The 72,089-nt window shown below is 42.3% G+C and overlaps 3 protein-coding genes across 3 annotated transcripts; all 3 read right to left on the bottom strand.

Moving 5' to 3' along the window:
* Positions 1–44,441: 44,441 nt before the first annotated feature.
* On the bottom strand, positions 44,442–45,395 carry LOC115412039 (olfactory receptor 11A1-like). The gene has a single exon (XM_030124338.1). The coding sequence runs from the start codon at positions 45,393–45,395 to the stop codon at positions 44,442–44,444; it is 954 nt and encodes a 317-aa protein (XP_029980198.1).
* Positions 45,396–48,398: 3,003 nt separating this feature from the next.
* Positions 48,399–54,214, bottom strand: LOC115412038 (olfactory receptor 6N2-like). The gene is made up of 2 exons (XM_030124337.1): positions 53,290–54,214; positions 48,399–48,526 (listed from the first exon to the last, which is right to left on the bottom strand). Exons 1-2 carry the CDS (start codon positions 54,212–54,214, stop codon positions 48,399–48,401), a joined length of 1,053 nt encoding a protein of 350 aa, XP_029980197.1.
* A 3,038-nt stretch (positions 54,215–57,252) lies between these two features.
* On the bottom strand, positions 57,253–69,849 carry LOC115412037 (uncharacterized). The gene is made up of 5 exons (XM_030124336.1): positions 69,789–69,849; positions 68,421–68,513; positions 66,320–66,652; positions 63,810–63,972; positions 57,253–57,338 (listed from the first exon to the last, which is right to left on the bottom strand). Exons 1-5 carry the CDS (start codon positions 69,810–69,812, stop codon positions 57,253–57,255), a joined length of 699 nt encoding a protein of 232 aa, XP_029980196.1. The 5' UTR covers positions 69,813–69,849.
* Between the last annotated feature and the right edge of the window lie 2,240 nt (positions 69,850–72,089).

Genomic DNA, 72,089 nt, shown 5'->3' with positions numbered 1-72,089 from the left:
ACTTAGCTGATTGGTTCTCGCCATAATATGCATTCTAACAGTTGTCCAGTAGGGCTGTCAGCTGTGCATCAACCTGACTTCTGCACAACACAACTGATGGTCCCAACCCCATCAATAAGGCAAGAAATTCCACGAAGTAACCCTGACAAGGCACACCTGTGAAGTGGAAACCATTTCAGGTGACTACCTCTGGAAGCTCATCAAGAGAATGCCAAGAGTGTGCAAGGCAGTCATCAGAGCTAAGGGTGGCTACTTTGAAGAAACTAGAATATAAGAGATATTGTCAGTTATTTCACACTTTTTTGGTAAGTACATAATTCCACATGTGTTCATTCATAGTTTTGATGCCTTCAGTGAGGCTCTACAATGAAAATAGAAAATGAAAGTAGAAAATGCAAAGAATGAGAAGGTGTGTCCAAACTTTTGGCCTGTACTGTACATGCCTGATTTTAGTCTGCAATTTAAAATGAGATTATCAGCACCAACAGAGGTTATTTCCAAATGCTATTTCCAGCCTCCCTGGTCGGGTCGGACAAGACTGGACTGATTTACGGCAGACTTACGTCACTATGACAACACCACACCAACAGGAAGAGGTTTGCAGTGAGAAATAAGATGAACGAGTGAGGTGTAAGATCTGTCCTTTTTCCTAAAGAAAGAGATTTCTTGGATTTATTTGGTTGTAATGGTGGACACTGGAACAGGAGCTGGACTAGCAGAAAAAAAAAGAAAGTTAAATGGGAGAGTGAAAGAACACAGACTAAAACACAGTAAACCTCTGTGTTGCTTTTAACCGATGGAGAGAACTAAGGGAGTTAAAATGAAAACAGTCCCTCTTCCTTCTAGACAGGTATAGAAGGCTTCTTATCTTTATGATAATAAATAATAATAATAATAATAATAATAATAATAATGGATTCGATTTATATAGCGCTTTTCTATGAATGCATACTCAAAGCGCGCACAGTGGATCCACTATTCATTCGCTCTCGCATTCTCCCTCTGGTGGTGGTAAACTACATTTGTAGCCACAGCTGCCCTGGGGCAGACTGACGAAAACACAAAAGTGGTGTTGCGTTCTCGCTTTCAATTCCGCATTTAGACGTGCGTTTTGGGGTAAAATCTGCATGCAGATGGACACGCAAAAGTGTGTGAAACTGTAGTATGCATGCCAGGTGGCTAGGTGGCATCAACACCACCAAGACCAAGCACCTGCGTAGAACCTTTCTACTTCTCTTCTCTTGGATGTAAATTAGAGCAGCTAGGGCAACTGGAAGGTCCGTTGCAGGGAAATAATCAGACATGTTTTTCTGTACTGGCATGTGCCTGCAATGTAAACTCAACGCACATTTGCATTTTCAACCCTTTAGATGGTGACGCAAGAGTGGAACACTTATAAGATTTCCACTCTGGAAGGTGGTTTCACTTTTTTGTGTTTTCAAGCCCTAAAAACGTTGCTGCAGTCAAAACAAAAGGAACATCTGATAAAATATTTTGTCGTTTTCACCCAAGAGTGTTGTCATGTAAACTGGGCCTTAATAGTTTACTGGTTTTTCTGATAAACACCTACATTATACCATTTACTTATGTGAACACATATTGTGATTGTTACTGGATTACCATATGTTCCTAAAAAACATTACAATTGGACTTTCTGCAATGATAACTTTAAAAAATAGTGAATCAATCAAAATGCCATTTCAAGGCATGAAACTATAACTTATTACCTATTTCTTGCTTCAGTGATCACGGAGAAATGGGGATCTTTGTAAAGCATGTCAGAAGTCCCTTCCCTCCAAGTTTTGTAAGGAGACGCATTGTCCATTGTGTTCACGCCTTACAAATATGAAGTTGTTCATTGTGCTCTCGCACAAAAATATCACCTTTAAAAAAGTGACTGCTTGTGATTTGTAGTTTGAGAATTGGATAGCAAAGAATCAAAGTGAAATGTTGGTAACAGATGTTCAGATCAATACATCTTTCAACAACAAAACCTCACATGAGTACACGCCACTAATATAATATGCACAGAATTTGAATTCATTTGTTAGTTGCCCTGTCAGTTGTGAGCAAAATATTTTCATTCATATGGATGCCAAGTGCCAAACTTGGAAGAAAGGAACCCATGACATGCTTTTCAAAGATCCACATTTCTCCGTGACCACTGAACCAAATTAAATGGGGTTTTCTGCAAGATGTAGGTAGCAAGTTATAGTTTCAAACCCTGAAGTAACACTTAGATTGTTTAATTATTTTGAAAGTTATCAATGCGAAAATTTGGATTGTAATTTTTTTGGGGGACATACGGTATAGCTCACCCAGACAGTTATGGGTGGTCCAGATCCTGGAGGCTTTGAAGATGAACACATTGCACAAGAAGAGTGCTCATCAAAGACTGTAACATGGAGTAGTTATTATTTTTGATTTGCTGTTACACATGAAACAATGGGTATATGCACACACTCAGTATACCTGATGCCTCTAGGAGTTTAAGAGCAAGGATCTCCCTCACCCTTGGCATTACCCACTTTGATGTGTTAAAGTTGATGTCTGGGACCAAAGGAAAGGCCTGCATCAATACCTCTGCAATCTAAACAAATCCTCCTAGTACAGGAATAACAGATTATTCATTACATGGAGATCTACCAGATAGTGACCATGATAATGAAGACAACATAAAGAATGCATGACTACAACACCTACTGAAACGCTGAACAATTTGTCATTACATTGTAAATTACATTTACAAAGATCTGTTCAAATCAAAGTAACATACAACAGTTGCATGACATAGAAATACACAATACTCTCAATTTTCTTTAACAAAAACAACTCCACAATTGTTGCCATCCTGCTGAAATGGGTGGTGAGACACTTCTACTGTCCACTTAACATCTACCCAGTCCATTTTTGCATGGCAAGTCCTTCTCATTTTGAAGTAGCTTACTCACTGAATAGGGGACATAGTTGTCGTTGATGGTGTAAAAACACAATTTCAGATCACAGACCTTTTTGTTCCAGCAGTAATGTTATCACTTTATCACCACTAGTCAATCTGTATTTAGAGAGAATCTGAGGTAAAATCCACATCAGCTGGTCAAACCATGATCCTTGAGATCCTGCAGAAGATCAAGCACAAGGACTCCGGGGAAGAAGTCAAGTCAACAAAATACAACAACAGGACATGAATGTTTCAGTGACAGAGATAGAAGCCATTTCTCAGTGTTAAGTTTGCAGGTAAGAACAGTCCCAGAGAACGGACTCTGGGCATTTTCACACAGTGTACTTGAGTCCATATCGCACTTGGATACGTTGACACCTTTCCCACAGATGTTGCGTTCACACACGCGTACTGCAGCCCGAGTATGAATGGGTGTTACAGGGCTGAAACAGTAGGTCACGGTGTGGAAAGAATTCTGTCGCTATCCTCCCAGAAGTCAGAAGAAGACAAACCCTTACGTATCTGTTAGCCTGTCTGAGGCAAAGAGAAGCAGAGCCACCTTCGTTGTCCCTGATATATCACCCAGTGGTTCGGTTGATAAGGCGAGCCCAGGCCGCATGGATCCGAGGCTTTTACAGGAGACAACAGCAGTGCTGTCTTCGGTCTCATGGTGATTAACCCACTTCCATTGTCAGAATGGTGATTAGGTCACTTCCAGACTCAGGCACGGATCGCATTCACACGGGAGCACACCATGCTGGAGTACTAGCAGTCCGGACCCAGGACTACCTTCTCAAATGGACTTGGGCACGGAATGGTTGCATTCACATAGATAAAATTAAGCGGACTTTGGGGTCCAGTGTACTCGAATATGGACTTGAGTACGTTGTCTGAAATTGTCCTTCCTAAGAACACAAAGCTCTGTAATTGCAGCTGCGTACTTGTCAACTTTCCTCACTGTCTCTGCTGTATTTCAGCCATCGGTTCCCTAGCATATTTCCCTCAAATCACCACAACATTACTTGATTTGATTTCAATACATTTTCAAAACTGGAAAAAAATTAGTTGAACCCCATATTATGATAATAAAGATGTATTTCTTGCTATTCTGCCCCTCGTTCATGTTCTAACATTATATCACATCATCTCGTGACATCAACTAGTCAATTAAATATTTCTGAATTAAGTTATCACAGAAGCTGCTGTAGCATTCAAGAGTAGCACGAAGTGGATCTTGGGATCTTTCCCAGCCAAGTCAACATGAGTCACCAACCAGTGCATCCTTGGTTTACGCTAGTGTAACGGGTGTGCTTGGCTCTTAGTTCCAGCTTGCTTGTGTTATGGAAATGTTCAACTGATAACCCACACACAAAGAGGAGGAGAGAAAGTTACAGTTAAAATAAATAAATGCATTTATTGAGAAGTCAGTCACAGAGAAACTCTGTAAGTGAAGTCTGCTTAAACAAGAGAAAACTAAAGATTATATAGAACCAAATCCAACCCCCTCAAACTATGATGTCATTCCTTACGTACATCGTACCACCCCATACTACTCCTTCTCTGCTCCGTGAAGAGGTCATGATGACCTCTCCACTCTAACCTTGCTTGGATCCAATCTGGAGTGCAGGCGCCATTCTCTATCTACACATTCAGACATTTAGGTGTTTGGGTTTTAACTCAAGGCAAGAACTCCGTTCCTGGGTTGGGGGTGTTACAGAGTGGTAAACATCACACATAATGAATAATGACTCAGCATTAAAAGAAGATGTACTAACAGTATAAAATATAAAGAGTATAAAACATAAAAAGTACATTTTTCCACCACATTTCCTCCCTTTTGATTATTCAACCGAATCAATCATGCAAAAACATAAAATTTACGTACGAGTATCAATAAATGATTATAAATGATTATCAACCCAAAGACAACCTAATTAAGCCATATTTCTCCAGATATTCTCCAGATAAATTATATGTAGCCAAATTTCCAGACTTTGTGTCTTTTTTCTTTTTAGATCAGGTTTGACATTGGAGGACAAATAGCAAAATACTATGAAAAAAAATACTATAAACATCCACCCATGATCTATCTGCTTTTGGACATCAGTCAGAACAGTAATTTCCAGCTTCACAATTTTTGTTCATTTGACAGGATTACACGTTGCTTTCTTCATACACCATCAAATCATCATCAAGATCATCTAAGTCATCAAAATCATAATTATCATCATCATCATCAATCACTTCATGCTATACCATACTAAAAGTACCAATCACACTGCTAATCATTGAACGTATTATTGGAATGATGCAACAGGATAATCCGAGGAGTAATACAAACACACCAAAAATCACAGCAATAATTTTCATCAACATTGCCTTCCATCCCCCAGACAGCAGCCAGCCCCAAAAATCCCAGCCTGTTGTAGTGTATGCAGTGTTTTCCTCATGTAGGACTCGTCTAGGGTGATCAAACTGATTGTGGAAACATCAGGTACATAGGTACAACACTGGTTGCCAATAAGATGACAGACACCTCCCTTTTCAGCCAATAGGAGATCTAAAGCTGCCCTATTCTGTAATGCGACAGTGCGGAGAGCTTTCATCTCACTGGTCATTAAACCCCTGTTCAACAGACGCAGTGAGATTCTCTAGCTCCACAGAAAGTTCTTCTATGTACCAAGCTAAACAATCAGGGCCGTACATGGGAATAATACTGATTACAAACTTATGGCCACCTGAAATCTGATCCCGTTTTACACGGGTGTGAGGCGGTGACATAACTGGGCTGATGGTCAATTTGGAGGTAGCTGGAACCAAATAAGAGAGGTGACATGTACCTGCCCATCATGCTGGGAAATACAAATAAGAGTGTTGACCACACGTCCACACCATATCTGTAGGACAGCCATACCCATAATCAGAAGGAGTTAGAGCTACGGTGGCATTATATGTGGTAGTAACATTAAAAATAAAATAAAATAAAAAGATGAGGTCTTAGCATCATAATGTGTCAGTGGGGATGGTGTACCTAGTAATGCCGTGAGATTGTAAAGGACTATAACTGGAGAAAAGTAAATTTATCAGCCCTTTTTTCACAATTTGCTACCCCGCATGCTACCTTGAGAGTAATGTTACACCCAGATGTGTGTCCCAAATTATACCGTGTGTGTTCTGTGACTGGGGAATGGAAGCAAAACTGTGGAGTGAAAAAAAGATTAGACAGATCTCTGAGCCGAAAACCAACATTTTTCTGTACCATAGTAATATTAGTGTCTCTAGAGAAATTTCTTGGATTTCTGAAGGAAGGTCACGTTGGGTCTCAACCCCAGCCAGGGGTACGCCATGACAGACGGCCACTGTCCATTTTATCATTGTCAATAGTGTGTGATTGATCGAGAGAGGATAAGGAGCGAACAGAGTATCTTCATGTGAGCTGTGTGGCATCAAACTACACACATAGCATGACTGATTAGTGACACGTCGTGTCAGATCACGTGTCACTCGCCACCATGTGTTATCGCTAGTCGTGGTGATCAATGAGGTGGAGGTCACGTCCGTGACGTCCCCGAAGCTCCTCTGACCCTAGCTGTCCTCCGACAGACCAGGGCGCAAACAGGAATGTGATGCGGTGGTGAAGGATCAGATACCTGATAGAATGTGTCCATGTACCACATGTACAGGCACAGGAGGGTGATGGAGATGACAGCTGACCCTTTGATCACCTCCATCGTCGTCGAATCAGTGTATGTGTGGGGCAGGGGGTCTTCAGTCACTCGCCAGTGACCAGGCAAAGGATAAGTGTATATGAGACGTCACTGGGGTCGTTACCACCGCTAGGTTTCAACCAGTGAGTCTTGTGAGTGTAGGTGCGTGATACAGCTGTGTCCAGCTCCGGTGTCCAGTCGTCCAGTCTACGCTGTCGATCGATGCTCCGGCCCGTCCTCGGCTGCAGCAGTTGGCGGTTCTCCCAGAAACCGCTTACAGTGGATCGCATGGATCCACATGGCACGTTCAGCAACCTTGACCACTGTGTGCGTCGTCAGGAGCACCTGGAAAGGGCCTCGCCACCTGCGCTGTTTCCAGTGCTTTCGTCTGAAGTCCCCAAACCAGGATCCAATCCCCCGGCTGCAGCGGATGAAGCAGCCCCTCTGCAGGAACCGGTAGTGCTGATTTCACCAGTACCTGTACTTGAGATAGTTCAGAGGAGAGTTTCCTACACTAAGACAACATGTCATGCTCCAACAATGATGTCAACCCGGTTGGTTGGGGGCCTGGAGACCTGTATATGGGGGTCTCCCAAACATAGTCTCAAAAGGACTCAGCCCACTTCGACTCCTACGTCTCATTCTCATTTGCATGAGAACCAGAGGTAGGGCCTTGACCCAGTTAAGACCTGTTTCCTCACAACATTTAGCCAGTTTTGATTTTAGGGTGCTATTTTCCCTTTCAATAGCCCCCCCTTTGTGGATGGTATGCACAGTGTGTTTTGAGGTCAAAACCTAGCATTTCCCCTAACTCAGTTAGTGCTGTGTTCACAAAGTGGGACCCATCGTCTGATGAGATCCTCTTTGGGATCCCCCAACAAAACAAAACAAAATTTCAGTTACCAAAGCCTTAGCCACTGCAGAGCTGTCTGCATGCTTTGCAGGAAAACATTTATCTAACATTCCTCCCTTAGACACACGATCTACGCCATGTGTCAGCTTAGCAAACCAGGGGGAGAAATGTTTGGGCCGACAAGGTTGTCCATCAGCTGCCTCAAGTGAAACAAAAGACACAAGCCTGTGAAGGACAACAAAGGAGAAGGTCATCAACATACTGTAAAGGAGCAACACCTGGTGGGAGGTCAAGGTGGGACAGCGAGTTGGCCAAAATCGAATTGTAAATGGTTGGGGCCTCGCAATACCCCTGAGACATGCGCGTCCATGTGTACATTTTGTTTCTGAACTGAAACGCGAACCAATATTGGCTATCTGCATACACGGGAACAGATGTGAACGCGTTCGAAAGGTCAATGACAGAAAAGTGAGATGCAGACGGCGGAATTTGTGATACCGTGGGTATGCGTGGAACCACGGCTTTGTTTACCGCCTGTAGGTCTTGAATAAACCTCCATGTGTCTGGGTCAGGAGGGTTCGCACTTTTTTCCACAGGAAAAATTGGGGTCCTGACCGGTGAATCAGGACATGGAACTATAATTCCCACATTCAAATAAGCTTAGAACTCGGACTGTTTTTGACATGGCCTGTAATCAGATCGCGGGGTAATGATGACCAGTGGGCAGTTCCGGACGAGACCCACATCATGTGGACCAGTAGCCCAGACACCAGGTGGGATATCAGCCAGTTTGGGTGGCACGGAGACGGGTGAGAGGCCTGTGGGAGATGTAGACATACAGGTCAGCGCTTCATCATTTAACAACCGTACAGTTTTCTGACAGTCAAACACTGATATCATGCTCTGTCTGTATACCCCCAGTCGGGGAGCGAACATGATGGCCGGGTCAGAGGTGGGACACAAATCTGACACCTGCAAGGCCTTTTCCACAAACGGGCCCACGTCTTTCCAATCTGCATGGCATGGTTTGGAAAGAGCAACATGCGTGGTGCAGCACCAAGCCTGTAAAAAGAATGTTGATTATCAGTCAGTGACACAGCCACCACACTTGGAATGAGCGGCACATCCGTTAAACCGTTAATCTACGTTGTGTTAATCAGGAAGGATGACTCGGACCACAGCAGTTGTAGACTCAGTTGATATTTACTTTCTCCAGCACATCTGTACAGTAAAGTGACTTATTAAAACAATATCTGTGTAGACAGCAGCGGCCTTTCCCCCCAGCACAGGTACACACAGACGCCTGCAGTATTGGAACACATGTGTCTACCTTAAGTTGTAAAAATGGACTTACTCTTTACATTTAGACTGTCACGGTCTGTGCCTGTGTGGCCGCCGGCTCCTCCCACTCCACATCATCACATCATTAACCATGATCTGACTCACCTGCTGGCGCTGCATGGCTGCGGTGTATTACCTCTCTGCCTACTTAAGGCTTGGTTCTGCAGCCATGCAGTGCTGGTCCATTCGTCTCCATCACCCACTCCATAACCCGGACATTCATTCATCCACCTCTACGGACTCTGAACCAGGTTTTGTGTTATCCGTTGTTTAAGTTTGCTTTTCTGTTTAATAAACCTGTTTTTTTTTCCCTTCAGTACCGTGCACTTGAGTCTCTCATTTCCACTGTTGTGACATAGACACACAACACGTCTGCAACATGAAACCATCATACATAACTGTACACCGCTACACTCAATATTCAATAAAACAATTGCTGAAATTGCAGCAGAAAGTAACATGACCTACCTTTCCTCAGCGCATCCAGCGCGAACTGAGGAAAAAGCCGCACGATGACATCATTGACTCGTGTCGGCAGTTCAGATTTAAAGTGACAGTACAAGTATTTAGTAACTTTGTTAGAACTTATGATAGAATCTTCTTTGATGATAATAAAATAAAGTTTCCGAATACCCAGTAAGGATTTGGGGAATCTGGTTACACTAGCAAAGAAAAACATCTAGGTATTCAATGCGTTCTTGGTTTGTGGGAACTTTCAAATGGAGCAATACTTGGAACCCGACTGATGATGTTTCACAAGATCACGAGAATGGAAGAACAGACAAGAACACATATTGAAAAACTGCCAGAGAGAGTGAGAGATAGGAGCTCATTAGTTCCTGAACCTCAGCATTCTTGACCTGCAGCTGTGTAAAGGCGGCCATACACTGTACGATTTTAGAGACGATTTCTCACTCATGCGACTCTTTCCGGGATTGGGCCAGATGTGCCTCTAATCGTGTGTCATGCTTCGTGCAGTGTACATGGGGTAAGGAGAAATGATTAACACCTCACGACCACCTCATGACCAGCAGTCGTGTGTTCGCAAGGAAAACGGAGCTGTTTGAAATCCTGCTCGCTCCTTGTGAGGTTATCGCACTGTCAAAGCAGTGCCATGAGCCGATGTCTGAAATTCTCACACTGTGCATGCACAAATACAATAATAGCCAGCTACTGTAAGCTAATTCTAAGCTAACAGGAGCTGGCTATCGGCCTAGTGCAATTTAGCTTTTGCAGCTTACCTCTAGTTCCTGCTGTAGGACTGACAGCCCATACTGTCCATGTATGGACAACCAATTCCTGCACCAAACACACTGTCGTCTTTTCTTCTTTTTTGATTCCCCGCACATAATGGCACATATTGCCAAAGCAGCTCGTTGGTTTTTGTTTAGCACTACCATTTCGTGACTCACACCAATACACAATCATCTATGCGCTTGCGGATTCCTTGGTATTTTAACGTTGTATTTCTGGATACAACACTCGAACATGTCGTGCATCCTCTGGTGTATGGTCCTACAGTGTGAGCAGTCAGGTCGCATACGAGCATCGGTCCATACAGTGTGAGAACATGAATTGTGAGCCTGACTTTACAATTGATTCGCACAGTCTGAGATGGAGCTGCATGCAACGATCGAAATAATTGCATAGTGTATGGCCGCCTTAAGGGTCCAATCCGAGGTAGTCCAAACTATATATTTGAACAAAAAGGAATGGTATGTCTGCCTCACATGATGGCTTCACTTTTGTGTTATGAGTAACACTGACAGTTATTAATTATCAAAAATACTGTTGTACAGTGTGCAGAGTTCTTCACTTAGCTGTCAGTTTTTCTGCAGTGGGACTTTTCTTGTTTTGTCTTAGCTTATTTTAACATCTTATCATTGCATCAGCTTTTAGTGTTGTAACATGGATGATACTGAACATGTCTTGCTTTGACACCTACATAGTTTTGCTTAGAGAACGAATATTGCTTAAATGTTGACTTACTGTATTCTTTGGCAACATGTTTTGAATCGTCTCACTCTGGTGACCTGGGTGCTGGATCAGTAAGGAACATCTTGCAGGTTTCTGCATCAATATACTGAAAAGGAACAAAAAGGCAGAGCAATGTCATTGATTTCTTGTTTAACGGACTGTGAATTATTGGTAATTGAAAAAGGAAATCATGATAAACAAAACTGAAAGAGGAAATCTGCAAGAAACAATTACTCACCAGCAATTTCCAGTGGCTGTTGACAAAAACAAATGACAGAACAGCTCCAGTGTTTTCAAATTTTACCTGTAATTAGGGATGTAAACAATTAATCGACTATCGATTAATTGTCGATAAGAATTTGCTTGATTAAAATATTAATTGTCAGTTAATTGCCCTTGTCCACCTGTCCACACTTGTCCGAAGGCTGCTGGTTTGTCTGCGCTATGACGCCATGGCTGGGATAGCCGGTCATTGAATCGGATCATGGCATTGATGAGTTAGAATCACTTTATAGACATGGTGGAGCCAAACACAGACCAGCCTTTCTGTTTGTGGGGGCGATGCATCCCCACCTAAATACACGCACTAATGCGAGGTCGGTATCGAATCAGAGCGTTTTCCCTGGAGGTTGATCTTGTCCACGGTCAGTGAGACAGAAGTTGAAAACATCCTCCAGGCTCCTGATTCGAGCCACAGGTATGTCAAGCATTTGCAAAGCTTCAGGAGGTGGGGAAAAGATAAATGCGTGAAAAGTTTCATTTTCACTTCTGCGGGGGCACGGACTGCATTGCCCCGTACCCCCATAGTATTATAAGTAGGACGGAAAGTGACGCACGCATGGTGGTTATTAACTAACACGCACGCAGCCCCCGGCCGAACTGTGCACATATGGCCAAGTAACCCCACTATCACCACTGACGAAACACACGCGCATGCACCCACCCTCCCACCGACGAAATCTGTGCAGCCCCCCATTACACATCGCCACACCAACAAATGAATTCCACAGGAAACACAAACTGTATCCAGTGGTTCAATAAATCAGTCATTAAGGAACATGACATGCTTTTTACATGAAGTGTATAAACAATACTTCCTTTTATTCTTATACTATCGTATTAAAGAGAAATTCAGGTTCTCAGGAAAATTGCCGCTTATCAATTAATTGTTAATCAATTGATAAGGTCAACTAACTAATGATTAATGGATTAATTGATAATTTGCTTCCCACCTGTAACATAATCAAAATAAATGAAAGGTAATGTTTTCATTCTGATTGACATGAATAACAAATTCACACTTCCCCTCTAATGATCAGGCTGTTGTGCTTAGTGATTTATTTATGTTCAAACAGAAGAAAGTACATGGTAATAGTAATCATAGTTTTGGGTAATTTCCCAATTTTTTTTTATTAAAATAGAAACATGCTTGAAACATTTCAGCTTATAGGTAATGTGTTTTTGAATAATCAAGTATAAGCATGAATTCATTTTTTTAATTTTTTGCCCTTTATATGGCAGATGGCTGTGAGGGAGCTGTAGTGACCCCCCCCCCCCCCACCCACACACACACACACACACACACATACACACACACACACTAGTCAGGTGTATGCCATCCACCTCACACCTACTTAGTTTAATCATTTAGTATTTGTATTTACCCTTACACCTACTTAGTTTAATTATTCAGGATTTGCATTTAACCCTTTATTAATTTTTTCAACCTGAGTTACTGATGATCACTTTTTGTGTTGACAACTAAAATGGTACCTGTTTAGTTTGTCCTCACTTTAAGTTTACTCATCTCATTTTGTTTTCTCTTTTACCTTTTGAGGTCAGTGGGTGGGGCACTCGCATGGAAGCGGGCCCATGTGAGCGCAGGCCAGGTGTAGAAGATCTGCCTGATCAGACCAGATCATGCAGCCCAAAGGGAGGGGAGGTTTAGCAGGGGAAGGAAATAATTAAATGTGTCACAAGGGGACGCATTTTATAGAGATAGTTTATTATGTGGAATACAAAGATTGATATTTAGGTTTATTTTTGTAGATGGGTGTAAGTGAGGTGAATTTTTGTTTCAAACTTAAAGCTAGTCCACACTGAGTTCACCTGTGGTTGGGAGGTTAGTGGTGTGAGCCAGACCTATTTAAAGGGATCTGGAGCCTTGTAAACTGTTCATTTTTCCTGGTGTCTGTGGAGGGGGAACATGCTGCCTGTTTTTTTTTTTTTTGTTTTGTTTTTTTTGGGTGTGTAAAAAATGAAAGTGAAGTATTTTTCTTACTACTGATGGCTTTTATTTGACTCAGGCGCTACGGCTATCCCGGCTAAAGTAAGAAGACTAGCAAATTCCTACAATGTCGAAGGAGTAAGACTGAAGAATTAAGGACCACCAAATGAGCCTCTGATTTGGACATCTCAAAGAGTTCAAAAACGTTAAAGGGTTGCGATCCACATAAATGGCCACTGGACCTGAGCCCACATACACCTCGAATTGCTGTAAGGACCAAAGCAGTGCTAAAGTTTCCAACTAGTTAAGCTGATAAATACTGAATTTTTTAAAGAAACTAACAAGTCTGTCAATCCCCAACTCATCTTCCTGTAATAACACTCCTCCTGCACCCATGTGACTGGTATCAAGTTGCAGTTTAAAAAGTTTTTGAGAAATGATAGGTGAAACTTCAACTTTTGAAACTGATGTTCACTTTCGCTTGATCTGGCCCCCTTGCATTATGTTTCTACGAATGTAATATAGACACTCAGGTATTTATGTTTATCACAAATGCCACAGAGTGAATAGATGAGAACAGACTGTTGGTTTCAGTGTGTTTATTGACAAAAAACCTCGCTGCATGTCAGAAACTCAATCTGCACTGTTAAAGTAGTTGAGCAAAGCTGCTCTGATGTCAGTCCCCTCTGCATTTACATTATCTGGCGATGCCTGTTCAAGGAACTGAACATGTGTGTGTGTGTGTGTGTGTGTGTGTGTGTGTGTGTGTGTGTGTGTGTGGCGGCGCGAGCATATGATAAGATGTTTCTGGAGTGGCCATGGCTCAGATGGTAGAGTGTGTCGTCCAATAACCGAAGGGTTGTTGGTTCAAATCCCGCTCTGTCCCAGTCATGTGCTGTTGTGTCCTTGGGCAAGACACTTCACTCTCCAGTGCTGCTACTGGCACTGGTGTATGAACATTCGGTGGTGGTCAGAGGGGCCATAGGTGTGGACTGTCTGCCCCAGGGCAGCTGTGGCTACAAATGTAGTTTACCACCACCAGAGTGTGTATGTGCTTTGCATATGTGTTCATAGGAGAGCCCTATATAAATCTAATCCATTATGATTTAGGGCAGTTTGATTAATTAACTTGTTGCCAGAATTTCACCCAGGGACTTTACAGGAACTAAGCCAACAAAAGGAAAGCATTCAGGTCTGTTTGACAAGTGAGGCAGAGACGGCAGTTCAGAGGTAAAAAAAAATATACATTTTTATTAGATACATTATACTATTTTAAAACTGGCATTAAAATTACTCAGCGAGAAATAAAAGGAGTCATTTGAGTGAAATATATCATGAATGTCACTGGAACAGTTGGTCACATGTCTGGACAAAGCACTGCAGAGGGAGGAAAAACATTAACAGGTTGAATACTGCCAAAATAATGATAATCGCAGTAGTGATGGTGGTCAAAGGGAGGCGCACACATGGCTGCTTAACCACTGCTTCAGACACAGCAGGAAGCCACTGGCAATGTGAAAGCTTCTCTGGAAACAGGCGCTGTAGGTTGCTTGCGAAACACACGGCCAGGATGAGCAACAGGACACAAGCCAACACGGCAAATGACATCCCCAACATTGGTGGATCCTCTGACAAGGATCTGAACCAAAAAGATGCAGAAGAAGATAATAGTGGCATAGGCAACATAGTGTTTGAACATTGGCAAATCCAGGAGTCGATACTGTTTTTCAGATCTTTCTTTGGAGACCAAAGTGCTAAACTGCCTGTATCTTCAGATTTCGACCATTGCTTGCTGCTGAGCTAATCTATCGTAGTAGTCGTCATCTCGTCTCCTCGTCAAACTTGCTCTTCTGGAACTTGTTCTTCTAGCTGCTGAATGGGGGGGCAAAGAAGGAGAATGGCTCCTCTAGAGACTCATCAAAACTGTCAGTGATTTAGAGCCAGCAGGTGATCACAGGGGGATGTCCTTGCTGATTGATTTTCTGTTGACCATGTTGTCTGTGGTGAAGCCTTCTCGATTCTAAAGGTGGGCAAACAGTTTAACAGCCCCCCCACAATTCCAGGTAGCGAATCGTATGCACTGGTGCTGCATTTTCAGGCTGTCATTCACCCAAGGTTTTGCACTACAGGTAGTAATTGATGGATCCTTAGATCATGGATCAATGACTAGGTATGTCTGAGTATTGATCTCCTTAAGATAGGGGTCCGTGAGGTGGCCATTACCCTCTTCCACTTCATAAGCCTTGTTCAGGTGTTTCAGAGTTGCTTCTGTGATGTGGACATGCCCAGGAAGACCTCCAGACTACATGTGATTGGCCAGAGTGATGTCATGTAACCACATATCAAACTGCCACTTGCGAAGACCACTGACACTGCAGAGCTCATTGCTTGAGTGACCACCCACTCTCATGTTGATGTCCACTTCTGTGGCATCTCGCACCTGCTTGTACACAGTTGAACACAGTGCTCAGGCCTACTCTAAAAAGATGGCTGATGGTCCTGTATTCACTGCCAGTTGTGAGCTTCCACATGGTGACGGCGATCTGCTTTTGGACTGGGACACACAAGCAGTAATTTGTGTCTTTCTTAGCTAAGAAGCCATTGGTCTGATCACAGATGTACTGGAACAACTCTCTGGACACATGGAAATTCTGCATGAACTGCTGAACACTGAAATCCAGAACAATGGAGTCCCACCAGTAGCGCGAACGTGGACGTGTCCAAGCAACCTGCGGCCTCCATCTCATAATTAGCCATAGGACCATCTATAAAGACATAGCAAATACTTCTACATCTCCAATTGTGCTTTTTTAGTTGGCAGCCCTTAAACAAAGTAGCTGAGCTACATCATGTGGCTTACAATGGCTAACAACAGCATGTTCATTTAAGAATCAAAGTCTTTCTAACTGTTAGAAAAATGGGCAATGATGACTGGGAGTACAGTTGGTGTCGGCTGCTGCCTTATCGGTACAGACAGCTGCCTGTCAGTCAGCTGAGCCCAATTAGGGAAAAGAGAAAAAAAAAAGAATCAAAGTCTTTGTATTTACCTTTCTTCTCAAACATAGTCTCCGAAGGGTAGCCAGCAATATTTTTGTTTTTCACCTCTGGACTGCTGTGTAGGCTTGCAAACACAAGAGCAACAGTTGCATCAGTACGATGAGGTCCTCCATGGTTGTTATTGAGCTTCAGAGTGAGTGTCTTGCACACCACACCCACAGTCACGTGATCACGTTGTACGCTGAGGTAATGACATGGCTGTGACTTGGCTCCGCTTGGCTCTTGGCCTACAGAAAAGCAAACCAGTTCCTGGGAAGCACCAGGTTGGAACCAGTTACACACTGGCTGTAGGGGAGGGAGAGAGAGACCCCCCCCCCATCTATGAATTATACACCCCCCAATATTTTTATTACATGATGATGCAGCACTCACTTACAATGAAATATAACCTAATAAAATAGCAATCATCTAATTTTATTTGTACATAATGGTATTCTTTAAGTAATGCTTAAGTTTTCATAATAAAAACATGGCAATAATTTTAGGTCAAATAAGGCATGATTTTTATTAGGCAGGTGAAAAATATTTTCGGCGGTCACTAGCCAATGGCAGATGAGGTAAAAAGTTCATTTTACCTCATGCTTACCAAGCAACTGAATCAACCCTGTGCACTGTGGCTCAGACAGGTGGCCCACCATCTTATTCAGATCTGCAAGCACCTCTGAGTTTTTAAGTCTGCCTGTTACTAACAGAGTCATGATTAGGCAAACCATCTTCACAAGATGGCCAGTTGCACCTGTGTTCACAACACAGATGGGGTGCGCACAACCTGGCATGCTTTCCTCTGGTTCCCACGTGTGATATGCTTTTAAAAGGTTCATATGGCAAAGTTGGTGTGGTTTTCAATGCTTTGGACTTGCAATTATGTAGTTTTTGTCTGATATTTTTTTTCCAGAACAGTATAGGGGCCTGTGATAACGTTAGTACAACCACAGAATCCAAATGCAGAACTCAGACAACAAAAATTAGTTCCAAAAGGTTTATTGTTCACACACAGGTGAAAAAATATAATGAGTGACAGAATCTTGAGGATAATGGTTGGGGATTTCCTCCTCTGATTTGTCCTCCGGATCGAGGGCAGCAGCCCGTCTCCCCGAGCGGTGTTAGGAGTATTTTCCCCGACTGGGGAAAAGCAAAGGGAGGTCAGGGACGGAAACAGGTCATACACAGGCAGGCTAACAATCGAGCAACAGGACATAAGGACTAGGCAAACTCACGTACCGGTAGTCAGGGCGAGAAGGTCAAAACCAGATCAGATGAGGCAGACAAAACCGACAGGGATCAGGCAGAAGACGAGAAACCGAGCAATCCAAAACAGGTCAAAAAACAGGCAAGCAAACGAACAAACGAGGTCAAGTACGCTGGTCTGAACTACTGGAGTTACAAACTGGCGACTGACAAGGGGAAAGGACAGGGTTTAAATACACAAAAGGGAGGGAAGACAACTAGACACAGGTGGAGCAAATCAGGGCGGAGACAGGTAATCAGGTCAGAGGTGAGGATGATCAGGGAACAGGAAGTAAAGACGACAGACACGACACATGAGGGAAAACTTAACAAAATAAAACAGGAAGAGACAAACAAAACAAAAGACAGACAAAACCAGACTAACGTCTGGCTGCAGGTATGACAGTACCCCCCCTCCTAGGGACGGCACCAGACGGACCAGGGACATCAGGATGACTTTGATGGAACTGTCGGATCAGGTCAGGGTCCAGAATACGGGACGCAGGCAGCCAGGAACGCTCCTCAGGACCATAACCCTCCCAATCCACAAGGTATTGGAAACCTCTTCCCCGGCGACGAGCTGCCATCAACCGCCGGACCGTGTAAGCTGGATCCCCGTCAATCATCCGTGGAGGAGGTGGGGGTTGGGTGGGCGGAACCAGATGGCTTTCTTTCACCGGTTTGATTTGACTGACGTGAAACGTGGGATGAATCCTCATAGATCTTGGTAACTTCAAACATACAGAAACAGGATTAATAATTTTTGAGATAGGAAATGGGTCTATGAACCTGGGTGCCAACTTGCGACTCGATCCGCAGAGGAAGATGCTTAGCCGACAGCCAAACCCTCTGGTACGGATGGTAAACGGGAGCGGGGCTTCTCCGGGAGTCAGCCGTGGTCTTGTGATGGCCCGACGCCTTCAGCAGGGTTTGTCTAGCTCGAGTCCAGGTCCTCTTGCATCTATGGATGAGAGCCAAGGCCGAAGGCACGCCCACCTCCTTCTCCAGCGAGGGAAACAATGGCGGCTGGTAACCATACACCACATGAAAGGGTGATAAACCTGAAGATGCACTGGGCAGAGAATTGTGGGCGAACTCCACCCATAACAACTGGCGGCTCCAGGAGGCGGGGTTCTGGGAGGCCAGCACACGGAGTCCTACCTCCAGGACCTGATTAAGTCTCTCCGTTTGGCCGTTGGTCTGAGGGTGGAAACCTGAAGACAGACTGACAGAAGCACCAACAAGAGAACAAAAAGCCTTCCAAAAACTGGCAGTAAACTGGGGCCCCCTATCGGAGACCACGTCCCTGGGGAAACCATGCAGGCGGAAAACATGGTTTAACAGCGCCTCCGCTGTTTCCTTAGCCGAAGGCAGTTTAGGTAGGGGAATAAAATGCACCATTTTAGAGAACCTATCCACCACTGTAAGTACAACCGTGTTACCATTAGATGAAGGTAAACCAGTCACAAAGTCCAAGGCGATGCCCGACCAGGGCCTCTTGGGGACAGGCAACAGACGCAACTCCCCCATCGGAGCCTTATTAGAGACCTTGCTGACCGCACACACAGGGCAGGCAGCCACATATTCAGCGACGTCCTTTTCCATCGCTGTCCACCAGAAGCGCTGTTTCAGCACAAACAGGGTCCTCTTCACTCCAGGATGGCACGCCATCTTAGAAGCATGGCCCCACTGGATCACCTGAGAACGGAGGTGAGGAGGAACAAAAAGGCGGTCTGGCGGGACGCCATCCGGAATTTCACAATCATTAAGGGCCTCCAAAACCAACTTCTCCACACTCCACTGAAAAGCCCCCACCATACAGGAACTGGGCAGAATAGTCTCAGGTTCAGAGAAACATGTATCGGGAAAACACTCTGGAGAGAGCATCAGGCTTCCCATTCTTAGAGCCCGGACGGTAGGAAAGAGTGAAATTAAAGCGAGTGAAAAACAGAGCCCACCTGGCCTGACGAGAGTTGAGGCGCTTCGCTGAGCGCAGGTACTCCAGGTTTTTATGGTCCGTCCAGATGAGAAATGGCACGTCCGTCCCCTCCAACCAATGGCGCCACTCCTCCAACGCCACTTTAATGGCCAGCAACTCACGGTTTCCAATATCATAGTTCCGTTCAGCAGGCGACAGTCTCTTAGACAGAAAGGCACAAGGGTGTAGCCTGTTGTCAGAAGGAGAGCGTTGCGATATCACCGCCCCCACACCCAAGTCGGAGGCGTCGACTTCCACCACAAACTGTAGAGTCGGGGACGGACAGGATGGGAGCCGAGGAGAACGCCCCCTTAAGGCGGTTGAAGGCCTTATCCGCTTCAGTATTCCACCTGAACACAGACTTAGAAGAAGTGAGAGCATGCAGGGGGGCAGCCACGCTGCTAAACCCCCGGATAAACTTCCTGTAGAAGTTAGCAAATCCTAGAAATCTTTGAACGTCCTTCCGGGACATTGGAGTTGGCCACTCCCTGACAGCACTAACCTTTTCAGGGTCCATCTGAACGCTTCCTTCAGAAGTGATGAAGCCCAAAAATGACACCGAAGGCTGATGGAATTCGCATTTCTCTGCCTTGACGAACAGTTGGTTAGTGAGGAGCCTTTGGAGCACCTGTCGCACATGCTGAATGTGTGTTTCCTCGTCTGGGGAAAAAATCAAAATGTCGTCCAAATAGACAAACACAAAAACATTCAACATGTCTCTGAGCACATCATTGACAAGGGCCTGGAAGACAGCAGGGGCGTTGGTCAGACCAAAGGGCATCACCAGGTATTCGTAGTGGCCACTAGGGGTGTTAAAAGCTGTCTTCCATTCATCACCTTCCCTGATTCTGACTAAATGGTAGGCGTTACGAAGGTCTAACTTGGAAAAGATCTTAGCACCATGCAATAGATCGAAGACTGAGGACATTAGTGGCAAAGGGTATCTGTTGCGGACTGTAATATCATTGAGCCCCCGGTAGTCAATGCATGGCCTAAGTGACTTGTCCTTTTTATCCACAAAGAAAAAACCTGCTCCTGCAGGCGACGAAGAGGGCCTAATTAACCCAGCAGCCAGGGACTCGTCAATGTACCTTTTCATGGCTAAGTTTTCTGGTCCAGACAGAGAATATAACCTCCCTTTAGGAGGAGACGTACCAGGGCGTAAATCTATGCAGCAGTCATAAGGACGATGAGGAGGCAGAGCCGTAGCTTTAGACTTACTGAAAACCTCCTTTAAGTCGTGGTAACACGACGGAACCTTCTCTAGCGCAGGAAAATCCTTATTTTCCTCCAAGGGAACACTAACTGGAGCTACAGAAATCTGTGATGATTTGGGAGGACTAACAGGCAATTCAACAAACTTGCAACGAGTCTCACAATCTTTACTCCACGAAATAACCTCCCCTGTGCCCCAATCAATAAATGGTTCGTGAGTCTGTAACCAAGGGTAACCCAGAATTAATGGCTGAGAGTCAGAATTATAAACATGAAAGCTAATGCTTTCAGAGTGTCCATCCAGGAACTGCACAGCAACAGGTTCAGTGCAATGAGTAATGCGGCAGATCACGTGATCGTCCAGGGCTCGGGCTTCCAGCGGGCGCTGAACCGGAGTCGTGATGAGTCCCAGTTTAATAACCAGGTTCTGGTCCATAAGGTTAGCGTCGGACCCGGAATCGATCAGGACGGGGTGCTGGAGAGACAGAGAGTTACAACACAGAAGAACCACAGGAAACGGGCGAGTGACAGTGGATAAACACACAGTTCTGCTCAACAGCGACCCCTCCCCTGCCTTGGCATCAGGTCTAAGAGTACAGTTACTGACCCTGTGTCCACTTTGGCCGCAGTACAGGCAAAGACCCTCAGTCATGCGTCGGCGACGTTCTTCTGCTGATATGAGTCCGTCCCAACTGCATAGGTTCCTCCCGGTTACCCCCAGTCTCTGTCACCGGAAGGCGTAACGTCTCACGACCAGGTCCCCTACTGGACGGAGAGTTGACCTCTGGTTCCATTGATTGCCAAACAGACTCCTGGTCAGCGACCCGGATAGCCTCGGTTATGACGTCGTCTAGGGAGTGAAGTTGTTGACGGAGCGCCATCTCACGGCCAACAGAGCAATTAAGGCCGGATAAAAAAGCAGTGATCAGGGCCTGGTTATTCCACCCTGATTCTACTGCTAACGAACAAAAAGCGCTCACATACTGCCTGATAGGCTTTTCTCCCTGTCTGAGCCTCAAAATCTGGTGACCAGCGAACTGGCTCCGAACCGGGTGATCGTATACCCTCTTAAGTTCGGATACCAGTGCCGAAAAAGACTGAACAGCAGGAGAACCTTGTTCAAACAGAGCATTGAAGTAACTGAGAGGAGGACCCTCCAGCAGGCTAGCCACATAGGCAATTCTTACAGAGTCTTTAGCAAAACGAATAGGCTGAGAATCAAAAATTAACTGAAGCTGTGTAAAAAAGTCTCGACAGGTGTCGGGGTTACCAGAATACTTGGATGGCGCCGGAATGTCCGGCTCAGCCGAGTCTCGAACATGCGGGCTGGCGGCCTGACTCTCGCCTGACACAGCTGCAACCACAGCCTGGGTACGGGTGAGCTGGGAAACCTGTGTGGCTAACTGTGTCATCCTATCCACCAAGGAGTGTAGCACCTTCTCATGTCCCCCCAGCCTGTGCCCCTGGGACTGAATAGCCTCCTTGACCTGTGTGAGTTCTGCTGGATTCATATTTTGGCCAGTTTGTACTGTGATAATGTTAGTACAACCACAGAATCCAAATGCAGAACTCAGACAACAAAAATTAGTTCCAAAAGGTTTATTGTTCACACACAGGTGAAAAAATATAATGAGTGACAGAATCTTGAGGATAATGGTTGGGGATTTCCTCCTCTGATTCGTCCTCCGGATCGAGGGCAGCAGCCCGTCTCCCCGAGCGGTGTTAGGAGTATTTTCCCCGACTGGGGAAAAGCAAAGGGAGGTCAGGGACGGAAACAGGTCATACACAGGCAGGCTAACAATCGAGCAACAGGACATAAGGACTAGGCAAACTCACGTACCGGTAGTCAGGGCGAGAAGGTCAAAACCAGATCAGATGAGGCAGACAAAACCGACAGGGATCAGGCAGAAGACGAGAAACCGAGCAATCCAAAACAGGTCAAAAAACAGGCAAGCAAACGAACAAACGAGGTCAAGTACGCTGGTCTGAACTACTGGAGTTACAAACTGGCGACTGACAAGGGGAAAGGACAGGGTTTAAATACACAAAAGGGAGGGAAGACAACTAGACACAGGTGGAGCAAATCAGGGCGGAGACAGGTAATCAGGTCAGAGGTGAGGATGATCAGGGAACAGGAAGTAAAGACGACAGACACGACACATGAGGGAAAACTTAACAAAATAAAACAGGAAGAGACAAACAAAACATAAAAGACAGACAAAACCAGACTAACGTCTGGCTGCAGGTATGACAGGGGCCCATAAATTTGGCCTGGAATGGTGAATTAACAGTAGGCAATAACACCAACACTTGGTCACCTGGGCTAAAAACAGTTCCACACAACTGTCATACAGTCATTTCATCTTGTCCTGAGCAGAAGATAACTTTTCTTTTGCTAGCTCAGTTGCTAAGTAAAGTTGGTGCTTAAAACCATTAATATGATCTATTGAATTTTGTGGTGGTTCCGCCTCAATCCAATCACTGTGCCGTGCAGCCAACAGACCCCTGACCGTATGCCCAAAAACCAGTTAATTTGGACTAAGCCCTGTGCTTTCCTGAGTCACCTCTCGTGCTGCCAGCAGCAACCAAGGTAATCCCTCCTCCCAATCAGCATTCATTTGCACACAATATGACTGTAATGTTTGGTCGAATCATTCTAATGTCCCCTGGCTTTGCACATGATATGCCAAGGACTGACTTTGTTTTATATGCAGTTGCTGTAACATTTGTGCCAACACAAAAAAAAAAACTGGACCCTTGGTTACTTTGAATAGTCTTTGGGATGCCAAAGATGGAAAGAAACTGACATAGACCGCACACCACTGACTTAGCTGTTAGTGTGCACAATGAATACACCATGGGTTATCTAGTGGATAGACACATAATGGTCAATAAATACATCACACCTGATTTTGAACAGGGAAGAGGACCAACATAATCAATACTCAAGTGTTTAAATGGCTGACTCACAGCCAGGGTGGGACACAGTAGAGCCCCTTTTAAGGTTTGATTTGTCTTGCCAGTTAATTGGCAGGTGTGACATGTTATGTGCCCTGCAACACTTTTCTTGACTCGAGGCCAAAAAAATGCCTCAGAACCAAATTGTATGTGTGATTGTATGCCCATGTCCCCTGACTCATCATAAGAGACCCACAAAATCAACCCATGAAATTTGGGTAGAATTACTACCTGATACACAGGATCACCAACAAACCCCTCACCATGTGGCACCCACTTCCTCAACAAAACCTTGTTTTGGATGATGTATACCTGCGCACAACTTAACACATCCTCTGCTGGAACCACTGATTCGAATAGCTCTGTCAGGGAGAGATCGGCTCTCTGCTCCCTTGCCAACTCACTACGTAAAACAAAGAAAGGAGAGTTACCCAGGGACAGGACAAATGAGTCTTTGGCACCACCTTCTCTCACAGCCTCTGAACTGTCAGTCACACTTGTTGCTATTCATGGCACCGGTGACTGAGTGCATTTTAAACTCCTCAGGAAACTGCTGTCCGCTCTCATCAGGATTGTTACTACCAAGTCACACTGGAACAACTACTAGATGCAGAGGTTGATTAGGCTACACACGATCTCCAGCTACATCAATCCCCAGAATCACAGTCATACCCATGATTGGCAGAGCCGGACGCACACCCATTCTCACTTCAGCCTCAAACAAATCTGAATAGAGCATCAGTTTATGAACAGGCACACGCAAGACAACCATGCCCATATCTAAAACAGATAGTAAAGTAAAGTAAAGTAAATTTTATTTATAGAGCACTTTTCACAGACAGAGTCACAAAGTGCTTTATCAATTCAAATCAGAATCAAATTAAGTTTACAGAGACCTAACAGAATCCTTCAGGAGCAAACACTTGTGATTGGTGACAGTGGCGAGGAAAAACTTCCCTTTAACGGGCAGAAACCTCGAGCAGACCCAGACTCCTGAAGGATGGCTGTCTGCCAGATATGTAGGATCCCATGTCAGCTTTCTCTGAACATGGCAAAATGCAGCTGTGTCCTGCAATATAGTAACAGGCACTTTTTTCCTTTCTACCTATCAGAGACACATGCCCCTTTGAAATAAAGGGCAAAAATGATTTTAAATCTGAATCTGACAGAATGGCAGATGGCAACTCACCATTTAGCTGATCAGAAAAACCCCTGGAAACTGGTGCAGCACATCATGTGGCATATTGCATCGTGTTTTGGCTGTTCTCTACTTTTTTAAAATTTTCTATTTAACCTTTATTTAACCAGGAAAAAGATCCCATTGAGATTAAGAAACTCTTTTTCAAGGGAGTCCTCGCCAAGGGACAGCATGAAACACAACACATAGTTACAACATACAATTACCTTATACAGTTACAACAAACAATAACTTACAGGACAAGTCAACCTATGAAAAACACATGCAAGTCATTGAGTTGTTCTCTAGCACTTTGAGTTTGGATTTAAAAGCATTCAGGAAGATCACTTCAGACAGTTTCCAGTCTTTTAGCAGCATATTCCATGTGGATGGAGCAGAGTACACAAATGTCCTTTTTCCCAGCTCTGCACAGGCAAATGGCACAAAGAGGAACAAATGCTCGTTCGATCGCAGAGAATAAGAATCAACACTTCTTCTCGTAATTAAACTACAGATATAGGAAGGCAGTAGCCAAAGTATGGCCTTGTAAATGAAGGTGTACCAGTGCCCCAGCCTCCTAGTGGACAGGGCAGGCCAGCCCACTCTGGAATACAAGTCACAATGATGTGTCATGGTTTAACTTTAATGCCTGAGCCTTTTACATGCGGGAAGAGATCTATCAGCAGCAATCCACTCCACATTGGAAAAATCCCATTATAGTTCTTCAGCAGCACACTGATGACACCAGGGCAGTAGTATGAGGTTTTTATGTTCACGGCATCTTCTGAAAGGACATCACACTCAGCCTGGTCTTGCTGTGCTTGAAGGACACCTGTAAATGGCAACTTGTCCCTAATGATGTTTGCAATTTTCTCACCGCTGCTTTCTTCTCTCATCACAGGTCCAGTGTCTTCCACCTTTACGGGCTTTGTTTTGAAAGCACAGTTGTCAAGGTATGTTTTGCTTTGGTTTACTGAAGAAGTCTGTTCCTGTGCATCAAAAAGCACACACATGTGATTAAAAAAACCCTTAAGGGCCATGTGCATATGTGTGCAGTTGAGAAGCTAAGCAAAACAAAATGTTGCGTACTCATGTATGTCTCTCTCTTCAGATTTTTGCTTGAATGCATGTGATACAGCCTTAGTAATATAAGCAGAGCACAGATGCAGTGCAGTGAACTTGGGAATCAAAGACATATGTCCAACAGCAATTTCAGTTGCTCTCTGAAGGTAGACTGAAATGTTTCCTTTGTTGAAGGCTGTAAGACCACTGTTAACTAGAGCCCAACAGTAATCTGTAGGCTACACAGTGGTGCAGTGGATAGCAAGAGGTGGGTTCAATTCCAACACTAGCCAAGGGACTTTTCTGTGTGAAATTTGCATGTTCTCCCAGTGTTTGCATGGGTTCTCTCCTGGTATTCTGGCTGCCTCCCACCATTCAAAGACATGCACTGATAGGTTCATTGGTTAATCTTAATTGCCCATAGGTGTGAATGTGAGAGCAATTGTTGGCTTGTCTCTATATGTCAGCCCTGCGATAAACTGGCGACTCGTCCAGGGTGTACCTCGTCTCCGCCAGTAGGTAGCTGGGATAGGCTCCAGCACCCCTGCAACCCTCTTGAGGATAAAGTGGTTCAGATGAATGAATGACTGAATGTAATCTGTCTCAAGCTGGGTCTTGTCTTTTTGATTTATAAGACAACTTTCTCTTAAATTCCATGAGCCAATGGGAAATAGATGGAATGGAGTGACTGCTGTTTAGTTCTGGTCAGGCTTATCCTTACCCATACCTGGGAAAACTAATGCATAATACAAAACTTTCTTGTTTTGATCTGGAATCTTCTGTACTCCACTACCTGTAGCATTAAGGTGCAGGGTGACAGATGATGTTTTTTTTCTAATGTTCTGTTATAATCCTTATTCCTGTGTCTGTATGTAAATGCCCAGCAAAGGGATTTATTTGTAGGTGCTGCAGATAGCCATTTGATCATGATGGTTGGCTGCTGTTCTCTTTTCTTTTTTGCTCTTGAAAGAGCAGGAGTTCAAGCATCATGCCATTATGCAATCTTGCACTTTTCCTGACTTAAGAGGATATTGTTTTTAAAATGTCTTTTGTGAGACTCATTATTTCATCAGTTTGTGTCTTTTGCAGCTGTCTGTACAGGGTGGGGAAGCAAAATTTACAATATTTTGAGGCAAGGATTGAAAGACAGTGTATGACCAATTAGTTTATTGAAAGTCATGAGAATTTATTTGCCACAAGAAAATTTACATAATAGAAAATGTTTTTATTCTATGTGTCCTCCTTCTTTCTCAATAACTGCCTTCACACGCTTCCTGAAACTTGCACAAGTGTTCCTCAAATATTCGGGTGACAACTCCTCCCATTCTTCTTTAATAGTATCTTCCAGACTTTCTGTAATAGTTTTGCTCATAGTCATTCTCTTCTTTCCATTATAAACAGTCTTTATGGACACTCCAACTATTTTTGAAATCTCCTTTAGTGTGACGAGTGCATTCAGCAAATCACACACTCTTTGACGTTTGCTTTCCTGATTACTCATATGGGCAAAAGTTTCTGAAAAGGTATGGATAATAGTGTTAGGTATGATTATGACATCAATATATGTTTGGTTTCAAAACAATTGACGTAGTGCCTGCTGAGAAAAAACTAAATGTTCATTGTAAATTTTGCTTCCCCACCCTGTAATGCTAATTGCTGACACCTTTCTTAGAGCTTAGGCAGTTTTCCCTCTTCTTACGTATCTTACTTGTTTAAAATGCCTTTGATTTTTCATGTGTACAGTACATCACCAAAACACATAACTGTAAAGGAGAATCTGTCTACATTCTTGGGTTTTTTCTTCATTGAAAAGTTGTATGCTGCCTTACATCCTTCAAATGTGCATTTTGTTGTGGCACAGAAAGGAGAGGAATACTTGTTAGAATGTTGCCCTTTGACATGCTGACACTTGATAGCAAGTGTACAGGATGGATTCTTTTTTCTAAATTCATTATAAAGCATGTCAGTCCAAGGGGCAGCTAGTTTTTTTGTTATGTTTAGGTTTTATATTGTCCCACTGCTTTCATGTAATAGCCATTTTGAATATGAAAGCCAGATGGAGGTAAACACAGCAAAAAAGTGCAGCAGTGTGATGAAAGAAACACACAAATGTATGTATTTTCCTTGTAAACAACTTAATCATTTGATCGTCCGTTTAATGCCGTTTCAATGTGTTATCGACTGCAATTATGTGGTTTGTGATTAATAGCTGCAAAAAGATGACCAAAGCCCATGCAAAAGAGACGGTTACAGCTGGTGATGGCATGGTGACTTCTTTCAGAAACAAAGTTGTTGCATCTGTTTATAGCGGCATCAATGACTGTTGATGACGTAGCAGGTCTTGAAGGGTTGTCTCATTTCATGGGGGAATGTTTCAACCCCAAGTTAGTGCCAAGTGCAAGGGCCAAGAGGTGAATAGGGTTTTTTCCACACATGATCCAGAAATGGTTTGAAACTACTGAGTTTGAGTACCACTTCTTCTGGTTTACTTTTCTACAATGGCTGAGGGGACATTGAAGTGTCACTGCTGTGTGCCCCAATCTACATCGAATAAGCAAAGGCAACCATATCTAAGTTTTCATGATTTTCCTTAAGACTTAGTTGAGTAGAAGAAATTGGTTGTCACAATTCGAGATGAGGGGCCGAACTTCAGAATCCAATCAGGTAATATGTTAATGTGTAGCTGACATTTCTGGGCAGAGGATTACCAGGGAAACAATCAGTGGTATTTTAATCCACCCCCCCACCCTACTCCCCGCTCTTCGGTGGTAACATCCGTCCCACCCCACCAGGTCACAAGGGGTGCACTACCCACGCAACATATATAATAAGCAACATATATAATAATATATATAAGCACAATCAAACCCATTCGCCCTGCCCGACAGTGTGTTATGAAACACTAACACCCCACTTGACAATTAGTTACAGACCGCTAACCCCCCCCCACACACACACTTGACAATATACCCTCCTCCCTTGCAAAACAGGGACCTCTGATTTTGAGCTTGATTCTCATACACTCTCCACCTCCAAGCAAAGAAAAACTCCTCAAAAGGATTGAGGAAAGGAGAGTAAGGTGATCGGAACACCATGCCCATCTTTGTATGAGTAGTGAACCAGGCCCTGGTGAGCAGGTCAAGGTGGAAATTCACATCAGGAGTTTTGGTCTTCTTGACGTAGATAACCACTTGGATGTTCCTCACAGATGTATGAAGGCCCTGTGCACATATTGTGGAGCATACAAGCAGCAACAATGAGCATGACAATGACATCCAGTCTGGTATTCTGGAGGTCCCTCAACTTCCTCCATCTGCATTTCAGTCTCCTGAATGCTTGTTCTACAACAACACGGCCCCTGCTTGTTTTTGAGTTGATGATGATGATGATGATGATGATGATGATGATGATGACTAGAAAAGCACTCAGAGAGCGCAGACCTCCGCCAAGGCTGATCAGTGGCCCCCCCTGTGGGCCCCCCCACACCAAGGAGGTTATGTTTTTGCCAGGGTTTGTTTGTCTGTCTGTCTGTTTGTCTGTCCGTTAGTGTGCAACATAACTCAAAAAGTTATGGACAGATTTTGATGAAATTTTCTGGTCTCCGGGTCGGTGGGGAGTCTTTGCCCCAAGTGGAGGAGTTTAAGTATCTCGGGGTCTTGTTCACGAGTGAGGGAAGGATGGAGCGTGAGATTGACAGATGGATCGGTGCAGCGTCTGCAGTGATGCAGTCGCTGTACCGGTTGGTTGTGGTAAAGAAGGAGCTGAGCCGAGAGGCAAAGCTCTCGATTTACCGGTCAATCTATGTTCCTACCCTCACCTATGGTCATGAGCTTTGGGTCATGACCGAAAGGACAAGATCCCGGATACAAGCGGTCGAAATGAGTTTCCTCAGTCGGGTGGCTGGGCGCACCCTTAGGGATAGGGTGAGGAGCTCAGTCACCAGGGAGGAGCTCGGAGTAGAGCCGCTGCTCCTCCGCGTCAAGAGGGGCCAGCTGAGGTGGCTCGGGCATCTGTTTCGGATGCCTCCTGGACGCCTCCCTGGGGAGGTGTTCCGGGCATGTCCCACCGGGAGGAGACCTCGGGGAAGACCCAGGACACGCTGGAGAGACTATGTCTCTCGGCTGGCCTGGGAACGCCTCGGGATCCCCCCGGAAGAGCTGGAGGAGGTGTCTGGGGAGAGAGAAGTCTGGGCATCCCTGCTTAGACTGTTACCCCCGCGACCCGGCCCTGGATAAGCGGAAGAGAATGGATGGATGGATATTAACAGTTACGGACCTTTGTTCTAGTTATTGGTAATTATACCAGGACCAGTTATTTTAGTTTTTAACAGTAGTAGTACAGTTTGCTGTGCATCCATGTCTCCCCCTATTTCCCAGCTCAACCCCCCCCCCCCCATCTCTCTCCCTCTCTCTTTTTCTTTTCTTTTACCCTCTCTCTTTAACTCCAACTGGTCAAAGCAGACGTCCATCCTCCAGGAGTCAGGGTCTGCTCCAGGTTTCTTCCTGTTAAAAGGTAGTTTTTCCTCATCACTGTCACCAAGTGTTTGCTCCTGGAGGATTGTATTGGGTTTCTGTGAATTGGCTTAAGAGTCTGGTTTAGACCAGCTCTACATGTAAAGTGCCATGAGATAACTTTTGTTATGATGTGACGCTATATAAATAAATATGATTGGATTTTGGCCCATACACTGGTATCAGACCATGTTCATTCCACAGTGAAAGAGGAGATGACCAAAGAGCAGCAGCAGAACTCACATTTATGCTTCTATTTACCACTACTGACAGTTGGTCTATCCTTTTTAGTGCATTATACATCACTGTCTTATATAAATATGAATGTTACCACTGTGTGATGTGACAAAACAAATTCTTGAGGTGTTTTGAAATTTCTTTCATTTTCAATCCATAAATTATTGGATTGAACAGAGGATTATACAGTATCATTTGTAAACTCATTACTAAACGTATTGTTTTGGAAAAACTAGATTCCAGTCGAGCTATAACTATATCATATGTAACTAAACAGGAGAAGCTGAATAAAACCATCAGGTGGGGTAAACATGTCTCTGCAGCCTTTTTCCTGACTTCTCTACCTCTATTATAGGTTATTACAAATATCTTTGCATATGTAAAAAGTACAAAAAGCATTGGTATAACTGTAGAGTTAATCAAAACAACCACACCATATATTGCAAGTTCTGCTGAAGGGACACAGTTAAGTTTCAAGATAGAATTGTTGCAAAAAATTCCTGTCAAAACAAAAGTACAGAGTTTCTTAAAACCACCCATTGTAACTCCCCTGCCACCTGAGCAGCAGGCATAAGCCAACATAGAAAAAGTAAAATACTCACAGTACTTTTCCTCATGATAGTAGGATACTGCAGAGGTTTACATATAGACACATATCTATCAAAGGCCATGGCTGCCAACAATAAGAAATCTGATGCTGCCAAAGAGTAATATATGAAATATTGAAAGATACAGGCTGGCAGAGGTATGATCTGTTTCTCTGATAGAAAGTCAGTCAGTAGTTTTGGGTAGATAACAGTACTGAAAAGAACAGAGTTGAATGACAAAGCTGCAATGAAAACATACATAGGTTCATGGAGGTTTTTGTGAATCAAAATAAGATAAACAATAATACAATTACAGCACATTATCAGAATATACACCATGAACAAGATGAAAAAATAAACATACCTGTACTTATTCATGTCTACAAACCCACCAAGTATTAAATATGTTACATTTGATTTAACGTCCATTAAAACAGATTATGTGACATGAAAACGACAGTGTCTCACACTGAAGGTTCACTAACATGGAACATTGGTCAAACATAACTGACCTTTAAATACATTTAGGATTAGTTCATCTTCAGTATTGAGTAGAACAACAGTTTACGTCACTGAAAAGTTTCTGTCAAACTTAATTACACTCTAAGGATCTCATTAACAGACTAAACTACAGTACATGTCAACAAACTCTGGAGGTTTATACTATAGAGATGTTACATTTGACCAAGTGGTGGATGATCAACAAACAACACTGAATATTTATTGAGATATTATGATATTGTATGTCTGTCTGAAAGGTTCATTAATGACTTATAATGAAGCACTTTGTGTCTGAAAAAAATATAGATCGATCAATCGATCGACCGACAGACAGACAGACAGAGTAAAGTATGTACCATTTGTCAGTTAAACAGAAATGTTCCAACTTGGCCCCTCCTGTCCACTCAGAGAATGAGGCAGTGACAGTGACAATGGTCAAGTGAGCAACAAACTGAATGGGAGAGTGAACATGACAAGGACAACGGCTGTGAAATGAGACAGAGAATAAAAGAGTTTACTCATTTTTTCACAGTTACAGATTGTGTATTAAGTGAAGTGACAATGAAGTGTCCAAAAATACTGGAGTGAAATCAGGGACATGACTTCATGTGATGTTTATGTTCAAGTTAAATCGGAATATGAACTTGAAAAATATCTGTTATGTGAAAACCTTGGTTATAGGCAAGTAATTAGTAACTTTAGAACAAACAACACAAGGATCCCTAAAGTCACCAGACGATACAAAGGTTTGGAAAGAAGTCTGAAAGTCTGTCATTTGTGCTGTTATGGTTGTGTGGGAGACAAAGTCCAACAAGGTCCAGTCGCTGTCCAGAGGGGAGGTGCTGAAACGCTTGGCCTCGTGTCTGGAAGAGGTGAAAAGAGGTCTGACCCATGGCTAGGAAAAAGAAATTTGGCAAAATAACTGCACAAAAAGCGCAAAACGTGAACACAATACAACAGAGGTGCTTCCACAGTGAAGTAACCACGTGAAGTGAATGAGTGAGACGTGGAATGTTGGGGGGGGTGTTGAACCAACTAGCAAATTCTGGCTCGGACCTCAACACAAAAAATTGACCGAGCACTGGCTCGTAACTTGGAAAACTCCAAATCTGACATTCTCTGCCCTCAAGAGAATAGAAACTTATGTCAGTAATAGGACTGGACAGAGGACACGCTCAGCCTTGGCCTCCATGGAAATAAAAAATGACTTATTCATGGAAGTGAAACACACAGGTCACCTCTAGGACAGAGTCAATGAAGTTTTCCTGCACAAATAAAGGAGTTTTGTTTAAATAATGAGCATCTCTGGTGAGTAGGCTGTGATGTTTTCTATTTAAATTTTGTATGTTTTGTCATGTTATTACATAAATATCGGTTCTAAACTGATCCAGATGATGTACATCAGGCATGTCCAAAGTCCGGCCCGGGGGCCAATCACGGCCCGCGGTCAGATTGTATACGGCCCACAGCTTGGGTTTTATAATGTATTATTTATGGCCCGCTTGGACTGTTGAACAGAGTACATGAATCATTAAAGGTTCAAAATGCAGTTTCTCCTTTCACCTCATGGTGGCAGCACCACTCTAACTCTATCTGGCTCTGTGACCTTGCCGTGAACCTTTTTCGCTAATTTCTAACCACGGCACCTGTAAATAAAAAAACAAAAGTTGACAGTGAGGGGCGCCACTTCCAGGAGAGATGGGAATTACAACAATTTTTTTTCACTGAAAATCGAGGCAATTATGTTTGCCTAATTTGTCAAGAGACTGTTGCCTTGTTTAAGGAATTCAATGTAAAGAGACACGAGCAGACAAAACATGCTAACGCATACGACAAGCTAGCAGGGAGTGAGCGCTCCGAAAAAGTGAAGCAAATTCAAGCTGCTTTAAACTCACAACAGTGATTCTTCATGTGAACCTGGGAGTTCAATGAATTCACCACCAAGGCAGGCTACCAAGTTGCCAGGTTAGTTGCCTCTAACTGCTGGTGTTATGTACTTGTAGATGTGACACAAAATATTACTTTCTGAATGATTTTGTGAAAGACAAGAGTAAAAGTCATATGTTTTCATCTTAAACGTTAACAGACTTTGCATTACTGAGTAATATATGAGTAATGATTACTCATATAAGTCATGTTTAAAATGAATGTGGGGTTAAGATTTTTATCAACTTGGAAGTTTAAGATACTCTATATAGTTTGTTCTCTGTTATCTGACTCCAGATGTGAAAGGAAGGCAGAATTTTTTATTTATTTATTTTTTTTTTGTTAATTTGTTCACACCTGAGTGGCGTAGATTTGGTTACATTGCCATTTAAAAAAATAATAATGTGACAATGAAAATAAAATTGTTGTAGAACAGCGCATTTATATGTAATTTTTACTGTTTAACAAATGTCTTAAGGGACCACTGGCCCCTGGCAATGTCCACATTATCAGATCTGGCCCTCTTGAAAAAAAGTTGGGACACCCCTGATATACATGGTACAGTTGTGGTTATAGTGTAGGGGGCTGGAGTTGTCTGAACTGGTTTCTTGCTTTAGTAATAATGGTATTCATCCTCCCTCTCTCTTTAATGCCACACCTTGTAATTTTGTATTTTTTTGTACAATATTGATGGTTTCTATAATTGTGATGTCATAGTGGTGGTATTTAAAGGTTGATTAAGTCAACTAAGTCCCCACTGAAGGCCCAGATACCAGATGCCCGGCCCACAGCTGCACCAGTGTATGGGCCAGTGGAAATTATTTCACTTTCACTCACGTCACCAGTGTTGGCGTCTCCGCACTGGCTCCCTGTACAATCTAGAACAGACTTTAAAATACTCCTCCTAACTGATAAAGCCCTTTGCGGTTCCTACAAAGACCTCTTGTGCAGTGTTTCCACAACGTGGTATCGGCTCAGCTCGACTATACTCTGCCTTTTTGCGTTTCCATTACGAAAAGGGCCTGGAATCTGGTATCCGGTACTAGTTTTTTGGTATCACCTCCGCCGAGTTCCAGGACTGGGGAACAGATACTAAAACGTGACATGTAAACACTGCAGACCACTGATTGGTCATAGAGTTGTCTGTGTGACCCACCGTTTTGCAAAAAACAGATGCGGAAGTTTACAGTAAATGTAGCGGTAGGTTAATCCACATGATGACAGCCTGTAAAACTACACCATTCAGTCAGGAGATTCAGTCTTTGGTGGCTGACGTAAACATTCAGCATGAGTTTGACAAGACAACATGTAACAAGCGAGTTTATCAGTGACTCTGAGCAGATGACACGGAAGTAACGCACCGCATCGCTATGACGTCCAGGTACTGTAATGTCAGTACTATCCTGTAATGGAAAGGGTCTCTGTCACATCCCTGTCTTTTCTGTTCTTTCTTTCTCTCTTTTTCTGTCTTTCAGCCACACCTCCTCTTCTCTCTCTCAGTCACACCTCCTCGTCAGTCTAACTTCTTCCACCTGTACCCTCAGCTGCAGTTCATTAGCTAGGGCCTATATAATCACTTCTTCTGCTGCTTGTCCCTTGCCAGATTGTTTCATCTTCCGTGTGTAACTCTCCAGCATTTTTCTCCTGTCTGTATCTTGGATCCTGACCCTGCTCGTCCTGACCTGACCCACCTGCCTGATTCCCTGCCTGCTTGCCCGTCCAGCCTTCTCCTGACCACGTCTCACAGTGTGTGTCCTGGATATTTGACCCGCCTTCTATCCCCGACTACATCTCCAGCCTGAGCCCTCCTGGTCCCGTTTGGATACCCCAGTTCCCGACCCACCGCCTGACCCTGACTAACCTGCTGTCTGTCCCTTGCCTGTTGCTTGTTTGCCAGTTAATAAAGACTGTTCTTATTGAACACCTTTATCTGCACTTGGGTCCTCGTTGTACTTGTTTCAGTCTCCAGGAATAGTATCTGGTACCCGAGTCAAGTCCAGATATGCTGCCATATTGGAAGACAAGAGTGGAGGCAACAGAGTGACAGACTGTGTGTTTAGGAGCTGCTTTATCAGTGATAAGATATTTTAAAGGGGCTATTAGTGACAGTTTATCATTTATATATGGAACACTATTTTCAAACTCTGAACCCTGCTGAAAGGCAACGGTATGCTGAGAAACTGGCTGTGATTGGGATTGGGATTTCCACTGTGCTTACATATTTAAGTTCTTCTCTATCATCCTCATCATCCTCTCTGTCAGACTTCGCTATGTCAAGGCCATTTGTCCTTGACCTCTGTGACCCAATCCCAGTTCACCCCTTGGTCCCTCCCCTTTACCCCTCCCCCTCCATTTTGCTCATTCACGTGAAGGGGTAGTAAGTAAGTAAGTAAGTAAATTTTATTTATAGAGCACTTCTCACAGACAGAGTCACAAAGTGCTTTATCAAATCAAATCAAAATCAAATTAAATTTACAGAAACCCAACAGAATCCTCCAGGAGTAAACACTTGTGATTGGTGACAGTGGCGAGGAAAAACTTCCCTTTAACAGCAGAAACCTCAAGCAGACCCAGACTCCTGAAGGATGACCATCTGCCTTGACCAGTTGGGGTTAAAGAGCGAGAGTAAAGGAGGAGGAAAAAGAGAGCGATAGAGATAGAGAGACTGGGGGAGAGGGGGGAGGTAGGGGGAGACACATGGAGTACATGTAACACTGTAAAGTAGCAACTTTACATTGCGAAAAACGAATAAAACAGTACAAATAAAATACAGTTAGAATACCCATAGAACACAATAAAATACCAGTAAAAACAGTTGAAATTATGATGAATGCATAAAGTGCAATCAGTTTGTGGTGGCCCTGAGTCAGGTGGGAAATTAAAAATCCTGTTTGAACAGGAGGGTTTTGAGGTGTTTTTTAAAACTCTCTACAGAGTCCATGGACCGTAGGTGTAGAGGCAGGTCATTCCATAGACGTGGTGCCACAGCTTTGAAGGACCTGTCACCGCATGTGCTAAAACAGGTGGGTGGAACCATCAGCAGGTGCTGCTCTGAAGACCTCAGGCTACGAGCCGAGCTGGGATCAGGGAAGCAATGTATGCAGGGGCCTGGCCATGTAGAGCCCGGAAAGTTAGCACCAGAATTTTGAAATGAAAACGATATAAAAAAGGGAGCCAGTGGAGTGATTTAAGAATGGGAGTGATGTGGGTTCTCCTGTTTGTGCGGGTCAGAAGCCTGGCAGCAGAGTTCTGGACAAACTGTAGACGGGCCAGCTCCTTCTTGTTTAAGCATGTGAACGGGCTGTTACAGTAGTCTAAGCGAGAAGACACAAATGTGTGAACGATCATCTCAAGCTCACTGATGGACACCATAGACCTGAGTTTGTGTGAAGCCTGTTACCGGACGTTAGTCTGGGGTTGTCTGTCTCTTATGTTTGTCTGTCACTTCCTGTTTTATTTAAGTTTTCCTCATGTGTCTTGTCTGTGGTCTTTACTTCCCTTCCTGGTTCGTGTTCACCTTTTCCCTGATTACCTGACTCCGCCCTAATGTGTTCCACCTGTGTCTCGTTGTCTTCCCTCCCTTTTGTGTATTTATACCCTGTCCTTTCCCCTGATCAGACGCCAGTTCGTTTTCTCTTGTAGATTACTTACCAGCATTTTTGATCCTGTCTGTTCGTTTGCCTTACTGTGTTTCGACCTGTTTTTGTCATCCTGTTTTGCCTGTTTTTTGCCTGCTCCCTGTCGGTTTTGTCAGCCTCCATCTGCCTTCCGTCTTCGCCTGATTTTTCGGTACGTGAGTTTGCCTTTTCCCTATGTCCTGTCGCCTGTCTGATTGCCTCTCCGTGCATGACCTGTTTCCGTCCCTGACCTCCCTCTGCTTTCCCCTAGTCGGCGAGCCGGCACTAAATCCGGAGCCGAACCGTGGGTTCGCGTCCGAAACCCGGAGGACGGTTCAGACGAGGACTTCCTTGGCCGCTGTCCTCAAGATCCTGTTCATTATCATAATCTTCCTAACTGTATACAATAAACTCTGTAAACTTTTACATCCGCTTCCGTGTTCTGCATTTGGGTTCTGGGTCTGTGCTATCAGCATTACAGTTTGGAGATGTTGCGGAGTTGGAAGAAACAGTTTTTCACTAGGGTGTTCGAACTGGTATTCTAAAGACATGTCCTTGTCAAAGATGACACCCAGATTCCTCAGTTTGGTCTTTATCGAAGAGCTCAGGTCTCCGAGGTGTTGTTTAATCCCTGGGATTGCACTGTCCGGGGCAATGATGAGGGTCTCTGTTTTACTGGAGTTCAGCTGGAGGCTGTTATCATTTAGCCACTGCTTCAGCTCTGACAAGCAGTTGATTAAGGAACTCAGTTTGTGGGGCTCAGAGGATTTAAAGGAGCAGTATATCTGGATGTCATCCGCGAAGAGATGATAGAAGACATCACTATACTGTCGGATAATGTGGCCAAGCGGGAGGACATACAGTAAGAACAGGACTGGTCCCAGGACAGAGCCTTGGGGCACACCACACAGTAGATCCGCTGAGTCAGACTGGATGTTATTGATTGACACGCTGAAGCTTCTGCCGGTCAGGTAAGAGGAGAACCAGTCTAGCACAGGACCTGCCATCCCTACCAGGTCCCTCAGTCTTTCAATCATTATGGTATGGTCCACTGTGTCAAAAGCTGAGGAGAGATCTAGCAGGACCAAGACCGTGGATTTCCCAGAGGCGGCCGCCATCAGGATGTCACTAGACACTTTTAATAGTGCGGGTTCTGTTGAGTGGCGTTGTCTAAACCCAGACTGAAAAGTGTCATAAATCTGGTGTCTCCAGAAAAGCTGTAAGTTGTTTAGACACTGCCTTCTCAAGGATTTTGGCCAGTAGGGGGAGCTTTGAAATGGGCCTGTAGCTTTTGAGTTCAGTGGGGTCCAGTGTGGTTTTCTTTAGTTTTGGTTCTATGAAGGCCTGTTTGAAGGAGCTGGGAAACAAACCAGTTGAGAGTGACAGGTTAAAAAAACTTTGTGACCCATGGTCCTATTGTGTCAAAGACACCAACAAGGAGCTTATGGGGGAGGATGTCTGCAGAGTTGGAGGAGGGTCTCGTTTTAGATAAAAGTGCCGAGATGTCCTCCAATGTCACAGGGTTGAAGGAGGACCAAGTTTGAAGAGGGGGATCAGCTCGGTTCAGACAGCCAGAGGGTGGTGGGATATTGTGTTTAATATCCCTGATCTTGTCAGTGAAAAAAATTTAAGAAGTCATTGCTGTCAGCTTTACAGAGCACAGGGGCAGCAGGGACAGCAGGGGACATAATGGACTCGATTGTGTCAAAGATTACTTGGGGGTTTCTCTTGTTTGTGGCTATACGTTTGTGGAAATAGCTGGATCTTGCCTCCATCATTTTATTTAAGGAGGTTATGAGATCCTTAAGATGTGACCTGTGTACTTCCAACTTGGTTGATTTCCAAAGATGCTCAGTTTTGCAACAAATTCTCCTGAAGTTTAAAATGTTTTCATTCATCCAAGGACAAGACCACTTGCGAGGGACATTAGTTTTCAGGGGAGCCACCTGGTCAAGAATAGAGCTGCAGTGTGTGGCAAAGCACCGAATAAACTCATCAACATCGGAACACTCATTAAAAAGACAAGGGTTAAACAGGGCACAGAAATCCTAGGCTGTGGACTCGGTAATGATCCTCCTCTTGGCCCTTCTACATGCAGGCTTGGGCTCAAGAGGCACACACAAATAAAAAAACACACCACAATGATCACTTAAGTGGACATCCTCAACACACACATTTGTGACGTGTAAGCCCAATGAGAATACAAGGTCCAGGGTATGCCCTTTCCTGTGGGTGGGGCCAGATACATGTTGCTTAAGGTAAAAAGTGTCAGTCATAGCTAAAAGTTCCATTGCTGGGCTGGATGAGTCATTGTCGATGTGCAGATTAAAATCCTCAAGAATTAAAACCTTCTCCAGTTTTACTATTGAAGCTAAGCAATCACTAAAATCGTTTAAGAAGGCACCAGCAGGGCCAGGGGGACGGTAGATTAAAAAACAGTAAAACACATTGGAGGAGTGAATCTTGAACATTTGTGACTCAAATGAGGGAAAGTCATCGGTGCTCATCCTTCTGCATGTGTACTTGTCCTGGTACACTGCAGCAAGGCCACCACCCCGGCCGACAACAACAGCAGAGCAGCCAGGAGGGCTCAGCTCATTTAAATGAATGAACTCCCCATCCCTCTGCCACGTCTCTGTCAGGAATAATGCATCCAAGTTCCCGTTGGTGAAAAGCTCATTTAGGGAGAAGGACTTATTGGCAATGGAACGTGCATTTAATACCCAAACTGAGTAGGCGGTGGTGATGTCATGGTGTTCGTGTCTGCTGTGTGTAATGGGATTGGTCTCACCCACCTACGATGCCTTTTAGCAGAGTGAAACCCCATACGTGAACTGGAAATAACGGGAATGGGGAAGAGCAAGGCAGAGGTGTAGGCTGCTAGTCATGGGGAAGAAAAAGAATTCACTGAAGAGGTTGTTTGACAGGTGAAAAGTGAGGGCCTGGGAGAGGAGGAGAGATCAGTTGGGGTGGTATTCATTCTCACTACAGGCTGTACAGGAGACTCTGAATGTGGTGATATTTGATGTGACCAGCAGGGGGAGCAGGTGACTGTAGCAGAGGAGTGAGAGCATAGTCACATAGGTGTGGGTGTGGTTTTAGTCAGGACAGCATGTTGAGAGGGTCTAGAGGGGTGGACACCATCAGACTTGTAGAAGGAGGAGCGGTTCCAGAACAGATTAAAATTATCAATAAAACTGAAGCCATTCAGAGCAGAGGCGGACCGGAGCCAGGTGTTCAGGCTGAGGAGGCGGCTGAAACGGTCCACACCACGGGCAAAGGAGGGGAGGGGCCTGGAAATGAAAACAGCTTTCCTGGATCCTCTCAGTTTATCAAAGAGGTTTTTCAAATGAACCTTTGTCACTTTGGACTGTTGAAGAGAAGTATCATTGAAGCCCACGTGAACTATGATACAGGTAACGGTGGACGGCAGTGAGAGCAGCAGCTGAGGCAGTTCATGGAGGATGGAGGTGACGGTTGAACCGGGGAAACACTTGGTTATGGCATTAAAGAATCGGACGTTACGGATGATGGAGTCCCCGAGGATAGCAGTGGTCGGAGGGAAAAGTGGTCAAGGAGACGGTGTTGAGGGTGAGGGGTTCCTGGTCTCTCTAGGTGAACATTCCACGGGTGGACTGTCGGAGTGATGGCGGAAAGCCTCTCGGAGAAGGCAGCGCCAGGCAGAGGAGCGGGGACCCTGGGTCGGAGGCTTCATAGGGGGGGCGGCGTTACGACCGTCGCCAGTAATCAGCTCGGTGGCAGCCACGGTGTCAGGAGCCAGTTCCCACACAGAGCCAGGTGGGATGGGGAGCACACGAGCCGCGGCGGGGGGAGCTGGGGCGTCCTCCACGGACAGGACGCTGAAGCGGTTTGATGTGCTGATGGTCGGCAGTGGTGAGACTTTGCTCGTGTTCTTTTTGTGGCCACGAATGACCACTTCAGACCAGGGTGTTGAACACGGGGGACGAGGACAGGCAGAAGATGGATCCCATAACACCGTATCATCACAAGGGACTTTGGCCTTCTCTGCACTTTTCAGAAAGAGACTGGACAGTGAGGGAAGGCGGCTGGAGAAACCAGAGAGCTGGGCATTTTTCTCCGCTAGTTCTGTGGAGAGGAGCAGTATTTCCTCTTTGAGATCTGCAATCGTCTGGTAAGCCTTCACCAGGCTTTTGTTGGCTTGGACAAGCGGACTGTCTCCGGGTGATATGGATGATGCCATGGTGGTAGCAGCGAGATACTGGGGCAGAGCGCGGGAAGCAGTCGGTGAAAGCCGCAGGTAAGGATCCACTTACACCACTTACCTGCCTTGATGGCAGTTTGGGTTGAAGGCGCTGTATGGGTAAAAAGATGGTGAGAAAAGAAATCTAACAATCGGTCACTTCGACCATTACATTGAACCGCTTAGGTTAAAAAGTTAGGTTCGAGTAAAAAGCGTTAAGAGGCAAAAATAAGTAGTTTAAAAGGCTGTACTTCTAGAGGAGGTACGCCGGCGGTGTGTGCGGCATGTGTAGATGATGACGATGTGACTTATTAATAGAACTGAAACACACAGGTCACCTCTAGGACAGAGTCAATGAAGTTTTCCTGCACAAAAAAAGGAGGTTGGATTTTGTATAAATAATGAGCATCTCTGGTGAGTAGGCTATGATGTCTTCTATTTCAATTTTGTATGTTTTGTCATATTATTACATAAATATTGGTTCTAAACTGCTCCAGATGATGTACATGGTACAGTTGTGGTTATAGTGCAGAGGGTTGGAGTTGTCTGAACTGGTTTCTTGCTATAGTAATCATGGTATTCATCCTCCCTCTCTTTAATGCCACACCTTGTTATTTTGTATTTTTACCTCCGCCAAGGAGGTTATGTTTTTGCCAGGGTTTGTTTGTTTGTTTGTTTGTTTGTTTGTTTGTCTGTCCGTTAGTGTGCAACATAACTCAAAAAGTTATGGACAGATTTTGATGAAATTTTCAGGGTTTGTTGGAAATGGGATAAGGAAGAAATGATTAAATTTTGGTGGTAATCGGGGGTGGGGGGGGCCCATGGGGGGGCGCAGACCAGAAAATTTCATCAAAATCTGTCCATAACTTTTTGAGATATGTTGCACACTAACGGACAGACAAACAGACAGACAGACAAACAAACCCTGGCAAAAACATAACCTCCTTGGCGTGGGGGGGCCCATGGGGGGGGCACTGATCAGCCTTGGCAGAGGTCTGCGCTCTCCGAGTGCTTGTAGTTGTGATAGTGTTTATTAAATTAGTATTAATATATTACAGTGTTTCCCAACCTTTTGGAGCCATGGCTCATATTTTACATTACATTTGTTATTTTACATCGGGCGTGCATGGGCAACATTGTTGCAGGGTGGGTGGAACAAGAAAGCTGAGAGGGGTGTGTCAGCGACCCCTCGGACGGACCCCCCGGCCTACGGATTGAGTTTTGTCGTATATGGGAGGCATATCTCCCCCACTCCAACCGAATATATATGAAGCTAATAATATTATTCATTAATGATAACAATAATTATTGCTCTCTCTTCACAGTTTCCACCTTCTTAGGTTCATAGATATAACAGGGTGGAAATTTTTTTTGGCTAACCTAGCTGTAGCTCTGAAACTGATCAACATTTAGCTAGCTAACCTTCACTAGATTAACACATCTTTAACAACTAACTCTAACATGTTTTTTTTTTTTTTTTTTTTAATTCTACTGAATTATTTCCCATAATTTCTCATAACAGGGTGGAACTTTAAGAGTGAGGCATACAGGCGTAACATGTTTAAGATTAAAAAAAAGTACGATGAGAGTGACAGTTGAAGCTTATGTCAGTTTCCATAGTTGAATTCCCACCAAAAACAAATGATGTCACTTCCTGTAAATGGTTTTTATTGAATTGTATTGTTTATTGTTTTGTTTTTTTTTAGGCAATTAGGCACATTATAACAGGGTGAAAAATTACTGCTGTGACATGTACAGTATGAAGAAAATAGTAAAAAAGAAATACAGTTTCACCAGATTAAATTACATAATAAAATAAAGTTTAGTCTAGACTATCAAGTTATTAAAGAAAAAAAAAGTTTTGTAGTTTTATGACTTATGCTTCTGGAGGAAGTTGGTTACATGGCACTGTGGGACAAAAGGAAACTGAATGTCTGTGTCACCCAAAAGGTGTATAAAATACTAAATATTATTTGAAATGCATCTCATTTAGGTTTATGTGATGGCAAATGCTTAAACACATAATGACATTACTTTGTTGTATATACTTGGCACATTTTAGAAAAAATCAGGATAAGTGAAATTTGTGAAGATGAAATGTTGCTGCAAAAAGACAATCACCCATATCTCGCCCACTTCAACCCGATACCCGGGGTTCGCAGGTAATCCGCACATCACCAGTGAAGAGGGGTTTTATTAACAGAACACACTGCATCTGGGCCGGTTCATTTTCACTGTTATTTTGCAAAGGGGAAAAGGAGACTGTGGTTGTAGAGTGGATCATTGGTGTGTGCAGTCATATGTATCTATATCACGCTGCTCCATTACAGAACCAATCAGGTGAAAGTGGATAATATTCCACGGCACACCTAATGATTTCTCACAACACGCTAATGTGCTGCAGCACACTGGTTGGGAAACACTGGTATATTATATTAGTTACATAGATGGTAGAGGTTTATTTGTACTAACAGGTGCAGTAGTAGTATATCTACTGTTACTACTTGTATTTGTAGTAGTAGTATTAACAGTTATGGACATTTATTATAGTTATTGGTAATTATACCAGGACCAGTTATTTTAGTTTTTAACAGTAGTAGTACAGGTTGCTGTGCATCCATGTCTCCCCCTATTTCCCAGCTCAACCCCACCCCCCATCTCTCTCTCTCTCTCTCTCTCTCTCTCTCTCTCTCTCTCTCTCTCTCTCTCTCTCTCTCTCTCTCTCTCTCTCTCTCTCTCTCTCTTTAACTCCAACTGGTCAAAGCAGACGTCCATCCTCCAGGAGTCGGGGTCTGCTCCAGGTTTCTTCCTGTTAAAAGGCAGTTTTTCCTCATCACTGTCACCAAGTGTTTGCTCCTGGAGGATTCTATTGGGTTTCTGTGAACTGGCTTAAGAGTCTGGTTTAGACCAGCTCTATATGTAAAGTGTCATGAGGTAACTTATGTTATGATGTGACGCTGTATAAATAAATTTGATTTGATTTTGGCCCATACACTGGTATCAGACCATGTTCATTCCACAGTGACAGAGGAGATGACCAAAGAGCAGCAGCAGAACTCACATTTATGCTTCTATTTACCACTACTGACAGTTGGTCTATCCTTTTTAGTGCATTATACATCACTGTCTAATATAAATACGAATATTACCTCTTAGCGTGATTTGACAAAACAAATTCTTGAGGTGTTTTGAAATTTCTTTCATTTTCAATCCATAAATTATTGGATTGAACAGAGGATTATACAGTACCATTTGTAAACTCATTACTAAACGTACTGTTTTGGAAAACTTAGATTCCAGTTGAGCTATAACTACATCATATGCACAAAAACAGGAGAAGCTGAATAAAACCATCAGGTGGGGTAAACATGTCTCTGCAGCCTTTTTCCTGACTTCTCTACCTCTTTTAGAAGTTATCATAAATATCTTTGCATAAGTAAAAAGTACAAAAAGCACTGGTATAACTGTAGAGTTAATCGAAACAAACACACCATATATTGCAAGTTCTGCTGAAGGGACACAGTTAAGTTTCAAGATGGAATTGTTGCAAAAAATTCCTGTCAAAACAAAAGTACAGAGTTTCTTAAAACCACCCAGCACAACTCCACCTACAAGCTGAGCAGCAGGCCAAAGCCAACATAGAAAAAGCAAAATAATCACAGTACTTTTCCTCATGATAGTAGGATACTGCAGAGGTTTACATATAGACACATATCTGTCAAAGGCCATGGCTGCCAACAATAAGAAATCTGACACTGCCAAAGAGTAATATATGAAATATTGAAAGATACAGGCTGGCAAAGATATGATCTGTTTCTCTGATAGAAAGTCAGTCAGTAGTTTTGGGTAGATAACAGTACTGAAAAGAACAGAGTTGAATGACAAAGCTGCAATGAAAACATACATAGGTTCATGGAGGTTTTTGTGAATCAAAATAAGATAAACAATAATACAATTACTGCACATTATCAGAACATACACCGTGAACAAGATGAAAAAATAAACATACCTGTACTTATTCATGTCTACAAACCCACCAAGTATTAAATATGTTACATTTGATTTAACGTCCATTAAAACAGATTAAGTGACATGAAAACGACAGTGTCTCACACTGAAGGTTCAGTAACATGGAACATTAGTCAAACAGAACTGACCTTTAAATACATTTAGGATTAGTTCATCTTCAGTATTGAGTAGAACAACAGTTTACGTCACTGAAAAGTTTCTGTCAAACTTAATTACACTCTAAGGATCTCATTAACAGACTAAACTACAGTACATGTCAACAGACTCTGGAGGTTTATACTATAGAGATGTTACATTTGACCAAGTGGTGGATGATCAACAAACAACACTGAATATTTATTGAGATATTATGATATTGTATGTCTCTCTGTCTGTCTGTCTGTCTGTCTATCGATCGATCTATATTTATTTTTTTAAGATACAAAGTGCTTCATTATAAGTCATTAATGAACCTTTCAAAGTAAAGTATGTACCATTTGTCAGTTAAACAGAACTGTTCTAACTTGGCCCCTCCTGTCCACTCAGAGAACGAGGCAGTGACAGTGACAATGGTCAAGTGAGCAACAAACTGAATGGGAGAGTGAACATGACAAGGACAACGGCTGTGAAATGAGACAGAGAATAAAAGAGTTTACTCATTTTTTCACAGTTACAGACTGTGTATTAAGTGAAGTGACAATGAAGTGTCCAAAAATACTGGTGTGAAATCAGGGACATGACTTCATGTGATGTTTATGTTCAAGTTAAGTCAGACTATGAACTTGAAAAATATCTGTTATGTGAAAACCTTGGTTATAGGCAAGTAATTAGTAACTTTAGAACAAACAACACAAGGATCCCTAAAGTCACCAGACGATACAAAGGTTTGGAAAGAAGTCTGAAAGTCTGTCATTTGTGCTGTTATGGTTGTGTGGGAGACAAAGTCCAACAAGGTCCAGTCGCTGTCCAGAGGGGAGGTGCTGAAACGCTTGGCCTCGTGTCTGGAAGAGGTGAAAAGAGGTCTGACCCATGGCTAGGAAAAAGAAATTTGGCAAAATAACGTGAACACAATACAACAGAGGTGCTTCCACAGTGAAGTCACCACGTGAAGTGCATGAGTGAGACGTGGAATGTTGGGGGGGATGTTGAACCAACTAGCAAATTCTGGCTCGGACCTCAACACAAAAAATTGACTGAGCACTGGCTCACTACTTGGAAAACTCCAAATCTGACATTCTCTGCCCTCAAGAGAATAGAAACCTATGTCAGTAATAGGACTGGACAGAGGACACGCTCAGCCTTGGCCTCCATGGAAATAAAAAAGGACTTATTAATGGAACTGAAACACACAGGTCACCTCTAAGACAGAGTCAATGAAGTTTTCCTGCACAAATAAAGGAGTTTTGTATTTTGGCGGCCCCGCACCTTTCGGGCACTAGGGGCACTGTCAGTTTTCTTTTGCAGATGGCGATAGCATGATTGGTGACACCTGTGGCGGTCCAGGCGTGACTATTTAAGCAGCTCGCCAGGGATGATCACTCGCTCTCTCTGGTCTGGTCTCGGTCCTGCTGGCTGTCTGGTCTGGTCCTGCTCTGCCCTGCTCCTTCTGACTGGCGTTTTTGTAGCACTTTGTGTTTTTTTTTTGTTATTAGTTTACTTAATAAGTCTTTGTTACATTTTCACCACCTCTGTCTCCATTTTTGTCACCACCTCAGAGCCGGGTATTGAGAGTATAAATAATGAGCATCTCTGGTGAGTAGGCTAAGATGTCTTCTATTTAAATTTTGTATGTGTTGTCATGTTATTACATAAATATTGGTTCTAAACTGCTCCAGATGATGTACATGGTACAGTTATGGTTATAGTGCAGAGGGTTGGAGTTGTCTAAACTGGTTTCTTGCTTTAGTAATAATGGTATTCATCCTCCCTCTCTCTTTAATGCCACACATTGTTATTTTGTTGGTTTTTTTTGTACAATATTGATGGTTTCTATAATTGTGATGTCATAGTTGACTTAATCAACCTTTAAATACCACCACTAAGTCCCCACTGAAGGCCCAGATACCAAATGCACGGCCCACAGCTGCACCAGTGTATGGGCCAAAGGAAATGATTTCACTTTCACTCACGTCACCAGTGTTGGCTTCTCTGCACTGGCTCCCTGTACAATCTAGAATAGACTTTGAAATACTCCTCATCACTGACAAAGCCCTTTGTGGCTCCTGCAAAGACCTTTTATGCCGCATTTCCACGACGTGGTACTGGCTCGACTCAGCCTTTTTGCGTTTCCATTACGAAAAGGACCTGGAATCTGGTACTAGTTTTTTGGTATCACCTCCACCGAGGTTCCAGGACTGGGGAGCAGATACTAAAACATGATGTGTAAACACTGCAGACCACCGATTGGTCATAGAGTTTTCTCTGTGACCCGCTGTTTTACAAAAAACAGATGCAGAAGTTTACAGTAAATGTAGCGGTAGGTTAATCCACATGATGACAGCCTGCAAAACTACACCATTCAGTGAGGAGATTCAGTCTTTGGTGGCCGACGTAAAAATTCAGCATGAGTTTGACGAGACAACACGCAACGAGCGAGTTTACCAACAAGTCTCTGAGCAGACGACACAGAAGTAACGCACTGCGTCACTATGACGTCCAGGTACTGTAAAGTCGGTAGTATCCTGTAATGGAAACGATCTCCAGGAATAGTATCTGGTACTCCAGTTGAGTTGAGCCAGTTCCACATAGTGGAAGTGCGGTTGTGATGAATACAATCAGAACCCAGATGCAGACCAACACAGAGGTAATAGTTTGGATTGTCTTTCTTCAAACTATGTGAATACAGCAGGTGTTCAATGTCCAGTACACAGTCACTATCAGAGTCAATGAAGCCGACAGGGAAAAGGCAAAAGGGGGCATCGGGGACAGGCAGGAGATCCAGTACCAAGAGAGACAGAAGAATCCAGAGGAACGGAGCCAGAAGACGTGGTCAGGAACAGAAACAGGTCGATAACAGGCAGCGGACGGAGAGACGTGGTCAAGGACAAAGGGCAGGTCGAGTACCGGGGATCAGATGAACAGACAGAATCGGGAGGACAGGTCAGGCGGGGAATCAGACGACGGCCAGCGGATCAGTTCAGGGACAGTCAGGTTCAGGATAAGCAAGCAGGAACACCGCTGGATAGTTTCGCACGGGGCTAAGACAGTCAGGCAAAGAACAAACAGCAGAACAGTGAATATATACACCACCCCTGATGAGACGCAGCTGCGCTCACAGGTGAGTGGAATCAGGCTAATGAGGTGTCACAACGGGGAAAAGAAATGACTCAAATGCTCGGTACTGAAGGGAAAAAAAAGTTTATTTAACAAAAATATGAAAACCAGACAACGAAGAAAAAAAAAAAAAACCTAACATGAAAACTAAGGCAGAGTCCAGAAAAAGAAAACATACAAAGCCTGTATCAGAGTCCGTGGATGAATATGAGCAAATGTCCAGGCTATGGAAAGGAGTGAGGAGAAATGGACCAGCGCTGCATGGCTGCAAACCAAAGCCTTAAATAGGCTGAAGGTAATTGGCTGCAGCCACGCAGCGCCAGCAGGTGAATCTGATAATGATGATAATGAAAAGGAGGAGCTGATGGTCACACAGGCACAGGTCCATGACCAAAAGGGAGGAGCAAAGAGTCACCCAGGCACAGATCCTGACATGAGGAGGTGTGTCAGGGTTAAAGGGCCAGAGAGAGAAAAAGAGCAGAGAAAACAGACAGAGATATGACGGTGGCATTAGTTCCATACGAACGTAGGATGTTTCGGACTTGGACGTTTCGGACTTGGACGTTTCGGACTGCAGTTTTTGCAGTCCCTAACCCTCGAAAGGCCGAAACGTCCTAGGCCGAAACGTCCGTCCACCGTTCCATACAACCCATCTAGAACAGGGCTCACCAACTCTGGTGCTTGAGGCCTGGTATCCTGCATGTTTTGGACATTTCCCTCTTCACACCTGGAAGCCATTAGATCCTGATCAGGCTTCTGCAGAGCTTGATGATGAGCTGATCATCAATTACCAGGTGTGCTGGAAGAAGGAAATATCTAAACATGCAGAATACAGGGCCTCGAGTACCAGAGTTGGTGACCTCTGATCTAGAGCACTGTACTGTCAACATGTAGGCTTACTGGTGGCTCCTAGACTTTCTAAAAGTAGAACGGGGGCTTGAGCCTTCAGCTATCAAACTCCTCTTTTGTGGAACCACCTCCCTGTGTAGGTCCAGGAGGCAGACAAGCTCCCTCTGTTTAAGAGCAGAAGAAAACCTTCCCTTTGGATGAAGCTTGCAGTTGCAGGTTTGATGGGTCGAGTTGCAGCAAGAAAGCCATTGCTGAGACTTCAAAATAAGAAAAAGAGGCTTGCCTGGGCCCTGAAACACCGCCAGTGGACTACTGAAGACTGGAAGAAGGATTTATGGACTGATCAAACCTGCAACTGGAAGTCTTTTCCTCACAGTTGAAACTGAGACTTGCTTACTACGACCACTACTGAGCTGTGCTTGAAGCTGTTGTCCTGTGAGTCTCCTCTCACTCCAGCTGTTGACTCTCAGAAACTTGTCTTCAGATTCTGTTGTGTCTTTGGCTCTGCCAGACCTCTTCCTGTCAGCATTTTCCCCCAGTTTCTGAGTGCCTTTGGATGGTGAAGGAAACTGGACTTACTGACACCTTGACTTTCTTGGTAATTTCTCTGTAGGAAAGACCTACATTTTTAAGTGTTCTGATGGTCTGTCTCTCTTCTATCGTTAATTGCCTTTTCCTCTTTTCCATTTTTATAGTAACACACTACTTTCTGCAGTACAATACTCTTCAAATAATGCTCACAACGGTATCGTACCGAAGTGTGTTCCAACACTACTTTTATGCAGACAGAGGGGGTTGTAAATAATTCAGAAATATTGGGACACCTGTAGGAATTGGTAGCACCAACTTTCAAGTCTTGATTGACCTCCATTGCTGCAGAACTTCTTTAAGTTGTTAACCCATTTCTTGTTCACCTTTTTGTATAATTCTGAAATGTACATTATTTTTCAGTTTTGTTTAACCTTACCTTTTTTTTTTTTTTTTTACCTCTGGCAGTTCACCGCTTACCTTTGTACCATTTCAAGCTGTTCATTGGACTTCAACTTCTTGAATTTCAATACAAAACTGGAAAAACTGGGGTGTTGTAAAACTTTTGACCGGTAGTGTATATCTAACTTTTTCTTAATAAGATTTTCCAGCTAATTTCAAGCCAGATTTTACTAGTAGCAAAGTACAGTAGTACTGTGCAAATTATCTCAGCAAAGGATCCAGATTGTTTTCTTTATTTTAAGACTGAAACCACTAGAATGACTTAATTTAAGAATCTGAACAAATGAAAGCGGCTAACAATTGTTTTAACCATTTATTGTCATTTACAGGCTTAAAACATGACAAAAATCATAACACAGTTTCACATGACCCTTGACTCATTTGAAAAATGACTGAAAAATTCCTTTGGTCAGTTAGAATGTCGTCGAGACATGAAACCAAAGCCCTTTTTTTTCTCTCATTCACTCCCATGTTAAATTTCTGTCACTAACATGTTTGATAAACTCCACGTTCCCACATTCACTGCTTATTCAATTCTGACTTTTTTCCACATATTACACATTGATACATTTTAAAGACTCACCAGAATTCTCATGTGCAAGAATTTCTGAGATCAGATCTACAGTTATGGATTAATATCAGTTTGTTTGAGAGGGGGTTTCTTTGACCATTTAACATGGACACCCATGTCTCCTCCATAAGGAGGAGCTAATTGGTCTCATGACTCCACTGTGGTATTTTAGCTGAGTAGGTAAAATCCCGGTTTGCCACATTGCATTGTGGGTATGTGACATTGTGCTTGGTTCTGTTCTGTTTTATGTGTGGGGGTTCAGCAGGGTTATTGTGTCTGTGTGAATCAGGGTTACTTGTGTGTAGGATGATGTTTATCAGCCTTTTTATGTTATTTTTATTTTCAGTAATTTACACCATGAGTAAGAGTTGTAGGCTTAACAATGACCTACTGGGTATCTGTGTACACCACAATTGTTATCATCATGCCACATTCCTCATGGCAGTTTAAAAAGAAAAGAGTTTATGTTGCGCAATACCTTTTGAACACTTGGGAGAGCAGAATGAGTTAAAATCCGTCTTGTGTGCCATTGTTCTGTCTAGGTCAGAATTAATGGAATACCAGGGTTTGATTCCCAGTTCAAGTGGTTGCTTGCATCTTAATCAAAAGACTCAAGTGCATGTGATTAAATTTTTTTTTGTACTTGTTGCTCTTAATGTCAGACTTAAATTCTCATACCCAGCTCAGTCAGAGACTAAAATTCCTCATTTAAAGTAATTCTGTTTTAAATGACTGTAATTTTATGTCTTCTATTAAGCACTGTTTGCTAAAATTCTAGCATTTGTCTAGTTTTAAGGCACATTATGTTTTTTTAGTTGATAGACTTTTTTTGTTTCTTTTAATTCTGGACAAGATTTTTTTGCCCAACATAAGACAATTTGACCAGATTTAGGAATATTAGGATTATTTCTAGAAGGGCTTTTTTTTTTTTTTCCCCAGCGATATTATTTGTACTAACAGGTGTAGGAGTAGGATATCCACTGTTAATACTTGTATTTGTATTTGTATTTATTTAGCACAATAAAAAAAACAGTGCAGGGAGGGAACGAAGCCCAAAGGGCTTGTACAGAGTTCCACTCCCATCATCTATTATACAATAAAAAGAAATAGAATATACAAACATAAGAAAACAATAATTAAACAACAATTAACAGTATAGAAAACACTGAAAAAGTCAGGACAGGAGATGTTTTTTCAGTGAGTTTTTGAAAGATGTAAATGACAATATAGACTTTAAAGACATGTCTAGATTGTTCCACAATTTAGGACCTCTAAATAAAATATTAAATTGATGACCAGATTTTCGACAGAAGGGTAAATGAAGATTGTTGCTATGTCTAGTTGAGTATAAATGTAAATCGGATGAAAAACTAAAAAAATTATGAAAAGTGTCCGGAAGATCTTGCTTATTATTGATAAACTTGTGCACAAATAAACATGAGTGATGAACACTGAGTTCATGAATGGGTAGTGTTGAATATTTCCTAAAAATTGGTGCAGATGGTTCGTATCTACTAGACAGTGAGATTGTTCTCAGGAATCTCTTCTTGATTATTGAGAGTTTGCTGAGATAAGTTGGATAAGTTCCTGACCAGACAATATTGCAGTAATTCATATATGGAAACAGAAAACTATAATACAAAGTCAAGTGAGCAGAGTGATGAATCAGGGGACAGACTTTTCTCAGTATACCAAGCATCTTCATTGATCTTTTGCATACATAATTGATATGGCTATTTGCAGGAATAGTATTAACAGTTATAGACATTTGTTCTAGTTATTGGTAATTATACCAGGACCAGTCATAGTTTGTTGTGAATCCCCATCCCATCTCTCTCGCTCTCTCTCTTTCTTTTCCTTTACTCTTTCTCTTTAACACCATCTGGTCAAAGCAGACGTCCATCCTCCAGGAGTCGGGGTCTGCTCCAGGTTTCTTCCTGTTAAAAGGCAGTTTTTCCTCATCACTGGCACCAAGTGTTTGCTCCTGGAGGATTCTATTGGGTTTCTGTGAATTGGCTTAAGAGTCTGGTTTAGACCAGCTCTATATGCTCAGTGTCATGACATAACTTTTGTCATAATGTGACAATATATAAATAAATTTGATTTGATTTTGGCCCATACACTGGTATCAGACCATGTTCATTCCACAGTGACAGAGGAGATGACCAAAGAGCAGCAGAAGAACTCACATTTATGCTTCTATTTACCACTACTGAAAGTTGATCTATCATTTTTAGTGCATTATACATCACTGTCTAATATAAATATGAATATTACCTCTTAGTGTGATGTGACAAAACAAATTCTTGAGGTGTTTTGAAATTTCTTTCATTTTCAATCCATAAATTATTGGATTGAACAGAGGATTATACAGTACCATTTGTAAACTCATTACTAAACGTACTGTTTTAGAAAAATTAGTTTCCAGTCGAGCCATAACTACATCATATGTAACTAAACAGGAGAAGCTGAATAAAACCATCAGGTGGGGTAAACATGTCTCTGCAGCCTTTTTCCTGACTTCTCTACCTCTTTTAGAAGTTATCATAAATATCTTTGCATATGTAAAAAGTACAAAAAGCACTGGTATAACTGTAGAGTTAATCGAAACAAACACACCATATATGGCACGTTCTGCTGAAGGGACACAGTTAAGTTTCAAGACGGCATGGTTGCAAAAAATTCCTGTCAAAACAAAAGTACAGAGTTTCTTAAAACCACCCAGCACAACTGCCCCTGCAACCTGAGCAGCAGGAAAAAGCCAACATAGTAAAAGCAAAATAGTCACAGTACTTTTCCTCATGATAGTAGGATACTGCAGAGGTTTACATATAGACACATATCTGTCAAAGGCCATGGCTGCCAACAATAAGAAATCTGACGCTGCCAAAGAGTAATATATGAAATGCTGAAAGATACAGGCTGGCAAAGATATGATCTGTTTCTCGGATAGAAAGTCAGTCAGTAGTTTTGGGTAGATAACAGTACTGAAAAGAACAGAGTTGAATGACAAAGCTGCAATGAAAACATACATAGGTTCATGGAGGTTTTTGTGAATCAAAATAAGATAAACAATAATAGAATTACAGCACATTATCAGAACATACACCATGAACAAGATGAAAAAATAAACATACCTGTACTTATTCATGTCTACAAACCCACCAAGTATTAAATATGTTACATTTGATTTAACGTCCATTAAAACAGATTAAGTGACATGAAAACGACAGTGTCTCACACTGAGGGTTCACTAACATGGAACATTGGTCAAACAGAACTGACCTTTAAATACATTTAGGATTAGTTCATCTTCAGTATTGAATAGAACAACAGTTTACGTCACTGAAAAGTTTCTGTCAAACTTAATTACACTCTAAGGATCTCATTAACAGACTAAACTACAGTACATGTCAACAGACTCTGGAGGTTTATACTATAGAGATGTTACATTTGACCAAGTGGTGGATGATCAACAGACAACACTGAATATTTATTGAGATATTATGATATTGTCTGTATGTTTGTCTGTCTATCGATCGATCTATATTTCCTTTTCTAAGATACAAAGTGCTTCATTATAAGTCATTAATGAACCTTTCACAGTAAAGTATGTACCATTTGTCAGTTAAACAGAACTGTTCTAACTTGGCCCCTTCTGTCCACTCAGAGAACAAGGCAGTGACAGTGACAATGGTCAAGTGAGCAACAAACTGAATGGGAGAGTGAACATGACAAGGACAACGGCTGTGAAATGAGACAGAGAATAAAAGAGTTTACTCATTTTTTCACAGTTACAGACTGTGTATTAAGTGAAGTGACAATGAAGTGTCCAAAAATACTGGAGTGAAATCAGGGACATGACTTCATGTGATGTTTATGTTCAAGTTAAGTCAGAATATGAACTTGAAAAATATCTGTTACATGAAAACCTTGGTTATAGGCAAGTAATTAGTAACTTTAAAACAAACAACACAAGGATCCCTAAAGTCACCAGACGATACAAAGGTTTGGAAAGAAGTCTGAAAGTCTGTCATTTGTGCTGTTATGGTTGTGTGGGAGACAAAGTCCAACAAGGTCCAGTCGCTGTCCAGAGGGGAGGTGCTGAAACGCTTGGCCTCGTGTCTGGAAGAGGTGAAAAGAGGTCTGACCCATGGCTAGGAAAAAGAAATTTGGCAAAATAACGTGAACACAATACAACAGAGGTGCTTCCACAGTGAAGTAACCACGTGAAGTGCATGAGTGAGACGTGGAATGTTGGGGGGGATGTTGAACCAACTAGCAAATTCTGGCTCGGACCTCAACACAAAAAAATTGACTGAGCACTGGCTCACTACTTGGAAAACTCCAAATCTGACATTCTCTGCCCTCAAGAGAATAGAAACCTATGTCAGTAATAGGACTGGACAGAGGACACGCTCAGCCTTGGCCTCCATGGAAATAAAGAATGACTCATTAATGGAACTGAAACACACAGGTCACCTCTAGGACAGAGTCAATGAAGTTTTCCTGCACAAATAAAGGAGTTTTGTATTTTGGCGGCCCCGCACCTTTCGGGCACTAGGGGCACTGTCAGTTTTCTTTTGCAGATGGCGATAGCATGATTGGTGACACCTGTGGCGGTCCAGGCGTGACTATTTAAGCAGCTCGCCAGGGATGATCTCTCGCTCTCTCTGGTCTGGTCTTGGTCCTGCTGGCTGTCTGGTCTGGTCCTGCTCTGCCCTGCTCCTTCTGACTGGCGTTTTTGTAGCACTTTGTGTTTTTTTTTGTTATTATTAGTTTACTTAATAAATCTTTGTTACATTTTCACCACCTCTGTCTCCATTTTTGTCACCACCTCTGAGCCGGGTATTGAGAGTATAAATAATGAGCATCTCTGGTGAGTAGGCTAAGATGTCTTCTATTTAAATTTTGTATGTGTTGTCATGTTATTACATAAATATTGGTTCTAAACTGCTCCAGATGATGTACATGGTACAGTTGTGGTTATAGTGCAGAGGGTTGGAGTTGTCTAAACTGGTTTCTTGCTTTAGTAATAATGGTATTCATCCTCCCTCTCTCTTTAATGCCACACATTGTTATTTTGTTTTTGTTTTTTTGTACAATATTGATGGTTTCTATAATTGTGATGTCATAGTTGACTTAATCAACCTTTAAATACCACCACTAAGTCCCCACTGAAGGCCCAGATACCAAATGCACGGCCCACAGCTGCACCAGTGTATGGGCCAGTGGACATTATTTCACTTTCACTCACGTCACCAGTGTTGGCTTCTCTGCACTGGCTCCCTGTACAATCTAGAATAGACTTTGAAATACTCCTCATCACTGACAAAGCCCTTTGTGGCTCCTGCAAAGACCTTTTATGCCGCATTTCCACGACGTGGTACTGGCTCGACTCAGCCTTTTTGCGTTTCCATTACGAAAAGGACCTGGAATCTGGTACTAGTTTTTTGGTATCACCTCCACCGAGGTTCCAGGACTGGGGAGCAGATACTAAAACATGATGTGTAAACACTGCAGACCACCGATTGGTCATAGAGTTTTCTCTGTGACCCGCTGTTTTACAAAAAACAGATGCAGAAGTTTACAGTAAATGTAGCGGTAGGTTAATCCACATGATGACAGCCTGCAAAACTACACCATTCAGTGAGGAGATTCAGTCTTTGGTGGCCGACGTAAAAATTCAGCATGAGTTTGACGAGACAACACGCAACGAGCGAGTTTACCAACAAGTCTCTGAGCAGACGACACAGAAGTAACGCACTGCGTCACTATGATGTCCAGGTACTGTAAAGTCGGTAGTATCCTGTAATGGAAACGATCTCCAGGAATAGTATCTGGTACTCCAGTTGAGTTGAGCCAGTTCCACATAGTGGAAGTGCGGTTGTGATGAATACAATCAGAACCCAGATGCAGACCGACACAGAGGTAATAGTTTGGATTGTCTTTCTTCAAACTATGTGAATACAGCAGGTGTTCAATGTCCAGTACACAGTCACTATCAGAGTCAATGAAGCCGACAGGGAAAAGGCAAAAGGGGGCATCGGGGACAGGCAGGAGATCCAGTACCAAGAGAGACAGAAGAATCCAGAGGAACGGAGCCAGAAGACGTGGTCAGGAACAGAAACAGGTCGATAACAGGCAGCGGACGGAGAGACGTGGTCAAGGACAAAGGGCAGGTCGAGTACCGGGGATCAGATGAACAGACAGAATCGGGAGGACAGGTCAGGCGGGGAATCAGGCAACGGGCAGGCAGATCAGGTCAGGGACAGTCAGGTTCAGGATAAGCAAGCAGGAACACCGCTGGATAGTTTCGCACGGGGCTAAGACAGTCAGGCAAAGAACAAACAGCAGAACAGTGAATATATACACCACCCCTGATGAGACGCAGCTGCGCTCACAGGTGAGTGGAATCAGGCTAATGAGGTGTCACAACGGGGAAAAGAAATGACTCAAATGCTCGGTACTGAAGGGAAAAAAAAGTTTATTTAACAAAAATATGAAAACCAGACAACGAAGAAAAAAAAAAAAAAACCTAACATGAAAACTAAGGCAGAGTCCAGAAAAAGAAAACATACAAAGCCTGTATCAGAGTTCGTGGATGAATATGAGCAAATGTCCAGGCTATGGAAAGGAGTGAGGAGAAATGGACCAGCGCTGCATGGCTGCAAACCAAAGCCTTAAATAGGCTGAAGGTAATTGGCTGCAGCCACGCAGCGCCAGCAGGTGAATCTGATAATGATGATAATGAAAAGGAGGAGCTGATGGTCACACAGGCACAGGTCCATGACCAAAAGGGAGGAGCAAAGAGTCACCCAGGCACAGATCCTGACATGAGGAGGTGTGTCAGGGTTAAAGGGCCAGAGAGAGAAAAAGAGCAGAGAAAACAGACAGAGATATGACGGTGGCATTAGTTCCATACGAATGTAGGATGTTTCGGACTTGGACGTTTCGGACTGCAGTTTTTGCAGTCCCTAACCCTCGAAAGGCCGAAACGTCCTAGGCCGAAACGTCCGTCCACCATTCCATACAACCCATCTAGAACAGGGGTCACCAATTCTGGTGCTTGAGGCCTGGTATCCTGCATGTTTTGGACATTTCCCTCTTCACACCTGGAAGCCATTAGATCCTGATCAGGCTTCTGCAGAGCTTGATGATGAGCTGATCATCAATTACCAGGTGTGCTGGAAGAAGGAAATATCTAAACATGCAGAATACAAGGCCTCGAGTACCAGAGTTGGTGACCTCTGATCTAGAGCACTGTACTGTCAACATGTAGGCTTACTGGTGGCTCCTAGACTTTCTAAAAGTAGAACGGGGGCTTGAGCCTTCAGCTATCAAACTCCTCTTTTGTGGAACCACCTCCCTGTGTAGGTCCAGGAGGCAGACAAGCTCCCTCTGTTTAAGAGCAGAAGAAAACCTTCCCTTTGGATGAAGCTTGCAGTTGCAGGTTTGATGGGTCGAGTTGCAGCAAGAAAGCCATTGCTGAGACTTCAGAATAAGAAAAAGAGGCTTGCCTGGGCCCTGAAACACCGCCAGTGGACTACTGAAGACTGGAAGAAGGATTTATGGACTGATCAAACCTGCAACTGGAAGTCTTTTCCTCACAGTTGAAACTGAGACTTGCTTACTACGACCACTACTGAGCTGTGCTTGAAGCTGTTGTCCTGTGAGTCTCCTCTCACTCCAGCTGTTGACTCTCAGAAACTTGTCTTCAGATTCTGTTGTGTCTTTGGCTCTGCCAGACCTCTTCCTGTCAGCATTTTCCCCCAGTTTCTGAGTGCCTTTGGATGGTGAAGGAAACTGGACTTACTGACACCTTGACTTTCTTGGCAATTTCTCTGTAGGAAAGACCTACATTTTTAAGTGTTCTGATGGTCTGTCTCTCTTCTATCGTTAATTGCCTTTTCCTCTTTTCCATTTTTATAGTAACACACTACTTTCTGCAGTACAATACTCTTCAAATAATGCTCACAATGGTATCGTACCGAAGTGTGTTCCAACACTACTTTTATGCAGACAGAGGGGGTTGTAAATAATTCAGAAATATTGGGACACCTGTAGGAATTGGTAGCACCAACTTTCGAGGCTTGATCGACCTCCATTGCTGCAGAACTTCTTTAAGTTGTTAACCCATTTCTTGTTCACCTTTTGTATAATTCTGAAATGTACATTATTTTTCAGTTTTGTTTAACCTTACCTTTTTTTCTTTTTTTTTTTACCTCTGGCAGTTCACCGCTTACCTTTGTACCATTTCAAGCTGTTCATTGGACTTCAACTTCTTGAATTTCAATACAAAACTGGAAAAACTGGGGTGTTGTAAAACTTTTGACCGGTAGTGTATATCTAACTTTTTCTTAATAAGATTTTCCAGCTAATTTCAAGCCAGATTTTACTAGTAGCAAAGTACAGTAGTACTGTGCAAATTATCTCAGCAAAGGATCCAGATTGTTTTCTTTATTTTAAGACTGAAACCACTAGAATGACTTAATTTAAGAATCTGAACAAATGAAAGCGGCTAACAATTGTTTTAACCATTTATTGTCATTTACAGGCTTAAAACATGACAAAAATCATAACACAGTTTAACATGACCCTTGACTCATTTGAAAAATGACTGAAAAATTCCTTTGGTCAGTTAGAATGTCGTCGAGACATGAAACCAAAGCCCTTTTTTTTCTCTCATTCACTCCCATGTTAAATTTCTGTCACTAACATGTTTGATAAACTCCACGTTCCCACATTCACTGCTTATTCAATTCTGACTTTTTTCCACATATTACACATTGATACATTTTAAAGACTCACCAGAATTCTCATGTGCAAGAATTTCTGAGATCAGATCTACAGTTATGGATTAATATCAGTTTGTTTGAGAGGGGGTTTCTTTGACCATTTAACATGGACACCCATGTCTCCTCCATAAGGAGGAGCTAATTGGTCACATGACTCCACTGTGGTATTTTAGCTGAGTAGGTAAAATCCCGGTTTGCCACATTGCATTGTGGGTATGTGACATTTTGCTTGGTTCTGTTCTGTTTTATGTGTGGGGGTTCAGCAGGGTTATTGTGTCTGTGTGAATCAGGGTTACTTGTGTGTAGGATGATGTTTATCAGCCTTTTTATGTTATTTTTATTTTCAGTAATTTACACCATGAGTAAGAGTTGTAGGCTTAACAATGACCTACTGGGTATCTGTGTACACCACAATTGTTATCATCATGCCACATCCCTCATGGCAGTTTAAAAAGAAAAGAGTTTATGTTGCGCAATACCTTTTGAACACTTGGGAGAGCAGAATGAGTTAAAATCCGTCTTGTGTGCCATTGTTCTGTCTAGGTCAGAATTAATGGAATACCAGGGTTTGATTCCCAGTTCAAGTGGTTGCTTGCATCTTAATCAAAAGACTCAAGTGCATGTGATTAAATTTTTTTTTGTACTTGTTGCTCTTAATGTCAGACTTAAATTCTCATACCCAGCTCAGTCAGAGACTAAAATTCCTCATTTAAAGTAATTCTGTTTTAAATGACTGTAATTTTATGTCTTCTATTAAGCACTGTTTGCTAAAATTCTAGCATTTGTCTAGTTTTAAGGCACATTATGTTTTTTTAGTTGATAGACTTTTTTTGTTTCTTTTAATTCTGGACAAGATTTTTTTGCCCAACATAAGACAATTTGACCAGATTTAGGAATATTAGGATTATTTCTAGAAGGGCTTTTTTTTTTTTTTTTTCCCCAGCGATATTATTTGTACTAACAGGTGTAGGAGTAGGATATCCACTGTTAATACTTGTATTTGTATTTGTATTTATTTAGCACAATAAAAAAAAACAGTGCAGGGAGGGAACGAAGCCCAAAGGGCTTGTACAGAGTTCCACTCCCATCATCTATTATACAATAAAAAGAAATAGAATGTACAAACATAAGAAAACAATAATGAAACAACAATTAACAGTATAGAAAACACTGAAAAAGTCAGGACAGGAGATGTTTTTTCAGTGAGTTTTTGAAAGATGTAAATGACAATATAGACTTTAAAGACATGTCTAGATTGTTCCACAATTTAGGACCTCTAAATAAAATATTAAATTGATGACCAGATTTTCGACAGAAGGGTAAATGAAGATTGTTGCTATGTCTAGTTGAGTATAAATGTAAATTGGATGAAAAACTAAAAAAATTATGAAAAGTGTCCGGAAGATCTTGCTTATTATTGATAAACTTGTGCACAAATAAACATGAGTGATGAACACTGAGTTCATGAATGGGTAGTGTTGAATATTTCCTAAAAATTGGTGCAGATGGTTCGTATCTACTAGACAGTGAGATTGTTCTCAGGAATCTCTTCTTGATTATTGAGAGTTTGCTGAGATAAGTTGGATAAGTTCCTGACCAGACAATATTGCAGTAATTCATATATGGAAACAGAAAACTATAATACAAAGTCAAGTGAGCAGAGTGATGAATCAGGGGACAGACTTTTCTCAGTATACCAAGCATCTTCATTGATCTTTTGCATACATAATTGATATGGCTATTTGCAGGAATAGTATTAACAGTTATAGACATTTGTTCTAGTTATTGGTAATTATACCAGGACCAGTCATAGTTTGTTGTGAATCCCCATCCCATCTCTCTCGCTCTCTCTCTTTCTTTTCCTTTACTCTCTCTCTTTAACACCATCTGGTCAAAGCAGACGTCCATCCTCCAGGAGTCGGGGTCTGCTCCAGGTTTCTTCCTGTTAAAAGGCAGTTTTTCCTCATCACTGGCACCAAGTATTTGCTCCTGGAGGATTCTATTGGGTTTCTGTGAATTGGCTTAAGAGTCTGGTTTAGACCAGCTCTATATGCTCAGTGTCATGACATAACTTTTGTCATAATGTGACAATATATAAATAAATTTGATTTGATTTTGGCCCATACACTGGTATCAGACCATGTTCATTCCACAGTGACAGAGGAGATGACCAAAGAGCAGCAGAAGAACTCACATTTATGCTTCTATTTACCACTACTGAAAGTTGATCTATCCTTTTTAGTGCATTATACATCACTGTCTAATATAAATATGAATATTACCTCTTAGTGTGATGTGACAAAACAAATTCTTGAGGTGTTTTGAAATTTCTTTCATTTTCAATCCATAAATTATTGGATTGAACAGAGGATTATACAGTACCATTTGTAAACTCATTACTAAACGTACTGTTTTAGAAAAATTAGTTTCCAGTCGAGCCATAACTACATCATATGTAACTAAACAGGAGAAGCTGAATAAAACCATCAGGTGGGGTAAACATGTCTCTGCAGCCTTTTTCCTGACTTCTCTACCTCTTTTAGAAGTTATCATAAATATCTTTGCATATGTAAAAAGTACAAAAAGCACTGGTATAACTGTAGAGTTAATCGAAACAAACACACCATATATGGCACGTTCTGCTGAAGGGACACAGTTAAGTTTCAAGACGGCATGGTTGCAAAAAATTCCTGTCAAAACAAAAGTACAGAGTTTCTTAAAACCACCCAGCACAACTGCCCCTGCAACCTGAGCAGCAGGAAAAAGCCAACATAGTAAAAGCAAAATAGTCACAGTACTTTTCCTCATGATAGTAGGATACTGCAGAGGTTTACATATAGACACATATCTGTCAAAGGCCATGGCTGCCAACAATAAGAAATCTGACGCTGCCAAAGAGTAATATATGAAATGCTGAAAGATACAGGCTGGCAAAGATATGATCTGTTTCACCGATAGAAAGTCAGTCAGTAGTTTTGGGTAGATAACAGTACTGAAAAGAACAGAGTTGAATGACAAAGCTGCAATGAAAACATACATAGGTTCATGGAGGTTTTTGTGAATCAAAATAAGATAAACAATAATAGAATTACAGCACATTATCAGAACATACACCATGAACAAGATGAAAAAATAAACATACCTGTACTTATTCATGTCTACAAACCCACCAAGTATTAAATATGTTACATTTGATTTAACGTCCATTAAAACAGATTAAGTGACATGAAAACGACAGTGTCTCACACTGAGGGTTCACTAACATGGAACATTGGTCAAACAGAACTGACCTTTAAATACATTTAGGATTAGTTCATCTTCAGTATTGAATAGAACAACAGTTTACGTCACTGAAAAGTTTCTGTCAAACTTAATTACACTCTAAGGATCTCATTAACAGACTAAACTACAGTACATGTCAACAGACTCTGGAGGTTTATACTATAGAGATGTTACATTTGACCAAGTGGTGGATGATCAACAGACAACACTGAATATTTATTGAGATATTATGATATTGTCTGTATGTTTGTCTGTCTATCGATCGATCTATATTTCCTTTTCTAAGATACAAAGTGCTTCATTATAAGTCATTAATGAACCTTTCACAGTAAAGTATGTACCATTTGTCAGTTAAACAGAACTGTTCTAACTTGGCTCCTCCTGTCCACTCAGAGAACGAGGCAGTGACAGTGACAATGGTCAAGTGAGCAACAAACTGAATGGGAGAGTGAACATGACAAGGACAACGGCTGTGGAATGAGACAGAGAATAAAAGAGTTTACTCATTTTTTCACAGTTACAGACTGTGTATTAAGTGAAGTGACAATGAAGTGTCCAAAAATACTGGTGTGAAATCAGGGACATGACTTCATGTGATGTTTATGTTCAAGTTAAATCGGAATATGAACTTGAAAAATATCTGTTATGTGAAAACCTTGGTTATAGGCAAGTAATTAGTAACTTTAGAACAAACAACACAAGGATCCCTAAAGTCACCAGACGATACAAAGGTTTGGAAAGAAGTCTGAAAGTCCGTCATTTGTGCTGTTATGGTTGTGTGGGAGACAAAGTCCAACAAGGTCCAGTCGCTGTCCAGAGGGGAGGTGCTGAAACGCTTGGCCTCGTGTCTGGAAGAGGTGAATAGAGATTTGATCCATGGCTAGGAAAAAGAAATTTGGCAGAATAACTGCACAAAAAGCACAAAACGTGAACACAATACAACAGAGGTGCTTCCACAGTGAAGTCACCACGTGAAGTGCATGAGTGAGACGTGGAATGTTGGGGGGGATGTTGAACCAACTAGCAAATTCTGGCTCGGACCTCAACACAAAAAAATTGACTGAGCACTGGCTCACAACTTGGAAAACTCTGAATCTGACATTCTCTGCCCTCAAGAGAATAGAAACCTATGTCAGTAATAGGACTGGAAAGAGGAGACTCTCAGCCTTGGCCTCCATGGAAATAAAGAATGACTCATTAATGGAACTGAAACACACAGGTCACCTCTAGGACAGAGTCAATGAAGTTTTCCTGCACAAAAAAAGGAGTTTTGTATTGTGACGGCCCCTCACCTTTCGGGCACTAGGGGCACTGTCAGTTTTCTTTTGCAGATGGCGATAGCATGATTGGTGACACCTGTGGCGGTCCAGGCGTGACTATTTAAGCAGCTCGCCAGGGATGATCTCTCGCTCTCTCTGGTCTGGTCTTGGTCCTGCTGGCTGTCTGGTCTGGTCCTGCTCTGCCCTGCTCCTTCTGACTGGCGTTTTTGTAGCACTTTGTGTTTTTTTTGTTATTATTAGTTTACTTAATAAATCTTTGTTACATTTTCACCACCTCTGTCTCCATTTTTGTCACCACCTCAGAGCCGGGTATTGAGAGTATAAATAATGAGCATCTCTGGTGAGTAGGCTAAGATGTTTTCTATTTACATTTTGTATGTTTTGTTATGTTATTACATAAATATTGGTTCTAAACTGCTCCAGATGATGTACATGGTACAGTTGTGGTTATAGTGCAGAGGGTTGGAGTTGTCTAAACTGGTTTCTTGCTTTAGTAATAATGGTATTCATCCTCCCTCTCTCTTTAATGCCACACATTGTTATTTTGTATTTTTTTTTTGTACAATTTTGATGGTTTCTATAATTGTGATGTCATAGTGGTGGTATTTAAAGGTTGATTAAGTCAACTAAGTCCCCACTGAAGGCCCAGATACCAAATGCACGGCCCACAGCTGCACCAGTGTATGGGCCAGTGGACATTATTTCACTTTCACTCACGTCACCAGTGTTGGCTTCTCTGCACTGGCTGCCTTTACAATCTAGAATAGACTTTAAAATACTCCTCATCACTGACAAAGCCCTTTGTGGCTCCTGCAAAGACCTCTTATGCCGCATTTCCACGACATGGTACTGGCTCGACTCGACTCAGCCTTTTTGCGTTTCCATTACGAAAAGGACCTAGAATCTGGTACTCATTTTTTGGTGTCACCTCCGCCGAGGTTCCACACTGTAAAATCCAATTGGTTATCATTACTTAGAAAAAGCATGCAAACCGATTGCACTTAAAAAAACAAGTTAAGAGAACTAGATATTTTAAGTTGTATTAACTAGTGCTTTCTTCGTAGAGTACACTTATAAATGAGTTTGAGCAACTAAAATAATCAAGTAGAGTGTACTTGATAACTTACTTTAGATGTACTCTCGACTTAGTAAAGACTACTCAGAATTATTATTTTAATCTACTAAATCTTTGCATGTGAACCTTACTCTGTCTTTAGTCCCTATAACACACTTACCTAAGTTCGACTAACTTAGCATTTTTAGGTTAAATTTACTTGAACAGCAATCTGACTTACTTGCTAAAACCATGCAAACCGACTGCTTCAAAAAAAGCAAGTAAGTGTTACTTCAGCAATCTAAGTGCCTTAAATATCTAGACAGGAATGAAAAACTGGTTCCATTCTCCTAAAATAATCTGAATTACAATTAAACATAAAAAATCAAGGTAATAACACAGCTGAAAGTTCAATTACATCAATTGTTTTTTTGTTTTTTTTTTTCTTTATATAAATCAACTTTTTTTTAAAGGTTGTCTTCATTGACATTCACAAACGCAGGTTTAATACTGTAATGTAAACACAGCTTTAAAACTGTAATAAGTAACATTTTTTTTAGAACATCCATGGTGGTAGAACCAACATGCTGACAAATGTATCCCTAAACAATGTTATTCAAACATCACAAAATAGAAATTGTATATATTTAGATATATAAACATGCCGACAAGTGCAAAGTTGCTTCATTCAATGAGCATAAAAACCTGAGAGGGTAATGACTGGCCATGGATCTCACATGTGAATGAATATACATAAATGTACGCAGTCTCTATAACTTTCTGATGAACCCATGTGCTAACAATTTAAGTGGAGTGTCTTAATTTAGTGAACAATAAAAACAACTGACTCCACTCATGAACAAGTGAAATTTGTCAAATGTCACCGTTTGTACCTTTGCCTTCCAACGCAACAACAGATTTTTAAGACCTTGCAACTTTGGTGGGAGTTTGTTCTCTCCCAAGCCAAGCATTACTCTTTGAATGAAGCCAAAAGTGTTCTTCGTGGCGTTAGGGTAGTCTGAATGTAAGGCGTAGGACAGTCCAAACAAGGGGCAAAGTGCCTCAGGTAGGTTCTGGAGATTATCCATTACAATACCTCCCTCAACAATGATGGCAGTAGACAGTGGGTGAAGGTGGAGCTGATTTGGAGTGAGTTGCACATCTTCATGGACAACAGTCAGCACCCCGACAGATACTTGGGCCCAGGTCTCATCAGTGTCACAATCCTGTAATGAAACCAAATAAAAACATTACAACAGAGGAATGTTGTAAATTGTCAATTCGAAATTGACACAATTTCATCTGGCCTGCCGACACTGCCTTCCAGCCTTGTGCATCAAAGGAATACTCCTACGATTTGGAATTTAACCCTTTCTCTATTGTTTTCACAGTGAGATGACATGATCAATATCTTTTTTTGCGTCTGTACATCCAGTAGCTGACTTTCAGCTCTTAACATTGCGACTTGGCACAGCACAAACAACGGTAGTAGATAGAAATGGCAAAAGTGTACAAAATATTCACTGCCATGATCTGCACTAAGTTAAGTTGCGATGCTAACAGCTGGAAGCTAGCCACCAGACTATATCAGATGGTTTATCAGTCTGCGGTGGCAAGTGTTTTATTTTATGCTGCCATCTGCTGGGAAGGAAGTTTGGGGAAAACAGCAGGCAAGGAGGCTGGATAAACTTGTCAAGAAGGCTGGCTCTGATCGGAGTGAGGATGGATTCTCTGGGGGAAGTGGTGGAGAAATACACAATGAGGATGGTAGAGGCCATCCTGAACAACACGAACTATCCACTTCATAACACCTTGATGGACCCAAGAAGTAACGGTGGCAGATGGCTCCTCTCTCTTCATTGCAGGACAGAGATACAGAAGAGCTTTTATACCCACTGCCATCAGACTTTTTAATTCTTGTGCAAATGGTAGATGAGCTGACAGACAAATGAATTTCTCTTAATAAAGTAAGTTGTATTCATACATCTACTAAATATTTTTTGAGGTATTTCAGCTTTACTTAACAGTGACAGTAGAGAGACAGAAAAAGCCAGGGGGACAGAGGAGGAAGTATGCACCAAAGCACTCCTTCCAGATCAAACCCCAGATGCTGTGGTTTGGACTCAACCTTGATGTAATACAACTCTGCCAGGTGAACTACAAGACAAACCAAATACATCTGCATTTAAAACCCAATACTTTTTTTTTTTTTCTCAATCTTAAGTCAAATAAGCAAAGTCGGGAAGGCTCTGGTAGCTCACCTGGTAGAGCATGTATCACACACTGAGGTTGTATCCTTACCACAGGGACCCCAGGTTTAAATCTGTCCTGGGCCATTTGCTGTACATTATCCCCTCTCTCTCCCACTGGATTTACTGTCTCTCTCCACTGCATTATTCAAAATAAAAACAGAAGCCACAAAAAAGAATATGTACAAGGTCTTGTACTTAAATAAGTCAGTTTTGAAGATCAAAGATGTATTTCTCTCGCTTTACAGGAGCTAGGCTGGTAACTTTACCCAGCTGGCATACAGCAAGCAGCCCATGCCAGTGTTTGTAAAGAACTCATGAACTTTATAATGACCCATTTGGACATTCCAGAGGCTCTGTAGTTACTGTAGAAACACTGTCATCTTCAACAACATTTATTCACAAGTAAAACTCATCAAGTTTGATCAATGACAGTGAATGGAGATACTTGGATTATGTTCAGTTATTGATATTTTTGCTGAAAAGTCACCTTTTCTTCTCTTTTCTCTATTTCTGATATAATGCTCAACTTTCAGCTGAGCTTTTATGAACATCTACATGATCAGTAAATCAAATTTTGGAAAATACACAATTTTTACTGAAGAAACAAAAATAAAGAGTATAATATGATAATAAATGGTGATAAATCACTCAAGAAAAGGTAAATAGAGAAAAATTCATTTGTGAACTGCCAAAAAAGTAACACTGGCTCTTTATGGGTTAAGATGCTCCTCTGAGAACTTACAAAGCAGGTATGGTAGAAGTCATCAGGGTCATCACCAAGTAGAACAGGGAGGCCACGGAGAACAATGGTGCGCATTGCCATCAAATCTGGTTTCTAGAAGTGGATGATGAACAAATTAAGCTCTAGATAATGCAGCATCCAAAAGCTATAGTACAAAAATGTCTGTGAAAGTCTATATGAAACAAGTGCCACTGCATTGTTTGACAGTAGAGTAAACAAGTTACTGATTGGAGAATTCATTTTTAAGAAACAATCCACAGCTGTAATGAGTAGTAACATAAGTTCTACAGGGGACAATCCATCTGAGTTCATCAGTGGAGGTGAGTTGGACACGTGCTGTGATCATCAGAGACAGCTCTTGCATATATCAGTCTTTCCTTACTTCCATCAGGAAAACATGTTCTTCAAGGCCAAAAAGTAGCTTCACATCGTCAGAATACAACCCCACTAGAGATGTTCCTGGTGACTAATTTGCTAAATTGTCACCAGGAATTAGTAATTTGAGTCTAAAAGTAGGAAAACAACCAGAAAACTGTAAAAATTTACAACAATGTAACCGACACAGTCCGAAAAAATACTGCATGTATGCGGTAGCCATTTGAATTTCTAGCTGAGTATGGAAATTGGAGCTGGGGAAGGGGGTTGCAGCCCTGGCTAGTGGTTAGTGGCTGCATAATATCTTAGATGCAACAGTTAATCAGCATTGTACATTAACAATACATTAATAATTACTTTAACCAACTAGTGTTTCTGGTGCCAACTAGTGATATTAGAAACATTTAACTGACTTATCAGGAACATCCCTAACCCCAAACCACTTGAATTCATTACAACTGTTCACATAACAGCATTATTGAGTGCCTAAGTCACACCCCTTCCAGTGGACCTCATGAGATCTTTGAGCAGGAAAAAATATGAATGGCACTGAATGAGAAGAAAAATATTATCTTTTGGTCCCGTTTGAGTTGTGACATGAATTCAAAATATTTTGTTAATTAATTTAAAATGTGAATTTTAAAGTCAAGAAAGTCATACTTTAGGGTAAAACTTTGGTGAAACTGGTGAGATATAAGCTTTTGAAAAGATATAATTGGAAAATCTACACTTCACTTGTGTGACATCAGTGTTTGCTCATGCTCTGCAGCTTCTAACAGATCCTGCACGTATGTCAAAGGAGAGCTGCAGGATCTGTTTGAAGCTACAGGAAGTGAGCAAATGCTATGACATCGCACACGCAAAGTGTACACTTTCTAATTACATCTTTTCAAAAACTTAAATGATTCACCCAAAAATTAAGAAACAGTTATCATCTACTTATCTCAATTTACCATGAAAATGAAAGACAGAAGAAGCCTTTCATAGACTTACCCCTGCATCAGTTTGTTGCACCATCTCTGTCAGGGTCCGTCCCACACTTCATGTCTTTGTCGAGAACCTCGAAGAAGTCCACCTGTAGATTCTTGGTGACTACCCTATTGAACTCTGCAAACACCTGCAACACAGAGCAAAAAGCATGGTGACTAAAACGGGTTGGGCCAGTGTGGAAAAATACATTCGCAATTGTTTAAAGTTTCATTTTATTACAACAGTAATTGGCAGATTGACATTTAGTTTTTAGTCACTAAGCAAACTGACAGACCTATGGAAGATAGGAAAAGTATTAGGGCCTCTGAAAAAAACCAAAAACAAAAACATTCTCTATTCCAGAAAAAAGTCAGAATTCTGAGGAAAAAGAGTCAGAAATTCTCAGATTTCTGCCTTTTTTTTTTTCAGAATTCAGAGTTTTTTCTTCTGAATTCTGAGATTAAAGTCAGAGTTCTGGCTTTTTACTCAGGATTCTGATTTTTTTTTGACTGAAAAAAAAAAAATCATCCCGTAATTTTTATTTCTGTAACCTTAATAGGCTTCTGTTTCGGACAGAACAGAGAGGATGGAGTACTGCAAAAAAATAAAAAAAAATAAAGGCTCACAAAGGAAAAACTATTTATTATTATTATTATTATTATTATTATTATTATTATTATTATTATGTCAGGACTTACTTGTCTCTGTAAAAAGAGCTGGCCACCGCTCCTTCAGAGTTTTCACTGGAGGTCCGGCCTCCACGATCTCTCTTCTCCACAATGGGAAGGTCTGGTCCATCTTTGAGGCAATGACATTTCTCACTCATTGTTGGTCACAGGCCGCTTAACGTGGTGCACTGTTTATCATAGCGCGAGACGGACAAGGACAGGTCTTGTTCATCGGCGCATTCTGTAAGGCTAAAGACCGGTGCTCAACCGCAGCTTCTCTGCAGGAAGAACGGAAAACTCATGCTACAACATTTCAAATGTGGGACTTTCAAAGTAACCAGGTTTTGGAAGTGTTAAAGGTTTTAAGCTAATCACAGGTCTATGGTGGGAAACCGCCCAAACTTGCCTGAGCCATGGCCTAAACAGGCTAATGTTACACTGATTTGGCTCGTTAGCTAGCTAACTAACCCTAACGTTAGCTAGCGAACGCTAACAGTCATAGCCGTAATTAAAACATTAACAGAAACTTACTCGATAACTTACCTTAATATTTTTCTTCGAAAGATTAAACACACGGCGCAAAGGTCAAGTCAGCAGGCTGCCTTCAGTGCCCCGGCCGGTGTGCTGGACTCCTTAGCATCACTGAGCGGGATACTGAATGTTGCTACTGCGCATGCTCACTTCTTCATCTTCTTTGAATGCACAGTGGGACTGAGGCGGTGATGGCTACTTATTGTTGTTAGTGAGCTGAACTCTAAATGAAGTAATCTCCACTGTAAACACTAAGTATTTAGCATTTTTCACCAAGCAAGTAACTGTAACTTAATAAATACCAGTAATAAGTGCATATTTTTGATAATCTTGTAAAGTTAACTAATGTTTTATATGTCAGGACAACTATTGGATTTTACAGTGCAGGACTGGGGAGCAGATACTAAAACATGAATTTGTAAACACTGCAGACCACTGATTGGTCATAGAGTTTTCTCTGTGACCCGCTGTTTTACAAAAAAACAGATGCAGAAGTTCACAGTAAATGTAGCAGTAGGTTAATCCACATGATGACAGCCTGCAAAACTACACCATTCAGTGAGGAGATTCAGTCTTTGGTGGCTGACGTAAAAATTCAGCATGAGTTTGAAGAGACAACACGCAACGAGCGAGTTTACCAACAAGTCTCTGAGCAGACGACACAGAAGTAACGCACTGCATCACTATGACGTCCAGGTACTGTAAAGTCGGTAGTATCCTGTAATGGAAACGATCTCCAGGAATAGTATCTGGTACTCCAGTTGAGTTGAGCCAGTTCCACGTAGTGGAAGTGCGGTTGTGATGAATACAATCAGAACCCAGATGCAGACCAACACAGAGGTAATAGTTCGAATTGTCTTTCTTCAAACTATGTGAATACAGCAGGTGTTCAATGTCCAGTACACAGTCACTATCAGAGTCAATGAAGCCGACAGGGAAAAGGCAAAAGGGGGCATCGGGGACAGGCAGGAGATCCAGTACCAAGAGAGACAGAAGAATCCAGAGGAACGGAGCCAGAAGACGTGGTCAGGAACAGAAACAGGTCGATACCAGGCGGCGGACGGAGAGACGTGGTGGAGGACAAAGGGCAGGTCGAGTACCGGGGATCAGATGAACAGACAGAATC

Source organism: Sphaeramia orbicularis, chromosome 21, assembly GCF_902148855.1.
Source record: "Sphaeramia orbicularis chromosome 21, fSphaOr1.1, whole genome shotgun sequence".
Lineage (NCBI taxonomy): Eukaryota > Metazoa > Chordata > Actinopteri > Kurtiformes > Apogonidae > Sphaeramia > Sphaeramia orbicularis.
This window is presented reverse-complemented; position numbering and strand designations above follow the sequence as displayed.

Coding starts and splice junctions, on each gene's coding strand:
- LOC115412038 (XM_030124337.1), bottom strand. CDS start 54,214: ATGGACGTTAAATCAAATGTAACATATTTAATACTTGGTGGGTTTGTA. Junction 48,527..53,289: donor TTGTCACATCACACTAAGAG/GTAATATTCATA, acceptor TGACTGTCTTAG/CCCCGTGCGAAACTATCCAG.
- LOC115412037 (XM_030124336.1), bottom strand. CDS start 69,812: ATGGTGCAACAAACTGATGCAGGG. Junction 68,514..69,788: donor TGCAACAAACTGATGCAGGG/GTAAGTCTATGA, acceptor ATCCACTTCTAG/AAACCAGATTTGATGGCAAT. Junction 66,653..68,420: donor ACTTCTACCATACCTGCTTT/GTAAGTTCTCAG, acceptor GTTTCATTACAG/GATTGTGACACTGATGAGAC.
- LOC115412039 (XM_030124338.1), bottom strand. CDS start 45,395: ATGGACGTTAAATCAAATGTAACATATTTAATACTTGGTGGGTTTGTA.